This window comes from Tauraco erythrolophus, chromosome 27 (genome assembly GCF_009769465.1).
Source record: "Tauraco erythrolophus isolate bTauEry1 chromosome 27, bTauEry1.pri, whole genome shotgun sequence".
NCBI classification, from domain to species: domain Eukaryota; kingdom Metazoa; phylum Chordata; class Aves; order Musophagiformes; family Musophagidae; genus Tauraco; species Tauraco erythrolophus.
Genome location: NC_141491.1, coordinates 2,683,230 through 2,752,226, shown reverse-complemented (window position 1 = coordinate 2,752,226; position 68,997 = coordinate 2,683,230). Strand labels below are relative to the sequence as shown.

At 56.1% G+C, this 68,997-nt stretch overlaps 3 protein-coding genes and 1 non-coding gene across 4 annotated transcripts; 1 reads left to right on the top strand and 3 right to left on the bottom strand.

The window, feature by feature from the left end:
- Positions 1 to 6,987: 6,987 nt before the first annotated feature.
- NUAK2 (NUAK family kinase 2) lies at positions 6,988 to 17,449 on the bottom strand. The gene is made up of 7 exons (XM_086627313.1): positions 17,243 to 17,449; positions 12,435 to 12,555; positions 10,848 to 10,999; positions 9,845 to 9,910; positions 8,692 to 8,811; positions 8,195 to 8,327; positions 6,988 to 8,120 (listed from the first exon to the last, which is right to left on the bottom strand). The coding sequence occupies exons 1-7, from the start codon at positions 17,447 to 17,449 to the stop codon at positions 6,988 to 6,990; spliced, it is 1,932 nt and encodes a 643-aa protein (XP_086483439.1).
- A 12,061-nt stretch (positions 17,450 to 29,510) lies between these two features.
- On the bottom strand, positions 29,511 to 33,996 carry KLHDC8A (kelch domain containing 8A). Its single transcript, XM_009986613.2, has 5 exons — positions 33,609 to 33,996; positions 31,864 to 32,028; positions 30,418 to 30,633; positions 29,923 to 30,024; positions 29,511 to 29,704 (listed from the first exon to the last, which is right to left on the bottom strand). The coding sequence occupies exons 1-5, from the start codon at positions 33,982 to 33,984 to the stop codon at positions 29,511 to 29,513; spliced, it is 1,053 nt and encodes a 350-aa protein (XP_009984915.2). The 5' UTR covers positions 33,985 to 33,996.
- Positions 33,997 to 48,431: 14,435 nt separating this feature from the next.
- On the top strand, positions 48,432 to 48,503 carry TRNAW-CCA (transfer RNA tryptophan (anticodon CCA)). The gene has a single exon. It is a non-coding gene; the product is annotated as a tRNA-Trp (tRNA).
- Positions 48,504 to 58,063: 9,560 nt separating this feature from the next.
- Positions 58,064 to 61,744, bottom strand: BLACAT1 (BLACAT1 overlapping LEMD1 locus). Its single transcript, XM_086627454.1, has 2 exons — positions 61,727 to 61,744; positions 58,064 to 58,204 (listed from the first exon to the last, which is right to left on the bottom strand). Exons 1-2 carry the CDS (start codon positions 61,742 to 61,744, stop codon positions 58,064 to 58,066), a joined length of 159 nt encoding a protein of 52 aa, XP_086483580.1.
- Between the last annotated feature and the right edge of the window lie 7,253 nt (positions 61,745 to 68,997).

Sequence of the window (68,997 nt, the reverse complement as noted above, 5' to 3'; positions counted from 1 at the left end):
AGCCCGTCCTGCCTCCTTCATCCCGGTCAGGGCCAGGGGGGTGGCTGCCTGCTCCCGTGTGCAGGGAAAGGTGGGGGAAAGCCCCAAGGTTACCCCCTGAACTGTGCGGAGCAGAGCCCAGGTGGATCTGGCTCCTGTTACACTCATGGCCAATCTAATAATTCAATTGCACATTAAAAAATAAATACTCGTCTGGAGTTAGGGGAAAGAAAGGCTTACGGAAGAAAATGAAGAGGAATTTAATTAAGGGCAGTGCTGGGAATGTCTCTACCACAATAAAGATAAGGAGGATCAATTGCTTCTTCCTAGGATCAAAGCGCAGGGCTGGAGGGGGGAAGTGGGGCTGTCGGGCGGCTACAAAGTGGAGCGGAGGGAGGGGGAGGCAGGGAGGGAAAGGCACACAAGGGAAAGCAGGAGAAAGACAGCTAGATAAGATTAGAAAAATAATTGATCGTGTAGCTCCCCGAGGGCTGCCCGGACTCGCAGGTCAATTGTAGAGTGGTGGAGGCTGGGGGGGTCCACGCTGTCTGCTCGGCTGCCCACTGCCTTGGCTGCCTCCTGCCTGGCAAAAGTCCCCCGGGGGGAGCAGGAGGAAGGGGCAGCACTGTCCCCCCCTTTCAGGTGCCTCATCTCAAGGTACTAATTCAGCCGAGCACCAAGTGGCCAAAAGCGATGGCCAAAGGCTCAGGGTCCTCGGTGCCATTACCCGGCACGGGGGAGCAGGAGGCTCTGAAACATCTCTGCCAAGAGCCATTTCTGCATCGGCCAGGAGCCTCCGTCCCCCAGCCCAGCACCATGAGGGAGCTTGTCCTGTGTCTCACACGGGAAGGGAGTGCGAGACGGCTGGGAGCTGCAGGGGAGGGTGATTTTCCCAGCGTATCTGGTTGCCTGTGAATGCAAAGAAGCACCCAGACAGGTTTCTTGAAAGGGCTGGACCTGGCAGGTTCCAGATTCAGGAGGCTGGTACCAGCCAACCAAGGCGGTCCTGATGATCCAGCGAGGCAACACTTTGCATCCTTAGGCACCCAAGTAACTGTGTGACTCCGGTTTCTTCAGGTGTAAAATGGGAATGCCAATACCCATCTACCCATGACACCTACCGCGGAGTTACCAGGAGGTCTGCTTCTTGCTGGCGGTGTTTGCATAGGTTGGGTCATCATTGCCATGTCAGGAGCAGGTTTGCATCCCGGCTGGGAACTTCCCGCAGCGGCACTGCCCTGCGTGTGAGCAGCCCTGAGCCCCAGCCCCCCCGGCCGCTGCCTCCGGAAAAATGGGCTCCTTTCTTGCCTCACCTGCTTTTGCAAGAAGCCGAACCTGCACCCAGAGAAAGCGGTTCAGCCGGCTCCGGCACGGAGGGCAGAGCTGGCAGCCTGGCAAGGAGACAGCATCAGGGTGTGCCACCTCCCTGCAGAGCCTGATCGCAGCCCTGCTCTCGCCGGGCGATAGCAGCCGGCAGCCCCCGGCGCAGGCAGCCGGTGACGGTGTACCCGGCCGGGCGGTCGAGCCAGCATGGCTGGTTCACCGTGTCTCAGCGGGAGCCTCGCCAGCTTTGTGCCTCCTGTGCCTGCTTTGCACATACATGAAGTACTTGAGAAGCGTAAAGGGTTTTATTGCCATATGGCAGCTGCCCGTGCGGCCACGTCCGGCCCTGGGGGGGCTTGGCAAGGGATGGGCTGTGCTGGGCAGGATGCGCTGCTCAGGCAAACAGTTGTCCAGCAAGAACATTTGTGGGTCCCATGTTGTAAGCGTGGCTCTCACATCCCACCAGCTCACAGTGGGCATGATGGTGTGGGCGGCCCTGCAGGTGCTGGGCAGGATAGGAGACGCCGGACAGTCCCTCGACTGCAAACCGCGCTCCAGCAGAGCCAGCAGAGCACAGCACCCTCTCCCCAAGCCCCTCTGGTCTGCAGAGCGGACCACAGCCCCAGCGCTGCATGCCCCAGGTCTGTGGAGCTGCTGGTCTGGATGGATGGGCAGAGTTGTCCTGCTTGGAGAAATTCCGTGGGCTGCCTCCTCTGGCAGAGACCCAGCAGCCCGAGCTCCGGGAGGGTACGGAGGCTTCAGGTGTCTGGGTCCCTGGTGGGATCTGGGATTACTTTTTTTAAGTCTCAGGCTCAGATGTGATGCAGCCGTTCCTTGTGCTCCAGGGAAACAGGATCAAAGTTTCTGGGAGCCGCTTTCTCCCCTTTTTCGGCCGCTCCAGGCTGCAGTAAAGTGCTATTGAAGACGGGAGCACTTTCATGTGGGGATTTCTCTTCTTCAGATCTTCAAAGAAATCCAGCAATCAAACACGTAGTAGTGGAGGCACCTTAAAAAAAAAAAAAAAAAAAAAAAAAAGCCCTACTTTGAAAGCATCACATGCAAAAGAAACATCTAAACTTTGTTGTGTTAATTGTTCTGGCACTCAAAGTTATGACAAAATGGCTTACAAATATTGTTGGCTCTGGGCCCACGATGCGTCAGACAGACACAAAAATGCTTAAGCAGAAAATCTGAGGGGGGAAAAAAAAAGCAACAGGAGATTTCCACAGGAAAAAAGGGTGGCTCAGTCCCGGCCATCAGGGAGGTGACAGCCAGAGTGTTGGAGTGCAGATCCTTGAAGAGACTGCACGAAGAAAACCCTGTGTAAATAAGGACTGGAGCTCGAAAGTTAGGCCTCAAGGGCAGAATGCCCTTGAAGTTAAGGATAAGAAAACGATGCTGTATGATAAGGGAGTAGTGTTTGCTTAGAGCAGAGCTTCGCTAGGCAGGTATCTGTTTGAAATAAGCTGTTAAATATGACAAGCGTATGTACCATCCAATAATGGTGTAGAAAAGGTGTGGTCTCAGGATTATTGGCAAAAACTGTCTATATAAGCAATAAGAACTGTGCAATAAATGAGACTTCCTGCAGCTAACTCCTATTGAGTCGTCTCAGTACTTCTCCAAATCCCTTCTCCGCACCAGAGGGCACCTGATAGGAAAACCCCAGAGCACCTGGGGCATCCACCCGCAATTCCTTGAGCCACTCCGTGCCCTGGGCATCGTTAGGAGCCCGCTGCTGACAAGAGCAGCCTGTGGCCCTGCCACCATCCCTTTTCCACCAATGTGAGAACGGTCTTTGCAAATGCCAGCCGAGATGCCAGCTGCACCCCTGCGCTGCTTGCAGCCGCTTTCGCAACAGTTACATGCAAATGCCTTTTGCTGCAGGTGTCCCTGGGGGTGACAGGCATCCCTTCCCCCGGGGAAGGCACGTCTCCCTTCCCACACCGCGTCCCCCCGAGCCTGCTCTGCCAGCCCTGCTCCGAGCCCCAAATATGGGCTTGGCACATCAGAGCTCCCCGGCACAAGCCCGGACAGGAGCTGGGTGCTGCGGGGTGACTCAGGGCCCCGGCAGCTCCCCGGGGCCAGGGATGCGCTGGCAGATCCCCTCTGCCGGGAAATCCAGCCCAGCCTGGGCAGGACCTGCTGGGAGCAGCGGCGGAGCGGCTCGCTTCCCCTCCTCCAGCTGGCTCCCCGCTTCCCCAGCCCCAAAACATTCTTTTCTCCCCTTTTTCAGAGCACATGGCCCTGGGGCTGCTCGCGGATGTCACATGGGGACGTGGCTCCCGAAACAGCCCCGAGATGAGCGGGGCTGTAGGTCTGCGCTGGTGCGTGGTGCAGCATGCCCGGGGTGCAAGTGACCCACCAAGCTGCAGCCATGCCATCCACCCTGACCCCTGACCCCCCCCAAAAAAAAAATCCCTGCAAACGCCCAGTTTTTGTGCCTGAAAATCCCCACACCTGCCCTCTGGCAACGTCCGCAGCGCCAGTCCGTGGGTTGGAGCCCATGGAGATGCACCAGCTGCCCCCAGTAAGAACCAGCACCCCGAGGACCCGCTGGAGAGGGTCCAGGCTGTCCCCCAGTAGCCACGGTGCTTGCTCAGGGCCAGCTTCACCCGGATAACCCCTTGGCACAGCGACGAGGGAAGCTTGCACGGGTTGCTATAAATCCACAGGGCAACATGCTGTGCTCCAGCATCACCTCGTCATCCGGGGCAATTTATCTTTGGCTTTTCTCCCTGGTTCCCGCTCCCCCAAGCCAGCCCGCAGGAGCACAGCTCCGCTCCCACATCGCCTGCGCTGGCAGCAGGTCGGCTGAAGTCACCCCCAAAAAATGGCATTTTCTCAGCAAAATGCGGCTGAGGTCATTTTCACCGGCTTCAAACACCCACGGGGGGGGCACGGGGCGGGGGCCTGCGCCAAGCGGCTCCCGGGAGCTCGGGAGGCAGGAGGGAAGCAGAGGGTTTGCGAATTCTCGGGATGAAAGGGCTGAACAAAAGAGAGCCCTTAATAATAGTCGTGGGCTAAAAGGGGGGCTCAGCCCCCGGCTGGGGGGGCGGCTGCCGTACGGGGGGCAGAGGCAGCGGAAATCAGGGCTGGGATGAAAGGAACGTTTCCAAGGGCTGGCAGGGGAATGCCATGAGCATGGGCACAGTGTAGTGGGGGGGGGCAGCAGCAGGGATGGGGAACGGTCACTGCAGCCCCCTCCCACCAATTCCAAGGTGCTTTCGGGCTGAGACTGCCTCTTTCACCCACCCATCCAACCTGGGAGTGTCCGCCTGCATTTCTCACCCTGGCACGATGCTGCGGCCCAGGGCAGGGTGGGCAGGGGCTCCGCTGACTGGCACAGCCCTGGGGGCTGCCCCAAGCCGGGGCTGGGCTGAGCTGACCGAGACATCGCTCCTAAACCGGTGGCAAACAGCAGCTGCCACCAGCCAGGACACACGCAATGGGGTGGTGGGCACACGCTGCGCACCACACGGTGCCCACTCGGAGCTCAGCCCGGCTCTGAAACCACCCCACACTAGAACATTTCCTTGCAAATCATTAATGAAACTGGCCCACAGCACCCCAGGATGCTCCAGAAACCAAACCCACAGATTCTTTCCAAGAAGGAGGCTCTGTACCTCAGTGGCTGTTAAAAACTTAGCCCACCCTGACCTCCACCTCGGGATGCTCCATGCCCTGGACCCATGGGTGCCGCAGCCCTCGGCTCACCTCATCCTGCCTTGGCAGCCCACAGGGCACCAGGACTTTGTCCTGGGTAAGCTGGATGCCCTCAGAGCAGCTTTAAGTGCTCTGGCATTTCTTAATAGCGCGGGAAGCACGCAGGGAATGCGCAGCGGGGGGCAGAGTGTGTGTGTCCCCCATGGCTTCAGCCGCGTGGGACGAGGGGTGGCATTCCTGGCAGCCCTGCCCCTGCGGCTCAGCCTCTTCGCCGTGGGGCGGAGGAGACCTGAAATGTCTCCTGTTAAGCCAACTGGAAACGGGAAATTGTTACGGTGCTTTGTAGAGCCATAAAACTGGTTTCAATGCCACAGCGGGAGAAGATAAAGGAAGCTGGGAGAAAGTGCTGGAGAGGAGACAGCCCCTTGGTACGTGCCACGGCCGAGCACCGGCTGCTGGGGCTCAGTCTCACCCAGTGCTTCCGCTGGCAAAGCACCTGTGGGCACAGCGAGAGGAGACAGCAGCTCCCACCACCAAAACCCACAGATCTTTCCCAAATCCAAACCCACGTACCATCAGCCTTGTGAAAGCAGTTTGGGAGCAGAGCCGGGACAGCACAGCTGCTTGCAGCGGGGAGGGGGCAACCCAGGGGGACCGGGTCCGTCAGCCTCAGCAGCCATCCGCCTCCAGCGCAGCTTCTGCCAAACTTTGGGCTCTGCTCATCCGTTCCCCTCTGGGGCAGGGGCGGCACACTGGCAGCATCCCTGCACCCGTGCCACGGTACCCTGCCAGCGGGTCCTGCCTCCAGCAGCCCCCCCTCACTGGGTCACGCAGCAGCAGCTGCGCAGCCTTTAAAATTATAGCCGGTCAGTCTCCCAGTGGGTGCTGGGACCCCAAATGAGGGATGTGCCAAGTCGTGGCTCAGCATCATGCAGAGCTGGGGAAGGGAGCACCAGTTTAAGCCCAGACAAGTGGCCTCAGTGCCCTGCAGAGCCCAGTCCCAGCAGGAGCCACCAGCCCAGCCCACCTCCCTGCCCTCCAGCTGCTGGTGCAATCAAGAGAACAACTCAGGGCTACTGTTTGCTTTTAATTTAATGTTTTTCTCAAGACCACTTTGTAGGAAGGAGGAGAAAACACACGTGCCCTGGAGAAGGGAAAGGGCCAGTGAACACATGGCAATAGTGCAACAGAGCTTCAACGTGCGCACACGAGACAACAGAACAGACTCCTCCACACCTCCCTCCCCACCCCCAAAAACATCTGGGTGGCTGTTACGGAGCCAGACACATCCCGTGCTGCTGAAGTCTTACATCAAGTCGGACAAAGGCAATAAATAAAGAAGCAGTGCCTCAAAGGCACTTTTTTTTTTTTTCCTCCTTTCAACATTAAAAAAAAAACAAAACAAAAAAGATGCTGGCATCAGAGTGTGTTCTCAGACTGGGGTTTTGGCCAGATCCAGTTGGGTTTCTCAGCGCAGGAGAGGGAAGAGCCGAGGCCTGGGTGGTTTGGACCCCGGTGCCAGCATGCCCCGAGAGCCCAGCCCGCAGGCAGGGCAGCACCACAGCCCCTCGCCAGCACCCTGCTACATCTCCAGCTTGTTTGAGGTATATCACCTGCCCCATCCGTTATCTTGTGCAGCCAAAAAACAGTGCAAAGAAAAAAAACCAACCCCTTCCATCCCCTTGGTTCCCCCCCACCCCAATGAGATGAGCCTGTTTGTGAGGGAAGGACGGCAGCAAGGAGTCTCCGGGGACCCCCCAGCCCCTCCACGGGGGTGGTGGCTGGATCACTCAGGGCTTTGATCCATTTAATGTCCTGGCCCTGGGGCATCCCCCCAGCAACACCCCCCAGCCACCACGGCCCCCTCCTCGCCCGCACCCACGCTCCTCCCCGAGGAGCATGAGGCTGCAAAATAAATACGTGGGACACGGGTCAGCAGCACCAGCAGCCCCAGGGTGGGGAGGGCTCGGCCCCCTCCCCAACACGCAGCACCCCGGGGAGCCCTGCCAGGAGGTGCCCTCAGCTCAGCTTCATGCTGACAGCCACGGCACGCCGGTAGACCTCGGTGACGTTGTCGCAGCCCGCCAGGGACACGCTGCTCTCTCCCAGTGGGCTCCGGCAATGGGTCACAGTCCAGCGGCGCAGCCTGCGCCCTTCTTCCAGCTCCTCCTCTTCTTCCAGCCGGAGGAGGCTGTCGGCAGAGACGCAGCCCCGCATGCCCCTGCCACCGTGGGGGATGCGGGTGGGCAGGTCCAGCTGGTCGAAGGACTCCGTGGAGAGGATGCTATCCTCGCTCACGGCGCTGGACGGGCGGGAGCGGGGTGCCTGGGACAGAGCCACCTCGCCGAAGCCCCCGAAGCCTTGCCCAGGGAGGCCTTCTGGCTCGGGGCTGCCAGAGGAGTACTTGCCGTTGTGCTTGAGGATGCCTTTCCGGCGGGCAGGGAGGCCCTGGGGGCTCTGCTCCGGGGAGGGGGTGTCAGCAAACACGCTCCCATCAAGGTCCAAGCTCCCTGTGTCCAGGACGTCCCCGGACTCGCAGCACTCCAGGGACGAGTAATACCCCGACTCCCTCGTTGAGGGCTTTTTCAATATTCCCTTCTTGGGCACGGCCATGGGCACTGCTCTGTCACCCGTGCTGCAGGCCAGCATCCCGGAGGACAGGATCTGGGTGAGACCCACAGCACCCACCTCGCCATCCTCACCTCTCGCCTCTCCTGTGGGTGCTGCCAGTGGGGGACCAGGGCCTGGCACCTTCTGCTCACAGGAGTTTCTCTTCTTCAGGATGCCCTTGGGACGCTTGAGGATGGACTTGGAGGGGTTCTCCGGGGCCAGGGCCACCTCTTGCAGTGCATGGGAGACATCGTTCTCCTTCTTGGACTTCTTGAGGGAGCGCTGCCGCTCCAGGGCCACGCTGGGGATGTGCTGCTTCAAGAAGCATCGCACTTTGGAGCTGTTCTCCAGGAGGGGCCGGGAGGAGCGGCGAAGCCACTCTGCCACCGTGGCCAGGGGGGACTCGCTCTCCCGCAGCAGTTCTTGCTCTCCAACGGGTACTTTGTAGCCCCAGTTCACCCACCAGTGCGTGGCGATGTCCTCGATGGTGGCACGGCGCTCCGGGTTCACCATCAGCATCCAGCGGATCAGCCCGCAGGCATCTGAGGAAGAGGCGGGTCAGGCACCAAAGGGAACATGTGGAGGGGGATGCACAGGGTGGTGGGTGTCTGCTTACCTGACAGCTTCGTGGGCTCCCGGTAGTCCCCACTCGTGATCTGCTTGACCAGAGTCTTGTAGTCGTGGCCATCAAACGGCATCGTGCCATGGACCAGGATGTAGAGGAGAACACCCAGGGACCAGCTGTCCACCTGCCAGAGGGAGACACCAGCCTGGAGGGGGGCAGCAGGATTGGGCTGCCCCGGCCCCCACCCCAGCTGGGCAGGATGCCCCCACCCAGAGTCTCCACAGCAGCTCCTGGGATGGCAGCAGCCGTGGGGAGGACAGAGTGCAGGGCAGGACCAGCTCCAGCCACCTGCATCCCACCATGTCCACCCCACTGCGGCTGCCACCCACCAACCATGCAGTCCTTGGTCTTAGAGGACCCGCTACCCCAAACCACACGGGCAGGGCTCTGCCCACGATGCTCTGCCGGGAAAACACTCGGGAAAGCTCCCGAGTCCAAGCGAAGAGGCAGCCACACACCCCACCATGCAGGGATCAGGCACAACCCACCTCCGGGCCCTTGTACGGTCTCCCGTTGATGATTTCGGGGGATGCATAGAGAGGGCTGCCACAATAAGTCTGCAGAAGTTTGTCCTGCTGGTAAACGTTGGACAAGCCAAAGTCTGCAATCTGGAGAGACATGGATAACCGTTATCAAACAGCAAAGTTCCCCTTTGCAGGTGGAGCAGCGTCGCCACCTGAAGCTCTCCAGCTGCCAGCTTTGCTGAAACCAGGGCTGCCCGTGGCACCCTGGTCCTGGGTGCCTCCTGGTGCCTCCCTCTCCGCAGGGAGACCCTCCCAAGGCTGCTCCCGCCCCTCTCCCCCTCCCAGAAAGCTCGTCCCATCCACTGCAGCAGCCACCCTGCAGCTCTGCCCCTCCAGCCCCATCACGGGCACGCTGCAAAGGTGCGGTTAGCGGGAGAGCTGCCAGGCTCTCCTCCAGCTCATTCGCAGCCACACGAGGCTGCTCCAGTCCCTTCCTGCTCCGCCAAGCAGGCAAGCACTCATTATCCTCATTATGCCCGTCACCTCTCGGCGAGCAGAAGGTACAGTCCCTGCTCGCGAGCTCCCAGTTGCAAAATTACCCCTTACGGAGATAAAGCTCCGCAGCCTCTTTATCACCGACCGCACCGATTCCCGGCTGCGGCCGTGCCCTCCCTCCCCGGGCAGCTGCAGCGCTCCTGGCCAAGGTGAAAAGCATCACTCGGGGCCAGCGGAGCCGGGAGCTGCCCCGTGCCTCCCTCCGCCAGCCTGGCTGGTGCATACAGGGACCGGGACTTTCACTGGGAGAGCCCTTTCTTATCCAGCCGGTCATGCTTCGACCTGAGCGTTCAGACTTTGCCCTCTTATCAGCGGGCAGATATACATTATGGCTTTAGTAGGCAGCACCGAGACTCTGCCCTGCAGCCTCTCCCGCGCAGCTGCTGGCACAGATAGCAGGGGGCAGGTACTGGCGCCCTCCTGGCTCCTCATCTCCTGGGCAAACAACAACATGGACCGATGCCAGCGGTCCCAGAGCTGCGAGATGCTTCCCAGAGCTGCGGAGAACCACATGCCCTGGGGGGACCAGGGTGTTGTGGCCACCCCTAGCCCATCCGTGCTGGGCAGGATCCCTTGGACTGGGTGCCACCCGAAGCATGGCTAAGCTCTGCCAGCCTCTCACCTTGATGTTCCCGTTGGCATCGAGAAGGATATTCTCCAGCTTCAGGTCCCTGTGAACGATCCCGTTCTGCGCAAGGAAAGGGGAGAGCGGGGTTTAGTTTACGGCGCGTTCGAGGAAGCGAAAGTCAGGCAGCACCAGGAGGTCACTGCCGCTCACCGGCACGCAAACAGGAGACACGGTGACGGCAACCAGAGGAGCAGTAAACAACCCTGGGTGCATGGATAAGGACGAGCTGTAAACCACGTCCTGGCATGGGTGCCACCAGCTCCCTGTCCTGCTCGGAAGCCAGAGCAGGGCAGCACCCCGTGCCAGGCACCATGTTGGGCTCCCGCACCCTCCCCAACCACACACCCACCAGAGCAGCTGGTGCCAGCTCCTGCCAGGGCACAGCTCCATGCTTTGCTGGGACCTGCTGCTGCCCAGCTGAGATCCCACTTTTCTTTAGGTTCAGGAGGTGCCCTGCAACCCCCCTTCCTGCCAAGGGCACGAGGGTACTCGGGACTGAGGCACAACCAGGCACAGACTTAGAACATCCTCCAAGGAGACTCGTAGGCTTGAGGGTCCTTCCAGGGCAGGCATGGCTCATCCCACAGCCCCAGACAGGGCCCTACAGCTTTACATCCCTTTCAGGGGACAAGAAAGGTGATCGAGGGCTCAGCTTTCAGCCCCATCAGGGCATCACCCTCCAGGCAGCAGGACAGGAGTTGGTAACTCCCCGCAGGGTTAGTCAGCCGCACAACCCAGCAGCAGAAAGCCAAGGCAAGGACTTTCCAAAAGCTGCTTGGGCACTGCCCGAGGGCTGCCGCACCCTTCAGATAAGGGGCAGGATTAACCCCTCTGCTGGGAAAGGCCAACGGCCACGAGCTCCCCCCACCCCCCAGCCCAGGCTGAGCTTCCCCATTGGGCACCATGCCCAGCCCCAGACCCAGCCCTGCTGGGCACAAGGAGCTGATCCCTCTGCTCTCACACCGGGAAGGCGGTGGGAAGCGCGGTGCCAACCCACCTTGTGGCAGTAGTAGACGGCCGACACGACCTGCCGGAAGAAGTGACGCGCCTCCTGCTCCGTCAGCCGCTGCCGCTCGCTGATGTAGTCGTACAGGTCCCCCTTGCTGGCGTACTCCATCACGATGACGATCTTGCTGCTGTTCTCAAACACTGTGCGGAGACGGGAAGCCACAGGGTGTTAGAGGGGATGCTCAGGGACTTCTCGTTAGCACATGTCTTAACGAGCAGGTGGAGCCCTGACCGACACCACCACACGGCCCATTCCCTCAGTCTGCTTTGCAAAACAGAAGGTGTTGGGGTTTCTGTAGGTACCTGCAGGTTGGAGGGGGACAGCCATAGCTGCCACCTGCGTCCCGCAGTGCCACCGGGGCTGCTGGCCAAGCAGCCTCTGCAGCCACAGAACAGAGGAGAAAGGGCTCTGCCCTGCCAGGAGGTGACCAAGACGTGGTTCTTTGCTAGACAGAGCCCTGCCAAGGGGGAAAGGGACGGAGCTCCTGGCCGGCATGGCCGGGTGGCCTTTCTGCATGTTCCCATTGCTCTCAACAAGTTCAGGCTCAAGACGAGACGGAGCGTTTTCTTCCTGTTTGCAGAAAACTATCTCAATATTTTTTTGAATTCCAGCAGTCAGCATGACTCAGTCCTTGCAAACACTGCGTATGAACTGCCAATCCACTTGCTTTTGTTTAGAGGACAAAAGGATCTGGATACCTCACGTACGCCAGCAAGGTGGCGATAACCCAGGCACCGGCCACGTGCCGGCACAGCCCAGTGAACCCCAGCAGCACCAGCCCTGAGGAAAAGCACGGGGCACCCCAGGTTTGCAGCCAAGGGACTCGGCGTTTAAGCAAAGACTTGATCCAGCTGGAGATTTGCTCTAAGTCTGATCACAGCTAGGACTCCAGAGATTCCCCCTCACCCGCCACTGGGGTTGCCCCGACACCCCAGCCATAAAGCCAAGCCCAGCAGCACCAGGAGCTCTCCCAGCACTCCGCAGTTTGGTTTTCCTATGCCCCAGGGGAGGGAACGAGGAGGACTGTGGTAGTGAGATGAGCTCCTGTCTCAGGCTGAGAGCAGAGCCACAGAGATTCCCGCTGCTCCGGCACTTGCCAGTTCTTTGAACATCAACTTCCCATAGCTGGGACAAGCATCCAGCACAACCGGAGCCACACACAGCACTGGCTTTACGGGGGACACCGGCCACCAGCTCCCCTGCCACGGCACAGCCTCTTGCCGGCAGCAGCACCGAGACTTCCAGCCTCAAAAACTTTTGGAGCCGGCTTCCCTTCCCGGGTGGGAGGGGAAGCGGCTATTTCTGGAGCAGGTACTTCCCCTTGCCGCTGCTCGGCACGCAGGCGGGGGAGTGTGGTGGGGAAACCACAGCCCGGCAGCATCTGCTCTCCCTGCCAGCGCTGAGTCACCAGCACGGCACAGGCAACGGCAAACAGCTTCTGCTCTCAACGAGCAGTGGGAGGAGAGGGGTGAGAGCCAGCCCTGCTGCCACAGAGCCTGCTCCGGCACCCAGCCCGGGGGGGGGGTGCTCCGCTCCGGGATGCTGCTGGGGAGGGGAGAGGAGAGGAGGGCTCACCTTCGTGGACAGCGATGATGTGGGGGTGGTTGAGGGAGGACATGATCTCAATCTCTCTCCGGATATGGACAAGGTCCTGCTCATCCTTGATTTTGTCTTTCCGGATGGACTTGATGGCCACCTGTGGATGAGCACATGCACAGAGGGTCACCCGGCTGTCGGGGCCAGGAGCATCGCAGCTGCCCAAAGCCTTCTGCAGAGCAAGAAACCCACCCCTGTCTTTTGGGAAGGGGCTCAACGTGCAAGAGACCAACAGCCAGGCTTCCTCCCTGGGCATGCTGTATCCGAGCCACGCTGCACAGCTCCAACGAATCAACTACAATGAAAGTGAACTTTATCAGTTGGGTTTTTATACTTTCCAAGCCCTGTCGCTGTGCACAAGGGAGAAGCTCCCCCACCATCCCCCAAGGGAAACCTGCTGCTATCTCCCACCGGAGGAGCTCCCCAAGCCTTGTCCCGCAGGCAGCACAGCTCTGCTCCACGCTGATGTGCTGTGGCTTACAGGAATCGTGTCCCAGGCTACAGCCACCGCTGGACGGCAGCCAGCCAAAGGAATGTGACCTGCACACATGACTTGGAAGATAAAAACAACAACATCTTCTTGGGGTCATGAAAATGAAAAAAAAAAAAAAAACCAACCCTCCAGGTTTTGTTTTCCTCACAAATACTTCTTTCAAGGAACTGATTATGTAGAAGTAAGAGAAAGTTTGGTATTAAAGAATAGATCCCTCCTAGGCACAGGACTGTGCTCCTGCACCAATGATGCTTTCCAGGCTTTCACTTGGATTTTCAAGTTATCCTCTACAAGGAAATTGAAAGGGGAGGAGAAAGAAGAGTAAGTGTTGGAGAATAGACGCCTTCTAATCCTCTTTCAAAGGGGCTGGGGAGAGACAATGTGCTCCTAGGGTTGCATTTACAACTGAATCCAGCAGAACCTCTTTTTTTGTAGCAGACAAGAATGCGGAACAGCATTAATCCTGTAAAGGGACCCCTGCACCAGTCTCCCAGCAACGGGAGAGGGGCCACGGACACCCGCCAGCCCAGAAGCAATGCTCATAGCTACGCTGCACAGGGACCCTCCTCCGCCTTCGGCTGCGTGGGATGGATGCTGGGCCTCGTCACCTTCTGATTTAGGGGATTCGGAAACCTCTCTCCTCAAGACCTGGCCCACCAGGCAGCAAAAGGCTCGGAGCAAGTTTGCAACCCTTGCCACGCAAGGTCCGTCGCACCGCAGCGACTCACCAGATGCTAAAGCAGCGAGATCTCCGCTGCCACATCAGTGTCTCCATGGGAGAAGGATGGGCCAATTCTAATTCCCACAGCTCAGATGGGCACAAGAGAGATGGCCAGTGGAGGCCGTTTGGCCCCAGATCACATCCCTGCTGCACTGGGCCACTTCAGGCCAGGGGTTGCCCCCGTTCACTGCAGAAACATTGTGCCTGCACCAGCCCCAAAGGCTGAAGCAACCAAGCAGAATGGACTCTGGCCAAGGGAAGTTCCATAACCCAGGCCCAAGTTTCTGCAGAAAGCAATACTGAAGGCACTTAATAGCTTCTCGAAAGCCAGGTATTCTTTTCCCTGACCTTTGTGCTAGGTTAACAGGTTAAAGTTTAACAATTTTTTGCTCCAGTCCCTGATTACCTGACCCCCGCAAAGCCTTTATGCAGCGAGTTAGCCTGCTCCTGCCTTTCCAAATTCCTGTTGACTTACTCTATTCATCTCCCCATTAAAGCTCAACATCCAGCCCAGCAGCCTCAGCATTTCAGGATGCATGCAGCCCATTTGCTTGCTGAACAAGATGCTCACGCACACACACTACTGAGCCAGGGCTCAGGGCAAGATCCACCATCCATAAGAAGACCAAGTGGCTCCAGGCTGCCAGCGTGGGAAGCCTCAGGAAACGCCACTGGCTGTATTCAAGTGTGCCAGAGAACACCCTCGCCCACAGGCCTGGTGGTTAGTGACCTCCAAGGCAGACACGAGTCACAGCTGCAGCAGCCAGCAGGTTTACTGCACTGTTAGAGCCCCAGGGCTCTCCTTGCCCAGCACTGCCCACGTTAATGGTTGGGCACAGCAAGGGTACAACATTGTTAGGGACCACATCTCACACAACCACCCAGGGTGGGATGATTTATCTGCCTGTCAAGACCTGCTGGGGAGGTTAATTCCTTGGCCATCTCATCCCTCCGTAGGGGTGCTGAGAAGCAGCTTTGTTCCAAAACATCCCCTGGCTAGGAGGGCTGACAGCAGAGGATCTCCCCCTGAGACAGAAAAGGCCGTGCCTCGCCACACTGGAGATGGGGACCAGCAGCTTCAGGGACAGACCCTGCCACAGCATACACGCTGCCTCCACCATCAAAGCTATGAGAAGAATCTCCTGCAGGAAACAGCCCCAAGAAGTCCCGCTGCAGGAGCCTAGAGAACTTGAGAGTGCTTTCCAAATCAAAAAGGCTTTAATTAAAAGTTTTTTGGGGGCAGAACAGGTATTTTCAGCAGCTGTTGAAAGATGCATTAAGCTACAACCCCAGGCAGCACTTTAGAAGTTGTTCCAGAGTGCAAGTGCAGCATTTCATGCTCCATGAAATATGGATTACAACCCACTACGGAAGAGTCTGGGGTTTGCCCCTTACTGGAGATCAAAAGAGTCTTTGCTGCTTTGGAATATTCCAGGTGCTGCCTTTCCCTTGACACCACACAAGCCCACAAATGCATTTCTAACACTTCAAGCGAGTCCCACAGGAGGTCCCTCTTTCTATTTGACTTGGCTGCAGGCCAGGGCTTGGGAACCAGGCTGGGAGAAACACCAGGCTGGAAGCAAAAAAGGCCAGATGCTGCCATGCAAACAGGTGCAGGAGCCAGTATGCACCACCATGGCACACGTTATTGAATCTTCGAACCAATAAGTACAGCAGAAAAAGAAAAGAAATAAAAGAAAAGGAACCAACAACTCTCTCCCCACCTGCTTGGAATTTCAGGCACACAACAATTTTCCAAGGACTGGGAAGGGCACTCAGCAGAAGTACCCACCAAAAGGCGTGAGTGTTATTTCACCTAAAGGATTTCTAACCAGAAAACCAGATTTTAAGACAAAGAACGTTCCTCGAAGTTCCCAGAAGTCCTTTGGCTGTAGGAGTCTGGTCTTCCCTGCAGCCTACCACCTGATTAGACACACTTTGCTCTGAGTTACATCCAGGTAGGCTGGTTAAAATTCAGAAGAAAAAAGAAAGCTAGGCAGTAAAATGAGATGGTTCAATATTCAGTGCATCTGACAGAGGCAGTTTCTGATAAGCCAGGGGCAAAAACCAGGCATGGAGCTGCTCCAGCTTTACAGCCTCAGCCAGTAACGTCGGATCCGCACAGCCCACGAGGGGTAAGTGGTGGAGGCAGCAGTACCTGCTCTCACACCTCAGTGTTTAGGAAGTGAAAGCCACTTAGAGAAAGAGCAAATAACAACCCAGCTCAGGATAAGCCCAAAGATTAAACAGGTCCGGAAATGCTGAGTGCTACAAGAAAGAATTCATGGGAAGAGGAGAGATTTGTGGTTAAACCTCCTGCTCCTACAGGGCCAGCTCACTGAGGTACTAGTTAGCTGAGCCTTTGACTATCTCCAGTATTTATTGAGGAGTCACTGGCCTGTGTATTTAATTTGCATTATAATAGACCAATGCTGCTAGAGTCCCTGTCCCAAGGGGCTTCCACAGATAGGTAAGTTTTCCAGCAGCGCAGAGATTCCCTGCGCGAGCTTCGTTAGGTGCAGACAGGGAAAGGCAAGTCTTCTCGCCCATCCCGAGGGGAGAGATCCTTCCAGGTCTGTGGGTGGAAGCTGCATTTCAAGGCCCTGATTATGCAGCAAAACAGCAGCTTCTTCAGAATCAGATAGGCTAATGGAAATGGCAGATCTGACTTAATGAAGAGCTGCCGTGTTACACAAGAAAACCTCCCAGATTTACAGTTGTTTTCCTTGATGTGCCTCTGTGGCACGTTAGTGACCCAATCTCACACCCTGCTCAGCCCTCAGAGCCCTTGCTGGGCCAGTCTGGCCGCTCACGGGTGGACCCTCATTGCTCACCCACGGTCTCAAGATGGGCTGGTGTGCAAGTGCCTTTCTTGGGTCCCATCCCACACCGCAGGGTGCTTGGGACTCAACAGGGGCAGGGAAATCACAGACAAGTTTGCCCTTTAACCCTTGCAGATTCCTGAAGGACAGGGCTGCCAGGACAGCAGCATCCTGCTTCCCTGGGGGTGAGGGCCCCCATCTCTCCCCACACACTTCCAGCACGCTGGATCACCGTGCTCCGGGTTGAGCCGTGCATCGCAGAGGCACTTGCTTCAGAGGGGTTGAGGTGTTGATCCATGGAGTCACAATTTCAATCAGACACTCGGCTTTGCTGTGTGCCCCACACCGCTGCCAAGAGGCAAAACCAGCCAAGAACCAGGGCAAGAGGAAGGGAAAAACCCTTGAGACTCAAGTGCAATGTTTGCTCTTGGCTACCGGACATCTTTCACCAGGAAGCCCGACGCGGTCAAGTGGGCGAGGGGAGCTGCAACCCCCCCGGGAGGGCCGCGAGGTCCCTCCGGGCTGCCCCCAGCACCGCTGCCCCCGCCTGCGGCACGGGCCCGGGGGCTGCAGCGCCGCAGCTTCCCCGCACGCTGCGCCGGGAGCGGGGCCGGGCGAGGGCTGCGCCTTCCCGGTGACCGGCTGGGGATGCACCGGGGCGACGCTGCTCCGAGCGGGGGGATGCTCAGGGCCGCCGCACCGGCTCACGGCGGGGCTGCACCGGGCATGGGAGGTGGGGGGGCATCCTTACCAGTTTGCCGGAGCGCTCCCGGGCTTTCTTCACCTTCCCGTAGGCGCCCTTCCCCAGCGTCTCCAGGAACTCGTAGCGGTGCTTGAGGTTGTGCTTGTGGTGGTGCCGCTTCACCGCCTGCTTCTTCATCAGCGGCCGCGGAGACTTGATGAGCCCCTCGGCCAGCGAGGCGGCCAGCGCTGCCCCCGGCCCCGCCGCCCGCTCCATCCCGCTCTCGGCTCCGGCTCCGCCGCTCCCGGCCCGGCCGCTAAATGCGGCGGCCCCGCCGGCCGCGCCCCCCCCCGCCCATTGGCCGCGCGGCGGCGGCGGCTCCGCCCGGGAACCGGTGCGGGGGGAGCGGGGGGAAAGGGGGGGCTGCGGGGAGACCCCACGGGCGGGGGTGGGAGGGGGAGACCCGCGGGCCGCGTCGGTGCGAAGGGGGGGGGGGGGGGGGGGGGCAGGCGGCGGGGATAAGGGGGAGCCGCGGAGCAGGGTGCAGGGGGGCACCCACAAACTGGGTGCCAAGGGGGGGTGCGCGGAGGAGGTTTGGGGGGGCAGAGGCAACTCATGGATGCGGGAGAGGGGCAGGGTACAAAGGGGGCGACGCAGAGGTAGCAGGGGGTGTAAAGGGGTGTCCCACAGGTCGGGGGGAGTTAAGGACTTTCCAGAAGATGATGCAGGGAGAGACTCGCATCCAAGGCTGGGAGGTGCAGGATCAGGGCGGTGGGAGGATGCAGGGTAAAGCACCCAGCGTCCCACCCCAGGAGAGATGCAGGGACACAGGGAGACAGACGTACAGCCGGCCAGGACACATACACACAGACATGGTTTGCTGCAAGGAACCATAATGCATCCAGGACTCTCTTGGAAAAAAAAAAAAAAAAAGTATTGAGGGTAAAATCAGAGAGAGGAGAGGCCTGGGCAAGTGCAGCCTGCCCACGCTCGCCACGGCACGATGCTTTGCCCGCCCGGACACAGGCTGGAGGGAGCAGCGTGCTCCACGGCCAGAGCTGGGGATGGCTGCGGGCTGCTCAGGCGCTCCCCGCAAAAGCTTTTTGCAGACTTTTCTGGTTAACTCTGCAGCACCTTCCCGTGTGGTCTTTTTGCCCCTGTGGTAAATCTTTGTTTTGAGATATTAAAAGAATGCAATTATTTCCCAAAGCAGCCAAAACAAAAGCTCTTGCCCAGCTCTGGCATGTGTGAGGACACACCGTATTGATTGAAGAAAGAGATAGCTACAGCATTACTCATCCCCACACTCAGACCTGGATTTTCCCACCAGTTTTCCAGCAGCTCAGGGCAGGGTGAGGCAGAGCAGGGGCTCATGAGTGTCTGGGAGAGATGATCTAATCCAGTTCCGGCCCCTCTCTGCAGGCTTTGTGTCCCTAAGCACAGAGGTGGCATGGGATGGAGCTGTGCCATGGCCCAGCACCGGCTCCCAGCGTGTCATGGTCATGCCATGTCTCTATGTCAGGATGAGACCCAGGCAGGCATCACAGTCTCCTGGCTGGTCCTTCAAGCTGAGTATCAGAGGAATGAGATTAAAAAGGAGCTGTTGAGGACATTGGCAGGCTGGACGTAACAACAGGCACTGGAGCCCAGGCTGTGGAGACAACCACGCACCAACCTCCTGCTCATCCCCAGCTGTGACCTGCCTCGGTGCACATCAGATACCATTTCAATACAGTTAGGACACAGGTATCTTGTACTGCCATGGTCCCTAATTTTTATTCCCAGTGGCTGTGTGGCATCTCTGTTCCTCACAAGATGGCAGGGATGAAGGACTTGCAGCTTCAGACTGGTCCTGCATCCTTTCCATCCTCAAACCTCCCCCCAGGCTGAACACACTGTAACCCACAGGCAAATCTCTCTCTCCATTTCAAAACTGGCCATCTCCCACCAGTGTGTCCAAAGAAGACAGTGCTGAAGCAGAGTTGCAATAATGAATTATTTACTGTGCAGTAACAGGAGCTGCGTTTCAGTCTGCAAGTGGCCAGCAGGGCCCATAGAGAAGATAAACAAGGCACAGATGAGATTAACTAAACTGCTGTAATTTCAATGTCAAAGCAAACAGATAGGATCCTGTTCAGGCACAGCCCAGAGATTGCGGAAGAGTTGAAGGGGGAAGGTACAAACCTACCTTGTTGCAATACACAAAGCAATTTCACTTGACTAAGATGAAAGTGTCTGTGTCTCCCAGACACCGGGAACCCACGGAGCAACGCTATGGACAGCTGCGGGATCGCTCGTGGTTTAGCCCACCGGTCCAAGAAAGCACTCGAGCATGCTTTTAAGTCTAAGCACATGTTTAATACTCCCGTTGATTTATAAGGATGCTTTCCAGAGGCTTTCCCTGGGATGAAAGGAAGCGGAGCCTTGGGTAGCTTCTCTTTCTGTTTCTACCAGATAAATTCTTTTCTGCGATTTTCTGTGTTGTGGCTTAGGTATGCTTTTGTTCTAGACTGGCTCAGGAAGCCTATTTTAATGGAAATGTCAAGGGACAAGATCTAAGTCCACTGGAATCCACTGATAAGGATCCTCTATTGTAACAGTATTGCTACTGCTTTCTCGACAGTGGGGAAATCCACTAAAATTCCCCTGCCTCCTCCAGCTGCAGCCTTAGAAATCCTAAACGGGGTTTCTCCAGCGGCAGCCCTTTGTACCGCAGGCCCTGGTGCATGTCCGCTAAAAACCAACATGAAAGTCAAGAAGGAATTTGGCTCGATGTCAGGTAAACCAGCTCAAAGTTAGTCTAATCAACTTGGTGCTTCGTCATAACGGAAGCTCTATTTACTTGCAGGCTCCTAACTTCATATTTACTTCTTTCTTATTTTTAAATAAATGCTACAGCGTAACCTCAGTGCTAAAATCATCCACGTTGCGGTTAAAACCTACAGCTCTGACGTCGGGCTCGGTGGCAACAGGCTCTATTCACCTCTGCTTGTGCACTGGTAAAGGGAGAAACTTTCCCCAGAAGACATGCTTGCAGCAGTCAACCATCTAAGAGGGAACGGGAGAGCTCTGCTAGACATTAAAATGCCAAAGATGACAAAGTTAGTGGTCTTCCAAGCTGGCAGCATTCCTCGCCTGCTGCTGGGTAGTGCTCAGACAGGTGTGAAACCCATTCCTCTTCTGAAAACAGTAAGGAAACTGGTTTTGCTCTGATCCTCCCAATTGGGTGTCCCATCCATCAGCAAAACAAGGGAAAGACATTAGCACCAATAGAAGCCTTTTGAAAAGTAATTTATGGGCTACCACATCTAATGATTACAGCAGAGGCCACCTCTACACCCTACTTCCACTGCAGCTGTGGATTACACCAGCCTGCAGTCATCATCTGTCCATCCACCCATCCGTCCATTCACCCATCCATCCACTCAGGACATACATCTGCTCTGGGTAAAGCCCAACTCATTTTTTCCAGCTTGGTAACTTCTCAGCGGGCAGATTTTATGCCCAGGCTAGTCATTTGTGAGGATCGTTTTGCAAAACCCCATTAGCCTGACAATGTTCGTGCCACGGTGCTCATGAACCCAGGTGCTACCATCTCTCCTTATCGCTGCCGCGTCGGCAGAGGCACGGTGGGAGAGCAGAGGGGAGCTCCCTGCTGCGTGGAGCTATGGAGATAAGGGATGTGCTGCAGCCAAGGATGGATCACAACTGGAGAAAGCAGAATTATTGCCTCATTCAGCTGGACTGAGTAGAAAAAAAACCAACCCAAACAAAAAGTATCTCCAAGTGGCTCTGCGTGTAGAAACGTGAGCGGTGAAGCACACCAGGGAAAGAAAAAGAGGAAAGCAAAACTGTAATTAGGAGTGACCCGGTTTGTGCGCAGCGTGCGGGCACGGCCGCGCCGGGGTGCAGCCCGTGGGGAATTACAGGCTCCCGGGTTGTATCCTGCTCACTCTGCAGCTGAAGCAGCCACAGAAGGTCCCAGGACCTCGTCTCCCTGCCGCTGGTACGGAGCAAGCCCCCCCGGGTCAGTGACACATCCCTCCTTTAATCATTATTTATGAGCTTTTTAGTCCAAACTGCGATGAACCCAGGAACCAGCCGCTTCAAAACGCGAACTTCTTTGGATTTTTAATCATCATGTTATCAGGTGATAACGTGATCTTTGTTATTGTATGGTATTTACCTTAGAAGTCACTACAGACAGGTAAGAGAGATGTGCATTTGGTCTGAATTACACTTTAATCTAAAAGTTTGTTGAATAAAAGCCAAAACAGCAACCCCCATCCAACCCAAGCCCCGTACTTCGACCACTACAATATATGTTAACCCCCATGGCTGAAGCCCCCACCAGAAAATCCCAGACCAGCAGGGGCAAAGGCTGAGCAGGGATCCAGATGCAATTTTCTCCTATACTGGTGAGTCTGGAGCAATTCTCCGTGCTTTGCTCTCCTCTCACGTACACAGCAATGGTTCACTCTAACATGCAGTTAACAGTTAATGGGATTTTGGTGCACACACCAGCAACCACGAGTCACCCACATCAAGGGGAGAAAATATTATATATATATAATAAATAAAATACATTATTATATATATTATTCTTCTATTATACTATCTTATCCAGGGTTCCCCCACCACAAATCAAACAGACTGTACAAATCAAACAACTCAGGACACCCTGCAACATGGTCCCAGGCGCTGGAAGGTCACGATGGGGAAGGTTACAGCCTGCAGCAGCATGTGGGGCTGCAGAAATGCCGGGGCATTTATAAAAAAAAAATTAGCAAACTTTCCCAAAAAAGCTGGAGCTTTTCTTTTCAGGGCAGGAAGCGTCTGTATTTCAGGGTAGTGACTCGATATCCGTTGCAGCGCCGGCGGATGCCGATGGAGTGGGTTTGTCTGCTGGCAGTGAGAGCGGGGCTGGCTGGGCTGTGACTCAGCAGCTGGTGTCCCCGCAGGGTTGGGGACCTAACGGGGCCAGGGCAGCGCACACAGTCACAGCGTACGGGGACAGCAGTGACAGGGGGGTCCCGGTGTATCCCTGTGCTGCTGCAGCTCTGGCAGCACAGAGGAGCTCTATTCCCAGCTATCCAAACAAAAAAATTAATCACTGAAGCTGCACAACAGCCTTCACACAAACTACGCCGGTGCCCCTTGGGGAAGGGTTGGTCAACTGATGGCCGAAGGGCAGCGCTGACCCCAAAGAGCATCGTCCCCCGACGGGCAGGAGCAGCTGAGCAGAACGGGGTGTTGCTGTGTGTGCTAGGGGTCCGTGGCATGGGACAGGAGTCATTTCTGCTCCACAACCAGATCTGTTAAAGCTTGTTCTAAGGAAGTTTCCTGTTTATGCAGACAAAGTCTGCTTGGGGACAATGAGCAGTGATGCTTTTTGGCAGAAGGGTCAGCACAGCCATCAGCAACAGGACGGCTGGGCGCTGCTGTGCCAGAGCAGCCACTGGTGCCGGTGCTGGAAAGCCGGGCTTTCAGTAAACATGACTTCGAGTATCGGGAGTTCAGGCGAGGACACGGCCGCAGCCAGCTCTGGGATTTGTTGAGCCCCATTAGGTAGCTGGAAAACGATGAGAGTTCAGCCGGGTTTTGGATAAAGGCGCACAGAGAACAGGCTGCAACTGCCCAGAGGGTTGGTGGGTGCAGGGCTCCTCTGAAACCCGGGGGCTGGCTGGGGCAGAAGGACCAGCCTGTAGCGTTTTGCAGCTCTCCAGAAACACGAGGAACTGACTGACATTCCTACTGAAAATTAGTAAGAAAGAATGCCACAATGCACTCTTCAAAGTTCACTGAAACATCAACCGATTTCAATGCCAAGTCTCTCTGAGCACTAATACCTATATTAAAAAAAGAAAAGATACCACAGATAATTGTCAATCCATTCTCAAGACTGCTGACAATTTTCCAAGGCAGATCAAATTTACTAAGTATCTTGGACAGAAAGCTGTGTTGAAACCCAGTTATTTATTTGTTTTATTTCTAAAAGATTCCCTTTGCACCTCCATCCACAATTTAAAAGCCAGGTTCAGCAAACGTGTTTTGACATCAACAGGTCTTCTATGCTGAGGTCTAAGTACATCTCTTAAATGCACTGTGGAATTGGCATCTAACTCAGTTTTCAATGACAGACACCAGTAATCCTCACGATGGGAGACAAGGTGGACACTTCACTGAATTCCCTGCCCCTGAAGAACAAACACCACAGTTTGTTTTCAGTTGGTTTTGGGAAACCCTGCCTGAAATCCCAGGGCAGCAGCAGCCAGCTGAGGCACAGACTCTCTTCTGCGCAAGCAGGAATGACCCCGGCCACGGCGGCTGGAATGGAGCGGGGAGGAACAACGCAACCCAGGATGGTGCAACAGGAGCTGATGAGTGTCTGTCGCCCACCGAGCTGGGGCAACGCGTGAATCCATGCAAGTTCCTCCCTGAGGTCTCTTGAAGCAGCTGTTTGTCCCAGCCGTGGCTCAGACAGCAGTACCTGCTGGAGATGATGGTGGCTGACAGGTATGTGCTCTTGCAACATGGGACAAACCCAGCTGTGGGTGCAGCCGCAGGGTGAGTCTGTGAGCTGCCAGCTCCCCGACCTGCTCACCATGGTGGCAATTTTGTTGGCTCATGTTCCCCAGGAGCACAGCACAGCTGCTGCCTTTACACTGGGCATGTACACACAGCCCCGTGTGCTATTGTACCCGAACCTGGTCCCACGGACGTAGGTGCCAGCTCACACCCGCGCTCGCAGTGCGGGGTGTCTGCACACACCGAGCTGTACGTCCGTCTGCACTAACACACACAACTCTCCCCTCTGTGTGTCTGTGTATGTACGGACACGGACACGGACACGGACACAGACAGGAACGTCCTCCCTTCTCCCCGCAGCACAGGGTACCTCTGTGCCATGCCCAAGGCTGAACAGGCAAACCATTCCAGAGAAGAGAGAGGTTTGTCACCAACTCCTCGCCCCGAGAAGCTGACGTCCACCCTACAGAACCACCAAAGCTCACCCGCCATCGCTGGCAATTCCCAAAGGCCCCGTTCCATGTGGCTGGTTTGATCACCGGGCTCAATCTCCCGGCTGAGGCTTTACCTCATCCCTCCAGGCACAACGAGATCCACCAGGTACCAGTTTCGAAGATGGAAGCACTCAGCATCATCTCCTGAAGAGCACAGGCAATATACATCTGGGGAAACAAACTCTGCAGATGTCTTAAAATAGAGATTCACCGCAGAGCTCAGGGAGCTGCAGTGGCGTGAGCAAGAGCAGGATTCAACCCTGCAGGTGTTTCCTTGACTGACACTGTGCAGCAGCATCAAAGCCTATCTGCTTGGAGGACCTGAGAGCAGAATTCAGCTCTGCCACAGCTACTGCAGGGTGTTGGGACACAGAGATGATGCCTGTTCATGGGAACGAGATGCTGGGGGAGGTGCGTAACATCTTTTTCACATCAAGTTATTTGCTGAATCCTTATGCCATCAGCCAGGATCCCTGCACAACCCAAAATGGCAATCTGGAGCCAGCATGCCATCCAAGCAGCATGGTCCAGCACCGCCCGCGCAGGGCAGGGCAGGCCCCCGGCTGCAGCAGGATGCCCGCGGGAGGTGCTGGTCCAGCCTGTGCTCAGCCCATGGATGCCATCTGCCGTTCAGAGCACTGGGAGGAGAACGGGAGCCCGTCCAGCTCCGCTCAGCCCAAACAAGCACAGCGCTGCTCGAAAACAAACAACCCTACACACAGAGTTGGGTGCGTGTGATTCACCTCCCTGCGCTTTTGGCTCAGGGTCACATCTCCATCGCCCGGCCGGCAGGCACAGCCCTTTTGTTTCAAACAAAAGCAGATTATCCTGCAGTCTCCTATTTCCCACAGCAGTAGGAACCACGCAGAAATCGGCAGGATTCAAGGTGCAGCTCTGAGAACCACCAGTGGAGACACTTAATCCGCCAGCTCGTGTCTGCCAACATGCTGGAACTGGTGAATGCCACCATCAAGGCCATAGAGATAATGAGAAAGCTTGGAAGACTTCCCCTGCTCCTGGAGGGAATCTTAACCCACTAGAAGGGATTTCTCACGAGCCGAGAGGAGCCAGGGAAGGGCTGCTGGTTCTCAGAGGCTGGGTGGCTGGCAAGAAGGTGGCTGTTGCTGGAGTCCCACAGCATCTACTCCCAGTCTTTGATGAGCCTCGAAGTGACTTTAAATAACCTGGTGCTGCCTAACAGCTCGCTGCTGATGGTGGGCACCCATCATCCCCACAAGAGAAATGCCCTTGATCCAGAGGAGATTCATGGATGAGCTCCCAGAGAAGTCCAGCAATAGCAGGGGAGCCCAGGAGGGTTGGGACGGATCAGGGATTGACCAAGCCATTTCTGGGGTGCAATGCAAGTGCTGTGGATGAGGCGCGTGGTTACCTACCTCTGCGTCCCTGCAATTAGGTCATTTTTGCTCAGGATCATCCATGCTGCACACATGGACATCTGGGGTGGACACTCAAACAGTTCAGGGCAAGAGGCTGTAATGTCCTCAGTGTTTTGGATTATGGGTTGATTTTCCCCGGCCTCTGCAGCAGTCTTATTAAATCTCTCGTCCCATAATTAATTAGCAGAGCTCCTCCAGCCCCATCTTGGGCTGCTCTGCCACCCAGCAGAACAGCTCAAAAGCAGGCTTAGAAGTTTGAAATCTTTTCTTGAAATAATTAAAGAATAGCTTGAAAACACAGCCAGGTTCTTTCAGCTCTTAGCCCCGCTGGGGACCAGGCTGAACTCCAGCCACCAAACGCCAAATCAGAGGGCCTGTGCCGAGGTGACGCTCCCGCAAGCAGAGCCCAGCACAGGGACAGATCCAACCTGCCCTCTAATCGTAGCTTTTGCCACTGGCCACGTAATTATGGGCACGACTCTCTCACCTTCCTGCTGCCTGGTTACCTCTCTGTGTTTGCCAAGCCATTTATCATCTGCTGGTAATTTGCTAAGCCATTTATGGTCTGCCAGTAAAAAGCAAATGACATTATTACCAGGGAAAGTGCTCCAATTCTTCAGGTACAGAGGTCTCCGATGGGTGTTATCTGGAAGCACGGTGCAGCAGAGACATGCTGGAAGTGTCTGAAGTCTCAGCAGCTGCCTTTCCTGGCAGATTTTGGGGACAAGCCAGCAGACAGAGGGGGAGGTGGCTGCAGAGCGTGCTGGGGGTCACAGCAAGGGCTCACAACTGCTTGGGAAGCCCCCCCAGCCCCTGAAATCCGGACAGACAAAGAAACAAACTCCTGGGAGTGCTGCTCAGGGTGGGAACTACACCTGGAAAAGCCCAAATGACATCCAGGTGTAAAGCTTTTGTAAAATCTTGGCTCTGCATAGCACCACCATGTGGAAAAGCACCCCCAGCCAGGAGCACCCAGTACCGCAGAGCAACCTGCCCCTGGCTGGGGACAGTGGCTCTGGGGACATGCCAGGGATCCTGTTTGGTGATGAGAGCTTGGGTTTCCCTACAGCTCAGCGGAGCTGACCCAGACCTGCTCCTCTCTATGCTGCGACTCGGAGGGCTCCTCTTTCTCTCCCTCTCTAAATGCTCGGCACATCCCCAGCTTTGATTACCAACCGTCTCCCCCCAGCCACGTCCCTGGTCCCTGACATCTCTTCATTAATTCCTAGAACAGGTTTATTCCCATGACACCGCTTTGTCTGTCACTCTCTTCAGCCTTTCTGGAGGGAGAAAGCAAAGGATCAGCCCCCAGCTGTGCTGCAGCCAGACAAAGGGACCGGATTCCTCCTCCTCTTGCTCCAGCTTAACAAAGCCAGCGCAGCAGCACTGAACCCCAAGCCTTGACCAGCATGGCCTCACTGCAAAAAAACTGGGCTCAGGGCTAATGAGAAAGCAAGAGCAGAGGAGCATCGGGCTGTGCTGCGTGTGGGAAAGGTTCCTTAAGGACAAAGGAAAACACTTTGTTAATAGCTGGAGACTCTCGGCTGTGCAGAGGCGGCTGAAATGGAGATGTGTGTGCTGGGAGACACGGGGTTTGTTCTAGAAGAGGAGAAGGCTCCCTTTCAGCCTCCTCTGTCCTCCTTCAATTTTTACAGTTCAAAGGGATGTTTTATGAGCCTTCTGGGGTCAGGAGGCAGCACCCCAAGAGCAGCACACACAGAGATGATGGGTGCTCGTAGTACCTTCCCTCAGCTTTGCTAGGCCCAGCAGACCTTTAACCATCCAGGGATGCCATTAGAAATGCCTGGCCCCAGTGCCCCGCTCGCTGTTCCCTGCAGCCTGAACTCACAGCAGATCTCACCCCAGAGCCCTCCCTGGCTGCACTATGTCAAGACTGTCTCAGTTGGGCACCACGCTCCTCACTGGGGGCCTGGAGCACAACCCAGCATCGCTGCAGGCAGCTCCTCCACCCCAGCTGGAGCTGCATACCTGCAGCGGGGGAAGAGCTCCTTTCTGCAGTTAGATGTTTGCATTTGTACAACCTTCCAAAACATGGTCCCTCAATGAAACAAAAGCATCAGGACCACAAATGGGAACGTGACATGGGACGGGGACAGACGCTGTCACGCCTACGGAGGCAGCCAGGGACAAGCAGGTGGGATGCAGAGAATTAGCGAGCAGGTTGGTAGCTGGGGGGGGTCGGTGCCTTCCCCCTTTCATCTGAGCTCCGCGGCGCTTTGAGATCAGAGAGAGGGGACTTGGAGTGACAGGGCTGCACTTCGAAAGGAGCCGCTCGCTTCTCCGCTTCCTAAGGAATATCCATAGCCGGGAACGGCCCCCGCCACCCGCGCAAGGGGCAGGAGCCGGCCCGGAGGGCACCGGCCAGGGCTCACCGGAGGAACCGCAGGCGCTGGGGCCGGTCCCTGCCCTCCGCCGAGGGCTGCTCGGGGCCGGGGCACCCCCGCAGCGGCAGGGAGCGAGCCCCGGCCCCCGGCCGCCCCCTGCATCCCGCCCCTGCCGTTGCCGCGGCCGCCGCACGGTGTCCTCGGTGCTCCGCGGCCGCGGGAGCGGGTCCGGCACCGGCGGAGCCGCGCTGCCTCCTGCGCAGCGCGGAGCGGCTGCCGCCGGGAACCCCCCCTCTCCCCCCAGCACAGGACCCGCTTTAGAAGAGGGACGGGACATCTCGGAAAGGAACAAGCGATGGGGCAGTGTCCAAGGCACGGGACACCCCAGCGACCCCCCAGCCACGGCTGCCTGCACCGGGAACCCCCCCTCCGCCTTTTTCCCCTGGGTCCCACCGTTTCGTACAATCGCATCCCTGACACAGCCCACGGCACAGACCGGGCTTCTCTGAGGGCTTTTCCCAAGACAGCTTTTAATGGTGCAACTGCTCCAGGCGGTTCGGACAGTCCCCCCGCAAACTGCCTGGGAAGAGTGAATCCAAAGAGGAGGCGATGGCTGGGGTCTCCTGGCTTTGCTGCCAGCAAAGCCATTGCCAAAGCCACAGCCAGGCCCCGGGCTGAGAGTGCTCCAGAACCAGAAGCAGGGCTCAGTTTTGCTCCTTTCTCCCAGGACTGAAGAGAAGATCCCAAATCACTGAAGGAGCTATAAAACAGTTTGGAACATTGTGGGTTGAGGCCATCTCTGCATGAAATCCAGGAAAGGCAGTATCTGTGCTAGTCCTGTGCCAAAAGGGAGGTCCTTCCTCTAGCCAAAAACAGTCCCTTGGGCATTCGTCCTTCACAGGAGCAATGGCAGCCTTTCGCTCCGGCTTCTGCCAAAGTGACAGTCAAATGCTACAGGTTTGCAGGAAAAGCCTTGCTATGAAGGCAAAAGAATGATCCTCTGAACCTGGCTGCAGGTTAGGAGTGTCCCTTGTTGCACACCAAGGGTATCTGTGCAGGGAAGCACATGTAGATCCCAGGATGCTCAAACAGGGTAACATCACAACGGTTCTCCTTGAACCACCACTGACCTGTCTGGATACTCCTGACACCTCCGAACCCGTTGCTTTCCGTCCAGACAGCAGCAGGGAGACACTTGCCCATGCCCTGATCTCCAGAGTCCTTCCTGCTGGCAGGAGACACGGCACATCAGCACTGTGAGCAGTTCCTTCATCTGGGTTTCCTCGCAGAGCTCTGAAGACAATTGAAGGGGATCCTTGGCCAAAGTGCTCCTTCCCTCCGTGGGGCTGGAACAGCAGCAGTCAGGAGGGAGAGGAACAGTAGCTCTGGCTACAGGTGCCTGCTGACCACAACTCCAGAGCAAGAGGCTGGGTTTAGGTACCAGGCAGAGCTGAGCTCCCAGGGCAGCTTGGTGGTGCCCCCCCAGCCCCAGCGCTGCGGGGAGCTGCCCACCACCACCATCACCACTGCTGGAGGCAGTGAGGGGCAGGGTCCTCCATCGGGCAGGATCCAGCTAGGAATCGGAGAGGCACAGGGCCTCCACGGCACTGCTCAGGCCCTGGCTCACCCCGCCGACAGCCAGCAGGCAGTTCCGGACCACGATGCTGGAGCAGGCGCAGCGTGGGGTGGGCATGGGGGGCAAGCTCTCCCACTTGTTCTTTTCGGGGTGGAAGGCCTCTGTGGATTCCAGGACGGTCGGCTGGTTTCCTGGAAGCATAAAGAGAGGCACTGGGTCCCCTGGGAAGCACCAGCAAGTATCTCTTGTCTGCTCTGGGACAGTGTCTGTACCCTGGACCCTGTCCCCTTATGGGATCCATTTTCCCTGCTCCCTCAGGGCAGCCAGGGCCAGGATCTCTCCCCTCTGTAATGATAACACACGACTCGCATATGCTTTTAAAGCATTACCATCGTCCCCAGTGCCTCACCTAGTCCCCCAGCCACGACAACTCTGCCTTTCAGGTAGCCAGCCACGAAGTCTGCTCGCCTTTTCTTCAGGTAGAAGGAGCGCTCCATCTTCATCCAGCCACCTGGGAGAGACAGGACAGATCGGGTATAGCAGGAGCATCCACTCCTGGAAACTGTCTGCCTCTCTGACCTCCTACTTGCTTGGAGGAGTGTAGTTTTGCTGCTGCAGCTTGGGGTACTAAAACCCCATGAAACAGGGGTCAGCTTCCTCACCACCATGTCAGGTGGGAGCTGTGCAACCCTGCTGCATCAGGACCATGGTTTTCCCCCCCTGCTACCTTGACTTGTTAATCTTGACTGCAGGCTTTCTTCTAGGCTGGGCTCAAGGCACCAGCGGTCCCAGGACTCAGCAGATAAGAGCCCTGTGTTCTGCAAGGACAGCAAAGCCCCAAAGCACAGCCTGCGCGCCACCAGCCCTGCTCCTCTGGAAAGGACAGAGCTGGGACAACTCCCACCTTGTTCCATGTCAAACATGTCCACGGTCCTCATGAACTTGGGCTGCCGGTAGAGCCGTCCCTGCCGCAGGCCCCCGAGACTGAAGAGTTTGTCTTCTGTGGGCACGAAGCTGGAGAAGGCTCTTTTGTTGGGGATGTTGGGAAACTTGGTCCACGACCGCGTCTCTGTGTCAAAGACCTCGAAGGCATTGATAGCGTACTTGGATTGCCTTCCACCTGGGCAGGGAGATGGAAAGAAAAGGGTCAGCTTGGCTCATAGCACCAAGCCAAGGGCAGCACATGATGTCCTCAGGTCTCAAGTCACCTGCATGAAGACCTGCTGAGCCAGGCAACTTCTCACCCTTGCTCTCCCTGCACTTTAACTGCAGGTTCACGACATGAAAACACTTCATTTTTCAGTGCATCACACCCTCTGCTTCCCTCCACGCCGGCAGCAGCAGGTCGCTGGCGCAGGCAGGTGTTTAGTATGCACCAGTTTAATCAAGACAAATTCACGGCGGAGCAGGGATCAGCGCTCAGGAAGCCTTTGCAATTCAGATGAGTTCTGCAAGCCCCGGCCTCACCGTCGAGCTCCTGATGGAGCAGGAGAGCCAGAGCAGCTGCTGCTACCACCGCCAAGGATGCACATTATTCTTCCGCCCGTCAGACGGGGATGAATACAGCTATTCCCAGCTCAGATGCTCAGCGTGCCTTTGAAGGCAGCACCTGTGCTCGCCACTGGGCCCACAAACTACTCGCCAGCAGTGAGCAAACTGCAAAACAGATCAATGAGTCTTTTCTGGTAACCCCTAGAGAAAGCCATGGCTGTCTGGTGGTTCAAGCAAACTCCTGCATTTTAATCCCGATATGCCATTTGACCATGACCCAACAGCAACGTTTCTCTGCCTCAGTTTCCCTTTCTATAATACAAGGCTAACGAAAATTGTCCCCTGCAAAAGGCTCAGTCCAGCATTTCCCAGCTACAGCAGGTCTTTCCTCTGCCAAAGGCAGACCCTTCGTGAAGCTGCCGTGGCACTTCGCTGATAACAAAACGCATAGAAGTATTTTTACTCACTTGTTGAGTCCAAGGGGTTTTATTGCAGTCGCAGGACTGCAAACAGAGCAAAGACCAGCTGTACCCTCACCAGCAGCAGCCACAGATGGGCCTGGGACAGGGGAGGCCACTCACCCGACACAGAGCTGCTGAGAGACCCGTGAGCTCCCAGGGCATCCCAGGGTGCAGGGGCTCTCGCAGGTGCCTGCTCTGGAGGTGTGAAAGCAAACCCAACGCCAGCCCCACTCAAAACCTACAGCTGCAAGCTTGGTATTTCGGAGTGCGTGAGAAAGCAGGCAGGGATGGAGAGGAGCGATCCCCAACGCCGCTTCCAGGGAGGTTTCTCAGTGCTCAGACCAAAGGAGCTGCTGCCCAGCGATGCCCAGGGAAGAGGAGGCAGAACTGCTTCTTACCCAGCACGTAGATCTTGGTGCCTCGCAGGAAGGACGTGGCAGCGTACCTGGGTGTGGGCATGGCCGCCAGCGACACCCAGATGTCCTTCAGCATGTCGTAGTGCTGCAGGTAGTTGTGCGGCCGCAGGTCAGCTCCCATCCCACCAGCTGCATAGACTCTGTAGTCTGGACAGGGCCAAAAGCAAAAAAACCCCACAAAATTATCGTAGGAGTGCACCAGAAATGTCCCTCTGCGAAACCACACGTGCCATCATTCAATGTGGACCAGAACCGTTCGCTCCTGCCCGAGTCCCTGTGCAGGTCCCGCGCTCCCATCCCCGGGGCAGAGGGGAAGGCACCAACCTCCCGGTCCCCGCAGCAGCGCCGATGCTCTTCCCCCAGCCCCGCTCCCTGCTCCGGGGGCTGCTGCTCCTCCGCTCAGCTCCTGCTGAGGTCCAGCACAGGATGGCAGCTCTGCGACCCGGAGCGAGGGCTCAGAGCCGAGACAAGGCACTGAGGCCACGTGATCCTCCCCAAATCCGTATCAGCTATATCCATCTCTGGCTAACGGCAACCTTGGCTCTCCAAAACAAAATCCTACGTGCACAGCACCCACGTTACCTCCTTCAACAAGCACTTCACTCCACAGGCAGGACTGAGGAGAGCAGCGACAGCAGCCTTGCCCCCGCGGGCAGCCTTACAAGGCAGCTGAAAAAGCAGAGACCAGCCCGCACGCTGCAAGGATTTGGGCAGCTACTTCTGTTCCTGGCCTCTTGCACCAAACTGACCCCGCCGTATCAGTCAGGCGAGCTTATACTCAGAAAGAAATCATTTCCAAGATGGTAAACATTATTTTTAAACATTCCTCGACGGTAGCTTTTAAACCCACTTAAGCAAACAAACCAAGCAGCTTTCAAAGAAGCTGCCTGGAGATTAGGTTCGTAATCCCAGGCACGGCGGGGAGCTGGCTGACCTCAGGCACGCTGCTGGGGAACACAGCTCCCAGCCCCGGGCGCTTCAAAGCACGGCTGAGCATGCTAAAGGAAATCAATGCTCCGCATCTCTGCTTAGAAACTAAAAAATGAGATGGGCTGATAAGGCAGAGCCTCACAGGCATTTAACAAGCCCCATTTAAGGCAGCGGTTAAGCTGTTGGAGGGGACTATGCAGGAGCCCCCCCCAAGGCCAGCCGCTTCCTCTCCTTGTACAGTGATTTGAGGCCACGACTGTGAAGCTGACTCTCCTGGATGGGTCCAAGTTTGCACCAGAGATGTCTCTTCAGAGCTACTCTGTGGCTCTGAGTCCTTCACCTCTGGCTCTGCAGCTCAGGCAGGTCCTCCCAGCCTGGCTACGCTCAGCCAGCAGCACCATTCCTGTTTTTCCAGCATCTGCAGCACACAAGGATCAGAATTTGCTACAAAACCCTGGAGAAGTTTGATTTGAGACCCTGGATCTTGGACCTATCTGAAATACCCGTGGGTACCAGCACAGCCACGGCCCTCGGAACTCCAGGGCTGACGATACACAGCAACTCCTGGGTTTATCTGCTTTTGGCTGCCTACAGAAGAGTCGTCTTTAGCAGGTGAGATGAGACAAATACACAAGGCTCAACTTCTAGGAGCACAGAAAAGGTTTTGGAGAACAACATAACCCTGTGCCATTGCCCAGAAAGCCTTTGTGCCTGCTGCATCAACCGATGCTACCCCTCCCCATCCCATCACCCCGCAGGCATCCCTCCCTGCCCTGGAAGGATTGAACCCTCCTTGCCTTTTGCCGTCACCGAGATGCCCATGGCTGCCTCTCTCAGCGAGTTCCTCTTCTTCCACTTGCCTTCATCTATGTTGTACATCTCCACTATCTTCAGCGGCATCTGATTCACTCCAACCCCTCCTATCACCATGATCCTCTTGCCCAAGGTGGCCACGGCCACCCCTGCCCGGGCGGTGGGCATGGGGGGCAGCGAGGTCCACTGGTCGGCCTCGGGGGAGTAGACCTCAAAGCAGTCCATGGGGACCCCATTGTCATCGCAGCCCCCGATGGCAAACACCTGCCCGCCAGCTTCCACCAAGGTCGAGTAGACCCTGCGGCTCGGGAGCGGGGCGAGGGTTTTCCACTGGAAATCTTTGGTATTAGGTAACTCCATGGTGGCCGGTGGGGAGAGGCAGCATCGGTCCCTGCCCACAGGAGGGGACTGGCTATGCTGCAAAACAGAGCAGAGAAGTGCCAGGCAAAAATACAAAGTTCAAACACCATCCTCACCCTGGCAGAGCTGCAGGCAGCCAGGAGCAGAGCAGGGACCAGAGCATCCCCATGGAGCAGCATCCCCATGGAGCAGCCTCCCGCAGCCACCCATCCCCTCCGCCACCCCCCGACGCAGAGCAGCAGCCACCCGGTACCTTTCATTGCGTCTCCATTAATCCCGCAGTTCCAGATCTGCCTCAGAAGCTCATGCAGAGACCGATCCTAAAAATAAAACAAAACAAAAGAGGAAGAAAAAAAAAAAGGAAAAGGCAAGAGAGGTTGGAGGCAGTTTGTTATCCTGCTTCCTAAGCATCCCCACCCCCCGGCGACGCTCACACTGAGGAGGCTCCAAGCCCCTCCGCTCACTCCCCCGGCTGTTTTCCTGCCTGCTGGGGAACTCTTCCATGCGTTCTCCTTCCCTGACCCGATTACTCCTCCCGACCCCCGTGTACATCCTCCTGCAGACCCCGGGGAGGACCCGCTCCTGTAGCCCTCGGCTGGGTAAGGCAAAAGCCAGCACCCCCCCCTCCTGCCAGCCCCGCGGAGCTGTAAGGGATCCGGAGGGGAGCCCAGGGCCCAGAGGAACAAGCTCTCGCTGGAAACCCAAGGGTTGGATTTTTTTAATGTCCTCTCTCCGAACGGCGGTTAAGCATGCAGATGAGATTAATTAGTGCAGGAAGACAGAGAGAGGGCAAATGGAAGGGAACAAAGGCAGTGGCTTGCTCACTCGCCCAGCAGGGAGTAAGGCGCGTCCTGCACTGAGCGTCTCTGCCTTCATGGTGTAACTGGGCTTGTTTAACGATTGCCCTTAAAACAAGGTAAGATTTATCTCCACCCTGCAGACGCAGCAGCCTCTCCCAGCACATGCTGCCTGCACGAACGTCTGGAGACAGGACTGTAGGGCAGAGTGAGCAGCTGCCAAATCACCCAGAGCAGGCACGGTCCTGGCCGAGCACTAGGACAGCGTCCTTCCCGCTGCTCCCCAAGCACAGACTCCTGAGACTTTCCCCTGCGGATGCTGAGGTCTCACCGAACCCCTGGAAAGAGCTTCCCTGGCACCAGAGGAGGGCTGGCTGGCTCTGCTCTTCTGTGGATCACAGTCTGAAAGTCCCCAGAGCAGAGGTTCTCTCCTGGACCCACCTCTCTGCCTCCTGGCAGACCTCCAGCCCAGGGTCTCGGCCCGTTTGCTGCTTGGGGTTATTCTTCCTTTTGATAGAGCAAGGTGGATGTGGGGTGGGATGCAAAGAGCCAGCTTGCTCTCTCCTACCCAAGATACCTAAGAACAAATAAAGCAATCAGCTATTATGGTCCTTAAGGGGATGGACTCCCTTCTCCCAGGAAGCAGAACCAGACTTGCTTCTTCCTGCTTCATCTGAAGCAGAGAATGACCAAGTGGGTTCTGCAAAACTTCCTGACCCGGGAACAAGTCATCTCCCCCCAGCACCCCACTGCCCTGCCCTGCCACAGCACTCCCTCCCCAGCTCTGCCCACAGCCCTTCAGCTCTCCGAGCCCTCTGACAGCCGGAGCAGACAGACCCTGTAGCTTAGCAACAGCCACCTACAGCCGCTTTCCATCACCCAGCACTTCAGACCATCCAGCTGGGTGTCCTGACGCTATCCAGGAACCACAGCCCGGAGCAACAATGCGGATCCCCCTGGAAGGGGAGAAACCTGGGGTGCACCGGGCTGCACACAGGGCAGAGGCACATGGGGCCTTACTGTACCCCAGACTCAACCTGCGTGTAGCACACCAGGGACACCATATTATTTCTTCTATAAACTCATGGCTGTTGTGTTCATCAGGTAAACAGGGAGACGGAGGTGGCCCTCGGACCAGCAGCATCCCCACAAACTCCTTGTCTCTGCCCCAGGGCTCTGCCTGCAAGGACCGTAGCACGCAGGGCACATCTGAAGGGGAGATAGTTTCCACGATCATATTACTTCCTACATCTCCTCCGAAATTAGAGGAAAGTGATGGAAAAGCATCAGTGAAACACATCTCAGACAACTGGACTGAGATCCATCAAAATAATTTCACATACAAGTCTGAGCTGGCCTGAAAAACCAATCAATCCAAGCAGGGCTGTTTATTTTAACTTATTTAACTCCCAAACAAATTTAAACAGTCAGCTAACCAGTATTCATTGAATAAAGCATGTGGTTAATAAACCCATAAACACTCCTCGGGCTGCAACCCTCCAGCAGCAGGACCCAGTGCAGGCACACGCACACCCCCAGCATCGCGGGCGCCGCAGTACAAATGAGCACAAAGCAACAAAAAGCAGGAGCAAGTCAAGCCACGCTTTGCATGTCCCCAGCAGCCGAGCAGAAAGGGGCAGACACCAGTCTAGATCACCAGCTGCTGTTCTCCCCTCTCTTCGACCCCTTGTTGTCTGATGGGCATCACCACCCGCTCCTGGATCAGCTCAGGGATTTTTGCCTTGGCAGTTTAAGCAGCTCTGGACTGTTGCTTTCATGAATAATTTATTTCCTTTCCAGGTGAATTTTCATGCATTACCATCAACAAATTCAGCATGGTCCAGCAAATTAGAAAAGCAGAGCCAGCTCCTATTTCCAGGAGCGCGACAGATTTGCATTGTGACCCCCAAGAAGTCATTTTCCTGCCCTGTGCCTCAATTTCTTCAACAATAAAGTGCAGACCTGAGATGAGACACAACCAGCATCACGCAAATGGCTGACAGAAGCAGAACCTCATGGCTGGTTCCAGTTCCTCTGCTGTCATTAAGACTATCCAAAGCTCGAGCATAATTGTCTAAAATTGCCTAAAAATTCTTTTTCAACATACCAGCACACAGAAGGCCATTCAAAGCACTGGGAAATGGCTGTGTATTGCTACGGAGCACTGGGCAGGTCCTTCATCAGACTCAGCAGCACAAAGACCTGCAGACTCAGCCCAGCTGCGATCCCAGCCAGCGGGAACCAGCAGATCCCGAGGGCCACCCCTCTCAGCAGCAGGAACACAGAGCTCTGCTGGAATTCAGCTGCCTTAGCATACAAATAATTTGCTATTCTTCTCATCCCTGCTCTTGAAAAGAAAATCAAGGTCACTCTGAAACGCTGTACCCACACGCTTTGTCTCTCCAGCATCACCTGAGTCCCACTAGAACGCGATGCCAGCGCTGTGCCGCGGGAGCCGTCAGAATGTGCTACCCAACACCCCCACTCCGTGTGCTGCAGCCATGTTCTCCTCCCAGGCAGAGGGAATTATCACTTAATTATACCAAACAAATTGGAAGCATTAACATTTTTTTCCTTAAATGGCTCCATTAAAATCAAAATGAATGGTAATTGCTTTTCTACCAGAGGAGATGGCAGGGATGGTGCTGAGCCCACTCCAGGGCCCAGCCCTTACCCTTGCAGGACAGAACCCTCTGCTGTAAGAGCTCAGGGACCAGCAGAGCACCCACACACCCCTCCAGGGCCTTTGCCAAGTGGCTACAGAGCACGGCTGGGCAGGGAGAGCCCCACAGCACCCAGTGAGAGGGCGACAGGGCTCCGGTGGGAGAGGGGACGCCCGGTGCACGGGGCAGATATCCTCAGGCAGATACAGCTCACTCCCAACTGATCCTGTACCACGTTTGCCCAACTTGCTCTGAAAAGCCTCCAGCACTTCTGCAGCCCCAAGAGAAGATCACGGCTGTGCCTCTCAGAGCATCGCCCGCTCAAACCCTCACTTGGGGAACAGCGTTCATTGCAGGGACACCCCAGAGATCCAGCAGACAACCATGCTTCTTCCTGGTATCCCATCACAAGTTCACCGGAGCCATATCCAGCTGACCTTCAGCTTCACTGACTTCAGTAGCATGACCCCAGATTTCCATCACTGGACCTGGGAAGGGGTCAGACCCTAGACACCCGTCACAGCCCCGTCAGGAGCTGTGCTCCCACAACGTCACCGCTCCCCATATCGTCTCCCACCTACCAAACGCCCCCGTGTTTCTCACTGTCACCAGGAGCAGGTTAAAACAGAGACGCAGCCAGTCACCAGCCTGACACAGAAACCTCCTTTCAGAGAAAAAGCTCTTGCACTCACCTAAACGTCACGCCAGATAAGCACGGGGCAGCCCTGCCGTGTGCCAGCCAACACGAGAAAAGGGGCTGCAAAGCTGAGCTGCAAACAGCCCGACGTCCAGGCAGCATCGCCAGCCAGAGCCGTAACGATGCCCGCGGCTCCGGGGACGGGCGTCACAGGAGAGGCAGGAACAGGGGCAACACTATGCTGGAAATAGCACACAAATACCGAGCAGAAAATCACAGCTCCTGCTTCTCGGCACCAGGCAGGGGCGAGCGGCTCCGTTTCGGCTCTGCCTTGGCTGCCTGCACAGTGTTAAATAAAGAGTGAGGAGAGATGACACAGCACAGACTCGATGAAGACAGCTGAAAGGCGGTGATTCAGTGCAGGGAACCCATTTCTGTCCCAAGGAACAGTCATGGTACAAGGCCAGGAGGGGGGACACAGAGTAGGAATTTCACCCGCTGCCAAGGCGGGGTGTCAGGCACAGCCCAGCTCTCCCCTGCCCACTCCTGACTCCCTTCCCAGTGCAATTCCAAGTTACAGCAATGCTCGAGTGCTTTCCCAGTGCTGCTCCAGGCACAGGATCCAATGCACAGTCTGGAGCAGGGACCAGCCCCTGGGAAGTGTCGGTCCCCTGCGGCTCAGCTCTCCTGATCCCAGTTGACCCCAGACCACCTGCCGCTGCTCCCCCTGCTCCAAGGGGCAGAGACGGAGAAGGCGGGAGGTGCCAGGTACAGGATGCCCAGGATGCTGCACACAAGGCCCAGGCACACTTCGCACGGGAGGGCTCTCCTGGGACCTTCATACCTGCTCTCCCTGGGGCTGGCTGCTCAGTTCACCCATGCAGGGAAGCCGCTTGCTCCAGGTCAGCTGGGAACAGGGCAGGTGGGGACCCCACATCTGCCCCCCCTCAAAAACCCCCAGGCAACTGCCTGCAGCTGGAGCCGCTTGATATCACAGAAACATCCCATATTGGCCAGAGTCAGGGGTTTTGTCAAAACAAAAACCAGCAAGCGATGAGAAGGGAGGGTAAATGTGGTGATAGTTTTCTTGATGTTGTTTTCACCTACGCTGGAAGTTGGCAGGATACAGCGCATCTCAAACAACACGTGGAAAAGTTTCAGATGTGGGAGCAGCACCTAAACCTCCCCATTAATCACCGTAATGGAAGTGAGCTGCTTTTCCTCCTAGAAGCACATAAACGTCACGGTGAAAGCACCCTTTGCACTGTCAGATAAACACTAGCAGAGCGTGGAGGGGCCCTACCCCTGCGGGCGCAGGTACCAGCTGTAAAAAGAAAACGCATCCTTAATTCAGCAAAGTCACGGCCAACAAGAAACAACGTTCACAGGGGCAGGTTTTTCCAGGGAGCTCTAAGCCCACGTTTCCCCTCTCAGCACCCAGAAGGGAGCCCTACGACCTCCTCCTCCAGGGAGAAGGCTCACTTCTCTGCTGCCCAAGGAAGAACAGATTTTTCAGAGGAGCTCAGCACCCCAAAATCCCTTTGTACCATAGCCCAGATTGCTCAGCACCCCCCAGACACAGCTCTCTTCAAACCCTCACTACTTAGTCGAGGTTCTTAGTGGGATCAGGGTCTTTGGAAAAGTCTGGCACCTTTGTAACATCCCAGCAAGGGAGAAGCCTGAGCTCCTGTCCCAGACACTCACAGTCATGTCTTGGTGACACTCAGAACGAGACTCACACAGCCTCTCTACAAGCTTTGACTATCACACAGTCCCAGCCCAAGGTCATGTCATACCAAGTCAAGGTTCTCCGAGTAACTCACTTTGAAAACAGGACTCTGGTGCCTTTACTTCTCCCTCACTCAAACCCTGGCAGCTGAGGCTTTAAACAGAGCATGCATGAAATTTTCAGTCTGGCATTTCTGACCTCTCTTCACACTGAATCAAGTTTCCTTATCATAGTAACAGCTATCCAGAAAAATAACAACAACAAAAAAATCCACTCGTTCCCTGCCTTTCTCTGCAAATTACCCAGCTGGCAAAAAAAAAAAAAAAAAAAAGACTGCTTAGTTTAAAGGAAAAAGCATCACAATTATAAGAGAATTAATTGTACCAAGCAAAGAAAAAGCAGCAGCACTCACAAGCAGTTTGTTTCATCCCTTCTGTTCCCGAGCATCGCTCTTTGCAGACGTATGTAGGTGCAGTCTGACCGTGAGGACAGCGGGCTGCGACCGATCTGTCCTCCTCCCCAGCTTCCCTCCTTCCCCCGTTACTGGTCCCTTGAGATCATTTTCAGCCTCATCACGCCAAATGCAATTTCCTACAGTTGCTAATAGGAGGAAGGCAGAAGGAAATACTCCCCAGCACAGCAGCAGTGTGTCAGAAGGATGCTGGGAGCTTTAGCAGGCTACGGGACAGGGAGAAAAGCAGTTTCATTTTTTTGGCACTCGTTAGCACAGTGAAAGAGCCCAGACCATCCTTTTTTTTATTTTTCCTGAGCGGGCTGAAGAATCAGCTGAACAAGGTAAGATTTATTCGCATTTATCTCAAGAAAGAGAGTTATAATTTCATCAAGAGAAGAAGATAACCCACCTGCCAGACGAAGGGTACCCTCTCTCCAGTCCCAGTCCCAGCAGCATCCTGCATCTCCTCCCCTTGCCCCACAGGCTGCCTCCGCTCCCCGCACAGACAGCTTCTCTTTTGCATGGGTCAACTACAGAAGGTCTTTTCCGAGCCCTGCTGGCTCACTGGTGGTGTTTCTGAAGCTCCTGTTACTCTGCATTTAGGCTGCATCCCTCCGGAGGGAACGCAAGGAGCTTGGGGCAGATCTCAGCTGGGTGGTAGCTCAGCGCACGCACTCGGTGCTGCCAGCTGCCAGGGCCTGCTCTGGGAGAGAGGCTGGAACAATGGGATTTGGGGACTACGGAGCAGGGAAAAAAAGGGGGGAAAAAAAGGCAAGGGAAAAAACATCCTCATTAACTCACTTTTTGGGGGGCAAACACAAACTCAAAGCTTTGTTTCTGGGTGCTCATTAAAAACCTGGCCTGACACTGGGAGAAAGCCGTCATCCTCCAAAGCATCCCCCTCCCATCCCTCAGTTTCTCGCTGACCTCCAGCGAGAAACTCCCTCCCTCCTGCCCGGAGAGCTCGGGAAGCGCGGATGTACTCACAGCTCCCGGGAAGCCGTGCCGAGCCCAGGTGGAGCACGGTGCTCTGCTGGAAACACTCTTCAACTTCAACACCCAAATCCTCGGTGCCCACTGAGCATCCCCCTCCTCCCAGCTCCCTGCCTGCACCTCGCAGCACTGGCGAGGGGGACGCGAGCAGCAACGGGAGCAGCTGGGGCTGGAAGAGCTGCGTGGGAGGGATGCGAGGAGAGAAAAAAAAAAAAAAAATCAGCATAAATCCAGCGGCCCTAATCTTCACCCTCCCGGACATGTAGGCCGATTAGAGGGAGCGTGTTTCCCCATCTGGTCTTTCCCTCGATGCCGGCAGCCGGGGGTGTGTGTGCGTGTGTACACACTGCGCTGCCAGACCCAGACTTAAGCCTTTTATGGCTCCCCACGCTTGCACAAGATGTTCTGTATCGGCGGCTCTTCCTCCCGCCCGCCCTCCCCGCCTGCAGAAACAGAACTCCCAGAAAAGGGAGACAGACAGACAAAAATAGGGGAGTCGGAGCTGGAAAGCAGGAGCCGCCTCCGAGAGGAGGCACGGACCCAAACGTGCTGCTGCGGCGGGACCCGCTCTGGGAAGGGGGGGTCTGCCCCAGGCTGGGAGGCAGCGGACCCCACGGTGCTGCCCAGCTGCAGCTCAGGCTGAGCAAGCCCTCCATGGGCACCCACATCACGGGAACGAGGGCACAGCGAAGGGGGGTCAGGTGGCAGCGACCCCAGAGCTTCTGATTTCGGCAGCTCTGGCTCCAGAGGTTCCTACAGAGCACGCTTGGCTCCGGGGCTGCAGAGGCAGTGTTAGGACATGGCGCCCTTTGAGCCCTGCTCTTCTCCAGGGAAGACTTTTCCCAGCCTGTCACTTGTCCCAGGCTTTCACTTCCCTGACCCGCTCCTCTACTCTGCTCCTCAAGGTGTTGCAGAATAACTTTGCAGAAAAATAATTTCTAAGCAAAAACCAGACGAGAAAGAGCCTTTCAATGCATCTTCCATCGAGCTTCAAAGCTCCTCCCCAGAGATGCATTTGCAGTTCAGCCCAGCAGATGTTTCTAATCCGTCAGGAATGCCCCAAGCTCTGAAAGTCCCTGACACCCCCAGGGATTTCTGCTCCTTTCAGAACAGTATGTGCTCATACAGCTTTCCCCTCTGATGCAGAGCTGTGAGACCCATGTCTTGGGTCTCTGGTGGTACCTGAGCATCAGGTGCTTAAGTGCTCAACAGCCTTTGCTGTTCTTCTGCAACTTCCAGAGCTGGAAGAGTCTCGTGTTTTCATCTCAGAGGGACTCGCTTCTCCAGTGGCCACTTCCCTGCAGCCTGGACCAGTGACAGTCTCCAGAGGTGGCTGGAAGAGGTTTCAAGTTCAGTCTTAGCTTGTGAAAGCTCCTTGGTGTTGACTTCTGTAGCAATACAGACAAGGTTTGTTCTTGCTGATGGCTCATGCTGGTTGAGATAGGAAACTATTTTAAAGCAGCTCTAGCCATAAAATAAGAAAAATGAGGAAATCAACAAGAAGTTGAGTCAAATGACTCTTCATAAAGCAAATTCTCATCCCCTACCAGCTATTTTAATCTCCTGTTAGCTTTCCAGTGGGAGGATTCAATTTGCATTTAAATAAAAACCTCAAGCGCAGGGCCAGTATAACCTAAGATGCTCATTACAAAGGCATTCACCTCTTAAGAAATTTTAAAAGACCCCATCAAACTGGATTTTAACAGGGGGACTATTAGCAGTCTGGCATTATTGGACACTTAGTATTTTTAAGTTATTATTATTTACCAGACTTTTAAATGAGTTTACAGATGAGCCCAGGAAGCTCTGAAGGAAGGTTTCCAGCAAGCAGCAGGCAGGGCAAGAGGGCGAGTTTAAATTGGATAAAAGCGTGGAGACAGGTTCTGCAGCCCAGGTGTTCAGTCCCTGCCTGCCTGGCGGAGCCAGACCCGACAGGCTGGAAAATAACTCTGTGTCTCGGAAGGATGGAGCTGATGTAACGCCCTCGTGCAAAGGCAGGCGTCGGCTTCACTCCGCAGATGCTTTTTTGAACAGGGAAAATGGCACAGGTCTATGCCTCAGACACCAGTGAGCCCTTCCCATGGCACAGGGCTTGCACTGGGAAGGAGGGAGGGATGGACTCTGCTGCCCACCAACGGCCGGGGAAACAAACCCACCATCACCAGGCGGCCCATGGCGGGAAGAAAGCAGAGTTCATCCTCCTCCCCACGGCATCTTTTCCTGGCAGGGTCTTGCTTGCCACATAAGGAGACCTCTCAGGATACCTTGAAGAACTCGTAGGATCAGGAAGGCCCAGGGATGCTCCAGATTTGTGCCCCGAAAAGGAGAAGAACATTTCCAGGCTGCTTGGAAATGGTAAAGGAGGTGTCGCTCTTAAAGGAAAAAAAAAATAATAGTCCTGAAAACCTGTAGCAGTTTCCTACAATTCAACATCTGTTTCCATGGGAACAGCAGGAGAGTTGCAGGAATTCCTGCAAATTACACAAATAAGTAAGATTTTATTTTCCTCTTTTTAACCCGTATCACTTCATGTTGAGCCAACTCAACCCGACGAGCGCTCTTGACCAGACTGCTTCTCCTGAGAGTTTGGGAAAGGCATGTTGAACTGCACCAAGCAGGCTGGGAGGTAAGAAAATAGGGAAAAAGCAGCAAAGAGCACACCCCCAGAAGCCCAGTAAAAGGCTTTTCTTTTAGAATACATCAGGATCTTGCAGAGAAAGGGGAAAAACATGCAAGAGGACCAAGAGCTGCCTGAGCATGTCTTGGATCCAGCGGTGGCTGGAGCACACAGCCCCTGGCACTGGGGACCACGCTCGGGCACAAGCCATGGAGAGCAATGCAGAGGGAGCAGAGACAGCATTGACTGCTCCCCTGTCATTTCTTCCAGAGATTTGGCAACCTGACAGTTAATTAAGTGGTTAATTAATTAATTCTCCCTCTTGCAGGGCCCTGAGCTGGTTGCAGCACGAACAGCCACCTTAATATGTGGAGACAGGAGCCAAGAGCTTCAGGATCTCTCAATCAGAATATTTCACCCACGGGGAGAAGTCCACCAGCTGTGTCTGCCCGTTTGACAAACACGGAGAGACGTCGTTTCGGGACAGATGGGCACTTTGAAGAGACAGTTGCTGAAAAAAAAAAACCCAACAAAAAACCCCCCACGCACAGCAACATTCAAAATTAGCTACAGTTAGTAGAATTTCAGCAGCAGCGTGAAAAAGCTTTGAGCTGTCTAACTACTTAGGCCATGGATGCGTCTGGCTTTGCGTGCTTTTTAAAAAAACAAAACATGAGCCCATGTTTATATACAACTGGGAAAAAAAAAAAAGCTGTTTGTTCCCAGGAAGAGGGTTTATGCAAGACACAGCAGGGCTGGGAACAGCTCATCTCCACACACGGTTATCGGAACACTGAAATACAGCAGTGGTTTGCTGGTGTCTTATAGTGGAAGATCCCAGCTGCCTTCCTGTCCGGTCCAATGAGAGTGGACATATTCCAGTGCAGGGCACAAAGTGCCTTGGGTTGTCTGCAGACCATGTCTAGCTCACAGCACTGAATGCCCAAGCAAGAAAAGGGACTTCAAAGGGCGGCGTTTTGTTCTCCAGTCTTCAAAGGGAGCCAGGGTTAATCATTCATGGACCAGGCAGCGATAAGAGCCAAGAGCAGACTGTGTAAAGAATGGATTTGAAAGGGGCATGTGGGTAAAAAACGTCACTGTATAATTCTGATTTTTTAGAAAAGAAATAACATTTTAATAGATTTTGGTGAATTCACTCCTAACCCACCTCAAAATTTGCCATGTAAACTGCAGAGAACGTTGTTGGCCAGTGAAGCCAAGGGAAGCAGCGAGTGCATCCCGAGCTGCTCCGATCGCTGCAGCAGCAGAGAAAAACCATCCCCAGGAAGAGCAAGGCAGATGCAGAAGGAAGAAGGGGTTGTCTCATCCATCTAACCAAGTCTTGTCTTCTGTAGCTTCCACTCTCCAGACATCTCCCAGGGCCAGCTGCTGCCCATCCCGGGGTGTCCCTGAACACGGAGATGTGTTACAGGAAAGTTGATTATAACCGACCTCACTGCCGCGGCGCTTCTGCCATTCCCTCTCTCGCATCCATTTTGCTGTCATTACCCTCCCAGAGCTATTTCTGCCAAGAGCTGATCCTCGCTGACAGGTCTCGAGCGGAGAAGGCTGCAGTGCATAAAATTAGAGACACGGGGGAGACAGCTTCCGACAGCGACCTGCCGGCATCCGCGGGCGCTGGGGGCGGCAGGGGAGGGGTGAGGTGCCCCAGTTCCCCCGTGGCGCGGGGCAGGGGGTTGCCGTTCAGCTGGAGGAGGTGGGTGCTGTGCGATGGATGTCAGTTCGTCGGTAATCCTATCCATGCTTCCAAGGGAACTTAGCAAAGCGGGTAAGAGGGGCTGGGGGCAAAGACTGAGAAGTGGGAGTTGAGGCAAGAGGAGGAAAAGCTGCAGAACAGCAACCAGAAAAGGATTTTCTCTGCTGCCATCTGAGAGGGGTGCCACGTCCCATTCTCCTTTAGACCTAGAGATGCTGCATGTGGAGAGCACAAATTCCCATGAGTGATGCCCATAGCTGAGCGAGGAATCCCTTGGGAGCAACTCCCTTCCTTGCACAGCTCTAACAACTGCAGCTGGAGGGCAGGAAGACAGTTTGTTAACTCGAGCCCTGGGTAATTCCTGTAGGTGGCATTTGCCAAGTAAACCCGGCGCAATTACTGTCTGAATAAAAAGCTCTTCCGTGACATTTGTATCCGTCAGCTCGGAGTGGTACGGAAAGCAACAAAGCAGCTGATTTCAGTACCCTCCGGAACAGGAGCCCGGCTGCTAGGGGACCACAGCCTGGCACCTCTTCTCAGATGGGGAAAACCGTAACATTCCCTGGATGGGAGCCTGACAGAGATCTGCTCTTGGAAAGCATGGCAAGCAGCACCGCGCAGATGCAGAGGAGGGACGCAGAAGGACGAGGCATCCCGAACCACGCAGCTCGCTGCAGGCGCTCCCTGCCCCATGCCAGCACAGCAAAGCCATCACCTCTGCGAGGGCACGGACGGTCTGACTGCGGCCAGGTGCCCAAGGAGCTATGCCAGAGCCGGACCGACCCGCTGCGGAGCGGCGCATCCCGGCGCACACGGGCTGTTCTCAAAAAGTCAGGAGACGCCGAGGGAGGGAAGAGACACCCACCCCCCCCCCCCCGCCCCCGTTCCCCCGCCAGGCCTGGGCATTGCCAGAGCAACGGCAGTGCCGCCTGCCCCTATAAAAACCCAGCGGGTGGGCAGATGGGGCGCGGCGCGGCCGTCAGCGTGGGGGTTGTTTGCTGGGGCGGTTTGCGGGGCCATTTGTTGAGGCGCTGCTGACCCCAGTCCGTGCGGAATGGCGTCCACTCGGCAGAGACCTGCTGCCCCGCTCAGAGCTACACCCGCCATGCCCGATGCAGCTGCGCAAACAGAAGTGCCGTGGCGTCACGCAGCCACCCAGGCGTCAGGCTGCAGCCGATGGAACAGGAGCCGGCAGTGTGCCCAAGCAGCCAAGAAAGCCAACGGAATCCTGGCCATGCATCAGAAACAGTGTGGCCAGCAGGAGCAGGGAGGTGATTGTCCCCCTGTACTCAGCACTGGGGATGCCGCACCTGGAGTACTGTGTCCAGTTCTGGGCCCCTCACTTCAAGAAGGACGTTGAGGTCCTGGAGTGGGTTCAGAGAAGACCAACGAAACTAGTGAAGGGTTTGGAGAACTGGTCCTATGAGGAGCAGCTGAGGGAGCTGGGACTGGTCAGTCTGGAGAAGAGGAGGCAGGAGCAGGCCTGGGTCGCATCACTGCCTCAGGGGCCGGCCAGAGCAGCCAGAGGTGCCAGCGTGCCAAGGGCAGGCTGCCGACAGTCCTCCTCTGCCTGGTGCAGCCCAGTTAAACTGGGGCTGGAGAAGGGTCAGTGTTGCGCGGAAGCTCACCCAGCAAGCCCCTGGCAAAGGCTGGGGTGCTGCGGTCAGCAGTCCCACCCCAGCGACAACCGCAAGGAGCTGTGCCCAGCCAAGCCTCCTTCCCCAAACAGGCAGGGTCACCTTCATACTGCTCAGCTCTGCGCTCTTTTGAGCTATCTCCTCATTCAGAAGCTGCATGTTTTCTTTGTTCTCTGCAATCAAAAGCTTTCAAGTTCCTGTAGCAACAGGTCCCCCAGTAAACGCCAGCTGCAAATCACATCACAGAGACAGTTATTCGACTGGGGTTGCCAGCGATCGCTGCAGTCGCGTCGTCCCCTCCCTGTTGCCTCGTGGGGCGGGCAGCAGGTTAAATGAGCAGGTGGGGAACGTGGAGCGCGGAGTGAGGACGCGCCTCTGACCAGGAGCCACCAGCCCGGGCTTGAGGGGACTGCACAGCCACCACCGTCAGGTGTGCTCTGTGCCCCAGAGCTGTTCCCCATTTCCCCTCACTGCCTCAGTGAGCACCGAGACCAGGCTGCATGGGCTAGGAGACTGCTTCTCCATCGGTCCCCTGCGCAGCCCCTCTGGGAATGCCCAGTGCAGGCTTGGAAATAGCTGCGCCCTTGTCTCACAGGCTCCGCAAGCCATTTGGTCTGGTGGCCACAGCAGCAGCACGCCTGGGATGGGCTCCCAAGTCGTCCCGAGCTGGCCGCGGATATACAAACAGTGACAGTGGCGAGGGCAGCCAGAACGGTACGAGCTCTAAGAGACGCCCTTTGACACAGGAGCAGAAGGCGCTGCAGCGTCACAGCGACACATACGCCGCTCTACGGCCGAGCGCAGCGCCCGGCCCAACCCAGCGCTCGTCACGGGGCCCCTTCGCACCGGGAGGGGCCGCGGCTGGGACAGACCACAGCGGGCGGGACGGGGGGGTCCGCCCCGCGGAGGGAGGGCGCGGGTGGGCCCCGCCGGCGGCGGTACAGCCCGCAGGGGGCGTGGCCGCGCGAGGCGGGCGGGCCGGCGGTTTGAAAGCCGTTAGGCGGGAAGGCGGGAGGAGCCCCGGGCCGCTCCGCCGCCACCGGGGCCCGGCCGGGAGGAGCCTCGGGCGGCCGAGAGCCCGGGGGGCCTGTGCCGTTTTGGGCTCGTTGAGGCTGCGCGGAGGGTCTGCGCAGGTGTGTTGCGGCGCGCATGCGCAGAATGGTGCGCAGGCTCTTGCAAGCGTGCCGGCGGTCTTGTTACCGAGACCTCGTGGCGCAACGGTAGCGCGTCTGACTCCAGATCAGAAGGCTGCGTGTTCGAATCACGTCGGGGTCACGGCTCCCTTCGGGGTTCCCTTTTTACGCCCTGCGGTGTTCGGGAAGAGCGAGACCGGCCTCGGGGTACCCCGGTGGCAGCGAGCTGGGAACCGGGGGTTTGTCGGCGTTGTGGAGCTACAGGTTCGGGGGCGAAGGCAGCCGCTGCTGAGGGCTGAGCTCAGACGGCCCCGGCCCCTCTTTGGTTCCAATTCCTGCCCGGGGTGGGGGCAAGGGTCCCCAGGGCCCTTGACTTCCCAGGGTGCTGCCTCCCAGTGGAGGGGCTTCACCCTGCTTAAACGAAGCGGGTGAGCAGCCGAAACACACCTTTGCAGAGACCCGTAGGCCAGTTAGAGAAGTAAAGCTGGTTCACCGTATTTTTTTTCCAAAGCACAGATGCAGCAGGTCTCTGCCAAGTGGACGCCATTCCGCACTGACCCGGGTCAGCAACTGGGGGGGTTAGGGGTGGAGACTATGGAGGTGACTTCTCTGAGCTCATTGTAATAAGACCACCTTTTTCCCAGAAATAATTGAGAATATGTATTAGTAAAAAGAATATAAACCAGAAATAAGAACTATATGGTGTGCGTCTTGGTGGAGCGGAGGCTCCCGGCGCACCCAGCGCTGTTTGCTTGCTTTTATTCGCCTAATAAATTGTAAACTTTAATTGGAGTTCTGTTTGGGACTCACTCATTTATCACAGGCCGAAGTCAGACCGCCTTGAGAGAGCTCTGTGTGACCGCAGTGAGAACAGGCCGGCTTTCCCAGCCACGGAGAGCAAGGGCCGCACCAGAAAGAGTGCTGAAAAGCACTCTGCATTTGCTCAGCCCCTTTGCTTCCCGCGCTATTTTCATTCCCTTTTGGAAGGTGCTCCTGGAGCCCTTCTTTGGGGAAGACCTGCTGGCAGAGCTGAACGGCGCGGGCAGAAATCGTGTTCTTCCTGGGCGCTGCTCCGGCAGCAGCAGGCTTCCCAGCGGCGGCTTTTTGGCCTGAGAAGGGAAATCCACCTGTGAAGAGGTTTGCCTGAGCCTGGGCTCACTGACAGCCGCAGGACTGACTCTTTTTCAGGCAACAGCTAGCCCTGCAGGGGTAGGGGGTTTTGAAAGTCGCTATCTTGTTCCTGCCACTGGCTGTTGGTGAGTTTTCCTGAGCAAACCTCTGGGAGCGGCAGCCTGGCCGTGGTGCCTGCCAGCTTTCAGCTGGCCGGCTTTCCCTTGGGGCCAGGATGTGCAGAAACTCCTGTGGGCCACGTGCTTCCTGAGCACGTCCCTGACTCGGACCGGTTTCCTGCTGCAGGAAACGGAGCTGGATTTTACTGCGGCTTCTGCTTTGCACCCGCTCTGCGCGCTCGGAAATGAATGGCTTTGCAGCACTGTGATAGAACCAAGGAGAATCAAACAGGGTTCTGTATCAATAAAACTTAGAAATGGGGTACTCTGCCGTTATCAGAAACACTCCTCTATCACTTTTTTTATCAGGATGGAGATGCTGTATTAAATCCTGCCAGACTTTGCTGTAAGGGCCAGTTTTATGAGGTTGGCTCTGGGGTCTCGCTGTCTGCAGGGCTGTTGCCATCCCCTGTCCCAGAGCAGCCGGCGTGTCTGCTCCAAAGCACTGTCCCCGATGGATAAAAACTCCTTGGGACCTTCTATTTTCAGCAACCTTCTATTTTTAGTGGTGCTGAGCACCCACAGCATGCCTGGCAGCTGTGTGCGGTCCGTGCATTGAAATCCAGGCTGGGGGGAGAGAGGAGAGGGACTGCATGGGCTCCGGGGTCCCGACACACCAGCCCTGCCCCTGCCCACAGCACCGCAAGCAGCACGCACGAAATGAAACCCATCTCTCGGAGGGATGCTGTAAAGCCAGTTTATTATGGAAGCTGCCGTAGCTGCTTCTTCGCATGCTCGTACAGTCGGGCCGGGAAAGTGCTTGCTCCAAGTGCAGACGGAGGGACGTACAAACGACCCGCAACAGCACACTGCTTCCGAAAGCAGGGCCGGGGCAGTCCTGAATATTAACCAGCAGGAGACAGATCAATAGGCGAGTCTCCCAGTGCAAACCGCAGTCATGATATGCATCTATAATTTATAGTACAATCTTGTAAACTAGATACATTACAACGGAAGCCGTCAGGCTCAGTGTATTTACAGCTCCAGGATACCTGGCAAGCATTAAAAGGAAACAGTCTCCATCGTCTCCACTCGGCAGAGGTTTGCTGATCCCTTCCCACAGTGCTCCCTGAGGACACGGGACATTCCTGCACCCCCAGGAGTTGCCCCAGCGTTTGTACCCCCAAGGAGGGCAGGGAGCAGCTGGGGAAATGCCCCCATGGGCCAGATCCTGCCGTAGGGCTGCCAGGAAGGGGAAACATCCCTGGAGACGATGGGTGTTTTAAGAAAACCCTCCAGGAAAATGATGCTCTGCCCCAGCTCCTTTCCCTCGTGCTGAATTACCCGGCCAGCGTTGCTCATTAGCGTGTAGCCCGACAATTACTCAGACAAATGTGTTTTTCCATCCTACTTCAAAAGCCTTTGGCTGTGAGTCTTGCTGATATCCCAGGAATGAAAGGCATTGTTGTGGGGCTGATTTATGCTCTAAGTACCGCTGTGCTCTTACCAGCATTGATTGCATTTCCAAACACTGGTAATTTGTGTTACGGGCTCTTTTGAAGAACCAGCTCAGAAAAGGAGGAAGCTTGTCGTATACCAAAAACCCTGATCTCCAAACGTCTATAAAGTCCATGCTCTAAAAATTCTTATAAATATTTTCTCTAGGGCAGGAAATAAAATAGGAAGTCATCTGCTCTGTGCGTAGATACTTGTGCTTATTTACAAATGCCACATTTATTTTCTCAAACGTACTGTACTGTATGGGAGAGGACGCCTGCCTTGCTGGAGACGCTCATTTGCCATCCGCCAGCACGCGAGGCTGACCTGGTCTTCTGTCTCTCCAAAGTAGAGAAAAAGTCATTTACTGGCATCATGAAAACAGACTAAAAATAGCCGGTTTCTATGGCTACTGGGGCTGGGAGACTCTTGAGGAACATGTCTGGGTAGGTCCCTTCGTGATGAAATCCAGACAGTGGGATAAAAGAAAAGGACAGTAAAAATAAGTTTAGTGCCTTGATCCTTGTTAGGCAACATTAAGGAGATGCTGCAAGGACGGTTCTGTGCCTTTCCCTCTGCTTGGTCATTGCACACTTCTGCAGGGATCGATAAAGGTTTATTAGAGAGGAATTAGGTGAATTTATTGGATCGAGCAAAATCCCAAAGCAAATACTCTAAATTTAAGAAGGGCTTTGTTGAGTCAGGGCTTCCTTAGCGTGTGCCCGCCGTAAGCCTGTCTATGCCCGCGGGTGCTTGCTGTGTACCTGCTTCTGCACAGGGCTGGGGCCGAGACACACGTAGGAGCAACCCGAGTGTTGCGGTGTCCAGTGCAAGCTCAGTTCTGCATAATTAATATTTTTGCAGACGCCTTAGTGTACAGACTGTCTCTGTGGATTTATACCAGGATAAAACAAAGGTCGAATTTGACTCATATCTTTACACTTGTAATAAACTCCGGAGCAGTGATTAATCCCCAGTGGTTTAAGTCCACGAGTGCATCACTCGCGTGGTCACCACGCGCTACGGGGGCACTGTGCGAAAATAAAGTTACATTTGAGAAACACGCTTTGCCTTTCACCAGCTTTCTTTTTTAGGCCCAAAGATAAATCCCAAGGCCCTTGCCAAGGACAGCGCTGGGGCTGCAAACCCTGAATTCGGGAGGCTGTGCTGATGTGCAAAAATAGGAACAAAACAAGGTCAGCGTTTTCCCAAAACAAGGTGAGCTGCTTTGCGCCCACCTGGAGCTGCCTGAAGCTCCACTTTGTCCTCAGAGCAACCTTCTGAAAAATGTGGTGTTTTGGGGACAGCCACAAAGACTGCTTGTTTTCTGAACTACGGGAAGAGAGGTGCACAGGGGGATGAGCAGGCACGGGCCGGGAGGATCGAGCCTGACCGTGAACTGCAGATTTTATCAGGCTGCCCAAGATATTTCTCTGCACAATCCCCCAGCGCTCGCTGGCAGGAGGGCAGCGGGTCAGCACGGGAATGTTGCGCAGCTGAAAGAAAACCCTGCCCATATGAAGGAGAAAGAGTGGCTTTGACCAGGTGATTTTGGAAATAAAAGGCCTTTTTCTCTGGGTTACCACCTGGGATGCAGAAATCGCCCTGCCTGGAGCAAATGCAGCACTCGTCTTAAATCCAATGCGCTACGTCAAGCCGATGCTCGCGGGGATTTGGGTGGAAGCTGTCTGTCCTGCTGCAGAGCCTCTGCCTTGGGATCGCCTGGGTTATTCCCTGCTCCTTTTTTCACATCTCCAGCAAAACCTTTAAGAACATGTTACAAGACGAGAGTTCAAGCTGCAGCTTTTTTTTTCTTGGCTCGTCTCCTACAATTGGTGCGCGTGCCCTTCCAGCTCGCTGCACCAACATTTCTGTATCTCACATCAGCGCAGCACAAGCTGCCCCAGCAGGACCAGGAGAGTGGATGGAGGCTGCGCCCGGCGCCCCAGCACACACACACATTTTGGTCCCCAACCCGGCTATTGTCATGTAAATAAACATCTGTAGGCCCCCTCGCTCCCAAGTAAGCCAATATTTACAAAAGGGCTACACTGCCTGTCTTGGAAGTGAGCCTGAGGCGATGCTCTGGTTATTTTGATCATTAAAACTGATTTTTCCCAACACTCCAGCATCAGCTCCAGACTCTGAACCCTTGGTACAGGCAGCTCCTTGTTTCAGACCATGTCACTGCTCCATCCCCAGGGCTGGTGCAAGGGTGTCGCTGGCTCCTGCCAGATTCATCCCAGCCCTTTGGTGCTGGAGGCGAAGCTCGGGGCACACGGGAAGGGGCCGAGCCGTGGGCCATACCCCCCTCCAAAGCCCCAGCGGTGACCTGGCCAGGGCAGGCACCAGCTGCAGCCCGCGGTGAGAGGGGCCGCCCTCCTCCGTGCATCCCACCATCCGCTTCGAGGGAAGTTGGATGCTTTCCTCAGCGTAACAGGATTAAAGAAGGATTATTGCTGGTGGGAACGAATGCATCTTGTGGGAGCACGGCTCTCCATTTCCTGAGGAGGGATGGAGGTGGAGGGTCTCTCCATAAACCCTGGGAACCCACGGTATATATAAGGCTCGTGTTGTAACAGGGGATTTGCAGGGAGCCCAGCTGTACAGCGAGCCAGCCCTGTAATGGAGAGGAGAAGTTACATCCCACACACTTTACTGTACCCCAAGGATACTCCTCTGCACCCCTTACCCCAAGGGTGCCCATGAGCAGCGGGGACATGGGTGATTTTGCAGCCTGAGCCCCAGGCTCACTGCTCACCCATGGGGGGGTCCCTGCACTCCCTTCCTCTCTCCAGAGGATGGAAAAGCCTTGCAAAAGCATTTGCAAACCACTGGACTTGCAACTCAGCTTATAGCTCATTGCCACCGACATTAGTAAGATTCATCATCTACAGCATCACTCCAGTGCAGTCGGTTCTGGAGCAGAGAAGCGAAAGCCAGGTGTCTGAACTTGGGAGGGCAGGAGCAAATCGTGAACAATAAGCAAACTCCTAGTTTATAAAAATGCCAAGGGTTGTGCAAACACGGGGGAGAGAGAGACAGGGAGAGAGTGTTTGTGCTGTGACAGGAGCTGTCAGCGTCCCAGCTCTGCAGTCTCAGAAGCATAAGCTGCCCTATTAAAATGCTGCCACTGGAAAGAAAGAAAAAAAATCCTCGTTTGCTTTTGCCCACTGCAAATTTGTCAGTGGAAGCAGACGGGGCGGCTCGGAGGGGCGAGCAGCGCGGGGGCTCAGCGCTTGGCAGGTTTGCTACAGAAAAGCACCGGGCTGGAGTCTGGTGGGAAACAATGTGCAGATGAAAGGACCTTCAGCCATAAATCTAGAGGTCAAGTCATTATGATGGGGGAATCAGAAAGCACCACAAGCCATTTATGAACACAATAGAGGTCAATCCAGGAGCAAACCATTTTGCTCGGAGCCATGGTGGAAAACATATTGTTGCTTTGAGAGCTACATCCATCCAGGGAGGTGGGAAGTTCTCTTTAAAAATAACCGTAGCTCAAGTGCTTTAACAGTCATACCGCACTTGGTTCATTTATCGTGTGTTCGAACACACATGTAACGAGTGTGGGTGAGTGTCTGCCTGTCTCAAGTGTACGTGCTACATTCATTAAACACCTGGCTTGGGAATCCCTCGCTGGAGACAGGAATATTTGAGACACAGGGAATATCTGAGCAGGCATTGAGCTGCCTCACACACATGACATGTGCGGCACGTGCATAGTGTGTGCATGGTGTGTGCACAGCATGTGTGCGGTGTGTGCACCAAATACAGTGTGTGCAAGGTGTGTGCACAGCGTACTGTGTGTGCATGCACAGCGTGTGCATAGCATGTGCACGGCACGCTGCGTGTGAACCATGTGCAGTGTGTGCGTGGCACGTGCACAGGGTGTTGTGCGTGCACCGTGTACGTGTGCATGGCATGTGCACAGAGTGCTGCGTGTGCACCACGTACGGCGTGTGCACTGTGCACGGTGCCTGCATCGTGTGCGATGCATGCACGGCACGCACAGCGTGAGCACGGTGTGCTTCCAGCAGAGCTGCCCGCTCATCCCAGACCAGCCTGGGAGACTCCCCCCACAACCGGGAGCCCCTGAAGCACCATCCCGTCACGCACCAGCCTCATCTCCAGGGCTGCTCTCAGTGCAATGTTGAGCCTCCACCTGGACACGAAACCTTGGGCAGCCGTTAGCTGCACATCTTGAACTGCCAAACCGTGATGGATCTGTAATCCAAGAGGTTTAGCAGTGAAGGTTACGCAGTAATGAACTGGGCCAACCCCCCTCAACCCCACAGTAGTAATTTAGCTGCTGTAAAGCCTGACCGAGTGAAGCTGCCCATGATTTTCCCCAAACCTCTTCTTCTGCTGTCTCAGCAGCCCCAGCTCTCCACGCTGCACTCACAAGGGTGATGCCTGCTCGGATTGTCATTAGCAGAGGCACAGCTTGTGTCCCCCCAGGAATGGGGCACCGTCAGCCAAGCCAAAACATGAATGCATCAGCATTAAAACCAGCCACCCTCGGTGCTTCGGTGAAGCAGCTCCTCGTGCACTGCTAAGTAAAAGGTTGGTGCAGCCCCAGAGGTCCCAGAGGAGCCATCACAGCTGGCTCTGACCACAGTGTTTGCCACCGATCTGTGCGTGCCAGGCTCAGATCTGTGAGCTGGATGGTGACAAATGACAGGGAAGGCGGATCACTCTCCTGGCTGGCCCTTTGCAGGGCACCTCACATGCCACCATGTGCCCTCTCCTGTGCCGAAACCTAGAGCCCAGCTGGGAAATACCCAGCTGGGAACACTGCCCGGATCCCACAGCTCACATCGCTTGGGCTTAAAGAGGGGGAAAAAGCAAAGACAAGACCCCAGGGTCTGACACACAGGGACCCCGGGCAGTCCATGCCCCTGTGCCCGGTCCCAGCCAACTGCCACCCCTGAGCTGGCTCCGAGCAGCATCCCACACCAGTCAGCTGCTTCCCACCGCAGCCTGGAAAACAGCACCCAGCAGAGAGGATTTAAAGATCCTCAGCTGCACCTTGTGTTATTGGTGCTCCTGGCCAGGCTGAGGTTTTTGCGCTAAATCCTTTGGATAAGAAGATAAAATAATAGCGTTGTTGGTTCTGGATGTTGGCTGAGCCAATAAATCTCCTCCAAAGGGGAGCTGTCAGTGGCATCTACAGCTCTGTTTGCCGAGTGCGGATCTGGTCTGGGAGCACTGGGCAAACCGTGGAAAGGTCAAGCCAGTTAATCATGGGGGGATATTTGTTCTCCAAGTGTGCTTGTCCTCTGTGATGGGGGCTCCTCAGGGGTGTCAATCTGCTGAAGTGAATACCCCGCTGTGCCAACGGGCAGTGGTCACAGCTGCCCCGAGCATTCACCCTTTCCTAGGGCTGTCCCTGCTGCTCTCCAGCACGTCTTGCAAACGGGAGCACCGGGGCCATTGCAACTGCTGGTGCTTAAAATGAGATCTGGACTGCCAGGTGCATTCAGGGATGGGGAACCGGGCACCGAGACCCTGGCAGTGCTCCCAAAGCCCAGGGTGCCCTGGCTCATCAACATTCACTGGCTGTCCAGTGCGCAGAGCCTGGGGCTGTGCGGAGGGTATCTGAGCCGGGATATCTGTCTGAGACACCTCTGGGAAGGCACAGCACGCAGGGAGCTCCCGTATGGCTTCAGCGGTGGGTGGGAAGGGTGATGGAGAAAGGGGGACCGTAGGGACGGCCCCGCAGCACAGGGTAAGGGCTCAACCATGGCAGGAGAAGGTGGTGGCAGGAGCAGGACTAACCCTGGCGCGAGTGGCTCCTGCCTGGCAGCCCTGGGCATCACTTTTGGCCTCCGGCTCAGGGGGTCTCCATATGGAGAAGGGAAGCACAGTATGGAAGAACATAAGGATTTCTGCTCTGGAGGACACATTTGTGCTATAAATGTCCCTGGAGTGAATTTCAGGTGCCCTGAGCTCAGGGATTTTGGTCTGTTTGCCAAAAAAGAACAACCTCTCACTGAGCCTCGTGTGCAGGGGTGGGAGTCAGGCACCGAGGTGTCCCCTCCACCCATGATGCAGGAGCTCCCAGTCCACACTGGTCACACAGGGAGCAGTGTCTGAGCAGGGTTGGTGTGTCCGGTGCCTCCGAAACGCTCTGGTGTGCTGCACTGGGAGCAGGCAGGGCAGAGGCACGGAGGATGGCTTCTTGGAGTCACAGACGTTTGCTTGAGACAGACTTTAAAAAAAAAAAAAAATCCAAAACCAGCTTGTTTTTACGTTCAGCCAATTCTGCAGCAGCAGATCAACTTACCAGCCAGGGACCAGCCTCTCTGGCACTATGGCTCCAGGAAGGACAAGGTCTGGCCCCGGCTTTTGAAAACCCCTCCGGGGTCTGTCTGTTGAGACTTGTAGGAGCGAGGGCAGGTTGGCTCACTCAGGAGGGAAATCTCTACCCCGCTGGGATGCAGGGTCCCTCTGACACCGGCTGCTTGGGTCCCAAGGGCTCAGCACCCGGCAGGGCTGGCAGTTCGGGCAGAATTGCTGCAGCACCTGGATAACATCCACAGCATCTGCCTCTGCCTCTCAGCAAGGTCATTCCCGTGCTTCGGCTCTCCCCTGGCCACACAAGTATCTGGGAAGAGGGAAGGGAGAGAAGATGAGAGAAGCTGCAGGATAAGTGTGTTAAAGCAGATTAACCAGCTCCCTCCACGCTCTTCCCAGCTCACTGCCGCTATCAATGAGCAAAACCATTGCTCAGCCCCGGGCTCCCCTTCCCCTGCCAAGCACCATCCCGGGCACATCACCTCAGCCAAGCATCCCCCAGACCCCTGAGACACCCCGAGACAGTGCAGGCAGAGGGTGATGCCCAGGGGGAGCTGGTCCTTGTTGAGGCAAGAAAGGAGGCAGCAAGCATCCCCCTGGCGCTCCCAGCATACCGATGGGAAGGGGACAGAGTCCCGAGGCACAGCTTGGCCGGACACACGCACGAGTCTGTTCCTCACACCGCTGTCTCCTGCTCCGCGCTGGACTCTTCTTTCTTCCTCTTCATCTTGCAGAAGCCATGGAGCCCACAGAAGCAAGCGAAGGTGAACTGGGGCATCACCTGGAGCAGGAGAGGCGTGGGAGCACCACCGGACACCTGGATGGGGACAGGGAGAGGAGTCAGGGCAGCTCCTGCAGATGCACGGGGCATGCACGGGCAGGACGGAGGGTGTAGGACAGATCCCCAAAATCACAGAACTGGAACGTCACCCTGCACCGGCGCACGTGTCCCTTTCCCCTCCTTCCCTGCATCCGAGGCCCCCAGCCACACGCTCCCAAATTCCCCACCCAGTGAAAGACGAGGAGATTAAAACGCAACCGCCAGCCCCTCTCCTCAAAAGCAGGACAGACGTGGGGGCAGCTTGCAGCCCTAATGCATATTCGAGGGCCGGGGAGGTGAGGTGCCCTGGGAGCGCCCCGGCGCAGGGGCAGCACCAGTGCTTACTGCACAAAGAGGCACAGCTGAGAGCGGAGCTCACTCTCTTTGTGTCCGTTTTCAACGGATAAAATAATGCCCCAAAGCACAGCCCACGTTATGGCCCAACAGCTGCAAAATGTAATTATGCAAATCAAAGGCTGTTTTTTTTAAAATAAATAACAAATACTCGCAGAAATACTATCTGAAACAAAACCTTCATTTTCTCCCTACTTTAATTTTTAGCTTTTGTACAGTTTGCAGATGACCAGCTCTAATTCTGCCCCAGAAGCAGCAGCGCTGGTGCTCAAAGTGAGCCGTGCAAAGTGTGCCCAGCAAGGCACATCCTCACCACCACGACTGTGCCATCCTCTGGCCGTGCAGAGAGCAGAGGGATCGCAGCACCCACAGCACACTCACTGCCTGGGGCTCCCTGCAGAGCCTCGACTTTGCTCCCCGTCAGCAGCAGCGTGGACAGGGAACAGCTTGGGGCCTCAGTTTACCCATCTGTGAAATGGGCACGATGCTCGAGCTGCCAGAGGACTCAATGGAAATCTCAGTTTAGGAAGTAACTGTCACCTCTGAGGCTCACAGCCACGACAGTAGTGAACAAAGAGTGACCCCCCCCAACAGCCAGGCACTGCTGAGAGCCCCCAGCCCGCTGCCCGCAGCCCGCAACCCCGGCAGAGTTTTGAGCAGCCCTAATTCACAGCTGGGAAAAAATTAACCATGGGGAAAAAAGCCAAAGCAGGGGGGGCTCACAGACCCCCATCTCTACATGCCCTTCACCAGCGGTGATGTTGCAGGGGGGTGATGCCACATCCCTGCCTCCCCTCTTTCCCCCTTTCCAAGGGGCTCAGCTGCAGCACAAAGTGAACGGCAGCAGCAAGAGGCATCCCATTTAATTCACTTCTGCCTCTGCCCCCCCCTCCCCAGCCATCTGGGTACCTGTCTCGTAGCTCCCAAATTAAATACGGCTACCTCTGGAGCTCACAAATAATGACAACAGGCTCTTTAATGAGTCTCCCGTTCTGAATGGCTTCTCAGCGTAGCGGCAGGTCTCTGCATCTCTCTTTGTGCTGCTGCTTTTTGTTACCAGCCTGAGAATGGGATTTTGGAGGGAACGGCTGGTGCAGAGGGGCTGCGTGGGGGCCAGCCCACCGGGGTGGGGGAAACACTCACCTCCTGGCCCCGGCGCCCTCCTGGCTCTGCATGGCTGCGGCCGAAGCCGAGCAAACCCACTGCCAGCGGGGAAGGGACGATGGGAAGGGAGACGCCTTTGGGAGCCGGCACCACGCTTTGGCACGCTGGGTCTGATCCGGCACTGCCAAACCCAGATTTGGCAAACACCTTCCTCGCCCACACAGGGCTCCCACCCTCCCACCCTGCACTGTCCCTGCTCTTTAACACTCTCCGTGTTAACTGGGCAAACACGTCTGCACCGGACCCCCCAGGCAGCCCGGGCTGAGCTGCTCTCCATCCCCATCACTGCCCGTCCCCGCTGCCCTGTGCCACCCTGCATCCCCCCGCCGTGCCCGGCCCATCCGTCCCCCGTTGCAGACACAAAGCCACCCCGAGAGCCTGGGCGGTCCGGCGGGGACCCCAGCCTCCGTGAGGGAGGTATTGATATATTTAGAGGAGCTTGTAACGTGGAGGCTTTTCAGGCTGACCCTCTGCCTCCCATTCAGGCAGCGGACAATGATGAATGAGCCCCGGAGAATAGAGGCAGCCCAGCTGAGGCTGACGCTCCTGTTCTTCTTGAAAAGGTAGAAAAAGGATCTTGAAGGAGCAAGGAATAATTAAAAAATAAATGAACTGGCTTGGGCGGTGATGACAGAAGCCCTGGCTGATTTGCAAGGGCTGGGCATGCTTTGCAGACCCGCGCTGCCCTTTCCATTCAAGGTGGAAGATCCTTTGGATAAAACTCCACTGCAGCAGAGAAAATGCGAGGAGCATTAAAAATGTAAAGCTGGAGAATTCTCTCTAGTCAACTGCATAACCCCAGGCCGTGTTTGTCACTGTCACAGTGATGAATTGGGAGCTGTCTGAAATCAGCATGCTCACTTTAATAATGTCACTTTCCCTGAGCCCTAAAAAATGTCTTTCTGAACCAGCTGGACAGAGCCTATTCCTTAGCCCAGCAATTCCCCATTTCCCTGGGCTTCGCCTGGCACCTCGCACCAGTGCGGTGGCAGCTGAAAGGGGACAGCTGCGGGAGGAGAGATCCTGGGCACGGAGAGCCCTGGGTGCAGGCAGGGTGCAGGCAGGGTGCAGGCAGGGCTCAGCACAGCCTTGCTGCAGGGACAGGCTGGGGCTGCCAGGTGACGTCGGTGGCCACCGGACGCGGGGAAGGGATGCTCAGGCACGGGGAGTTTTCATTCCGGCTGATTTTCTTACTCTGCCCCAGCTTTTCAACTTCTGAGAAATGCCATTGAATTAACTTTTAGCTACTCGTCTGAAAAAAACAACATTAAGTTTTGCATTTTAAACCCCGAATTTCAAAGCTGCCTTTTGCCGCCAGCGTGTTGTTTTTTCCTGGGAAACGGAGTCATTTGCAATGGAAATCGGTCCCATATTTTTGCAGGGAATGGAATGGAATTAAATAATTTGTAATGAAATGTAGAAAAGCTCCCAGAAATTTCATTTCATTTGCCTTTCATGATAGCTAGTCCATCCACCTCTACAGCCAAGATTTTCTTGGATGATTTGGAGATCACCAGCCTGGTTTTCTAAAATCCACCAAGCAGACACCCTCGGAAAAGTTCCCAGAGAAGTGCCCGGGGCCACAGCTCTGTGCTCCCAGGACTTGCAGACACTTTCTTGTGACCATGGCAGCTCTGTGCAGTGCAGATCCTTGCCTGGGACTTTCCATCCTTTCTTTTTTTAAGCATCAGAGATGCAGGTCCCACATCCCTGGGTCTCACTGCTGGAGCAGCCTGTCCCCGAGGGGACACAGCCCCTTTCCCACACTCCGTCCCCTCCTCCTCACAGCCACAGGATCCATCCAATTTAGCTATTTTTCAGCCAAGCTTTCAAAACCATTATTTCCTAGGGTCCTTCTCCCCACCCACCCACCCCAAACCTTGAACATCTCACTGCTTACAACCAGACCTAAGATAAAACCAACTTCAAAGCAGTTTCTGTAATGAGCAGCAGTGCATTAGAAACCTGACAACAGAGGAGACGAGACTGGGATAAAACCACCCTGAAAAGAAGCACCATCCCTTTAAGGGGAGATAATGAACGGAGAAGCTGTTGCTTGGCATGTTTGCAGAGAACCGCTAATTAAAACATCGCTTTGGTAAAGTATGCTGATCCCATTGATTCTTCCCCCCACACAGTTAATTTGCTGCTAGGAAGGCAAAGTCGCGAGGGTCCTCATTATAAAAATTTCACCGGCTGCAGCTAATGGTTGTAATTAATAGGTGCAATAAATTTCAAATGGGCAGCCGGGGTGTTCATTAGCTGTGGGCTGACTCAGCACCGGTGGCCTCACCAGTTACTAAATAACCCATTTCCAAGCAGACAGGAGGAGGAAGGTGCTCTGTGCCACAACCAACCGGCGCATCCGCAATTCCCCGCCGAGAGCAGAGCTGAATAAATAATTCCCGGCAAGTCCCGGATTTGTCTCTTTTTGTCCTGTTGGTGAATTGTCCCAGCAAACCTCCCCCAGCTCTCGGCCAGTTAACCAGGGGCAGGTTTTTTTCTCCAAAGCGCTGGTGCAGCCAAGTGACCTGGATTTCGTGTGGAATCGGCACTCGAGGAACTGAACCCTCTGCTGCAAAGGGTGGGTAAATACCCAACGGTAACATCACGTAGCCAGGCACGGATCAAACCCTGGAGAAGCCGTTGGTGCGAAGCACAGACCCACACGTGCCCACGCAGCCGGCGGGTCTGTCTGTTGGAGATACGGGCTGCAGCATGATTTTTAATGCCCTGGTCCTGCTCTGGGCATCCTGCACAGGCGCTGAGCTTTAAAATCTCCTCTGGCTCCTGCTGAGCATCTTCCCCTCTGTAGCAGGTCGCAGTGCCGTAGCCCCACGTGCGCACCGAACCTCCCGGGGACCACTGGCGAGGCGCTGGGCATCCTGCTGCGTCCCATCAGGGCTGGGCGCCGTCACAGCTTTGATTAAAAAATGCAGCTTTTCAGTTCATTCTCATCTGGCTGTAATTAAAATATTAATAATTGGCACTCTGTCCCCGAGTTATCTCCTGGGACCAGCATCCATGGGGCTGGGCCACTCAGCAAGAAGCTGGTGCTTCTGCTGCTCTTCCAAGGCACCACCAACACTGCACGGGGGCACACCCCACCCAAGCCCCATGCGGGCGGCAGCGGGCAGCAACCCCAGCCCAAGTGCTGTGATGTGGGAACAAACCCCCTCTTGCCCTGGTGGAACTCAGGAGCTGGTGCCCTGCGCATGAGCTGGGTGACCCGTACGTACCTGAAGCCAAAACCACAGCTGCTGCCACGGGAGATGCCCGGGGTCGATACGGCAGCACCGGGGCTCTGTGTCAGGGCACGCGACTGCGATTTGCCCTCCCTGCAGAGCAGCACAGGACAAGCCTGTGTCTCACCCACTGGCAGCTTTGGGATACAGGAGCTCCACACCCAGCTCTTGGAGGAAGCTGGGGATGGTGGATGCCTCACTCATAAATGTCAGTTATTATCTGTAATTAGTGGCTTGTCCTGCTCTGCACATTTGCTCCCGGGAAGTCAGGAAGGACTGAGGACTGCTGGGAGGGTCTGACTGCTCCAGCATCTTTGCTTTTGGAGATCCACCACATCCATCACTTCTGGAGATGGAGCTGCCCAGGAGTACCCGTGCAGCGGCTTTTCCTCGAGCTCGCTTCTCTGGACCAGGGATGGGATTTTGATAGCTGCCTTTTTAAAAATAGGTGTATGCCTAAGTTCTCTAAGATGCTTCGAAATGCCAACCTGATCTACTGTTTGATTTAATGCGAGCGTAGCAGCTGAGGGGTTTTGCTTTGCCCAGCCCTGGCCGTGGGCAGTAATCGCAGCCGCACGGGGCCGCGGGCAGAGGCTGCGCTAATTGAAAGGTGACTGGAGCTGCTGCTGGGAGGTGGATGCCAGAGAAGCCGAGAGCTCACCTGGTGCTGGCAGCATCTCCTCTCTGCCGTGGACCTTTTCCAGGGGTCCCTGCCAATGCCTTCTGCACAGCAGGGCTTTCATGGAAACACGTCCCGCGCGTGTCTCCCCCCTCACCTCGAGTGTCCCCCTGAGGATCAAACCGACTGGAAACCACAAGTCAAATCTCGCTGCTTAAGCCCTCATGCTTTGCCAGGGCGTACTGGAGCTGGACAAACAAGGGCAAGAAAGCAAGAGATTTGGCAGAAAGTCGCCAGCCCTGGCTCCTGACCACCAGACACCCCGACCAATGTGCCCACTCGGTTTCCTCCTGTCCCAGCTGCTCTGGAACACAGCACCGCAGAAAGACGGGGGCTCGTGCTCCCTTCGTTTCTTTCCTGCTTAATGCCTGCCTTGCTAAAAGAAAAATCGATAGCATAAAGGGTAGTGAGTGCAAGTCTCAGGGGTGGAGTATCTTGTCAGCATAGTGCAGACAGGCTGCCAATAATCCTGCTCTGAGCCGCTTTGCCCAACAGCCACCGAAATATTAATGGGGGCTGCTGCCACTCCAGTGCGGGTGTTGGCATCCCTCCGCGGTCCCTCGGCGAGAGGCCATCGCCGCGCAGAGGAGGGCTCTGTACCCCGGCACCAGCATCCCCGCTCCCCAACAGCTCTTTCCCCCAGTGCTTATGGCAGTGCTCGTAGTGATGGTGGGGGCTTCGCTGGGGGTCTCAGGGCTGTGCCCACCGCGGGGAGCCACCAGCAGCACCCACTCACCCACCAGGACCGGCCGGAGCCGATTTTGCTCATTACGTCCCCAGCACAACAGTGTTTCGGGTTGCAACAAAGCGAATGGCAAAAGTGGGACTCCTCGTGTGTTTTTGGTTAATTTGCCCTGCTCTCCCCTTCTCAGCAGTTAACGGCACCCTCGCTCCAGGCTCCCCATCCACGGCCTCGTGCCAATCCGGAGCAGCCCCGGGGCGCGGGTGGCGGGGCCAAGCCATGCGTGTCCGCCGCAGCGCCGGGTCCTGCTCGGCGTGAATGGCTCGGGGCGGCCATTGTCATGGGTGAATTTTCTGAATGAGCAAATCCTCATTAAAAAATAATTAAAACAGCCTGGTGAGATTGGCTTAATTCTTTCATTTTGACTGATGGTGTTTAGTTTTGATGATTTATGTACCATGGTCTTGCCAGCTCTCCTGCTTTCATTGTTGGAACTCATGGGATTTCATGATTTTCTTCCTTCCACACCTCCTTGAGTCATGGGATTACAGCTGAATCTCAGCTTTCGTTTTTTTTCAATGACTATTATTTTTAAAGATGCATTCCAGGCCGATGAAATAAACTTGAAAGCCTGACACCTAATGACTCAAAGCTCAGGAAGTGAGAAAAAAGGAGAAGAGATAAATTGCTCGCTTCCTGCTTGGGGAGGGTGGTTTGTAACCCCCCGACGTTGTTTGGGTGCCGATGGAAGTGGCAGGGTCTGCGGTGGTGGGGTCTATGGTGATGGGGTCTGCAGCAGAGGGGTCTGCAGCAGGGCCCTCCTCTCCCCCCCCATCCAGCCCAGCTCTGCCAGGCTGTCACACTCGCAGACATTGCCTTTGCACGTTTAAAAAGTGCAAATTTGCCGAGTGTCACCGTATAATTAAACCTGTCCTTCTCACACGCTCCCGGCCAACACCTCCCCTCCGACGTCCTTGTGGCACAGGGCCGGCCCTGGCCTCACGGGCACTGCGGGGATGGATCCTGCCTGGTGCAAACTGGGAGGCTCCAGGCTCTGTGCAACCCACTGGATCCGCAGCATCCCTGGAAGGGGCACAGCGTGGGGAGGAGATGGGGCTGGAAGTGTCTGGGCTCTTCTCAACCCCCTGCGAGCCCCTGCTCGGGAGGGAAAGTGCTCCTGCCATCACCTGGCAGCCGTTTCGGTGCTGGGTTAGGCAGCGGCCGCGGCCCTTGGAAATGCCCTTGGTCTCCGCCTGACGCTTTTGTTCCGCAGGGCTGCAGGTGGGGATGCTTTGAACCGTGTGAGAAAAGCTGGGCTGCCAAAGAAAAGCGGCTCCCGCCGCCCTCGCAGCCCCTTCCCTGGCACCCGGCGCCGCCGAACGCCCTTTCAGCTCTGAATGGGGACGACGGCGCCTGAAAGGCTGTGCCCCCCACCATCCCCGTCCCCCTTTGTCTCTCCCTCTGCTCGCCACCCCCTGCCCCATCCGTCTTGCTAAACCTCTAAGGCCCTGCAAGGCTTCAATGCCCCTTTTCACTTGTTATTTGTTACCAAATAAATATGAGCGATTAAAAAGGGATCAGGAGTCCGTGCGGTTTGCAGAGGTGCCTGGAAGGTGGAGTCCCTCCTCTGCGTAGCCCATGGCTTTTTGCCCTACATGAGTTAGGAAAAGCAATCACATAGGAATAAAAAGCCATAGACCACAGCAAAGGGCTTACCCAGGATAAGCCAGCAGTCTTTGGGGAAAGAAAAGGAAAAAAAGGGAAAGGAGGGGGGGAACCCAAAGTAACCCCTCCATCCCAGTTGTCCTCCCTCCCCGTGCCCAGCTGGGAGCACGACCCGCTCCCTCCCCACATGGGGACTGCAGCCCCTCAGATCGACCCGACAAAAATAGGGGAACCTCCCACCCCAACCACCCCTCAGCACCATGGCATCGCAGAGTGGTTTCTCCTGGGTTATTCCCAGGTCAGGAAGGAGAGACCCAAACATGCCATGTCTGTCCCCTCAGCAGTAACCTGCCAGGAGGGGGGCCCGACCCCAGGAGAAGGACCCAGCGCTCTCCCTTTTCTGCTCCGAACGCTGTAACGAACCACGACTGCAGGGACAACAGCCTCTCGCAGCAGAGGTGATGCTTAAAAGACAACATGCTATAGCCTGATGGCGGCATGCCCAAGGAGCAGGCAGTGAAATGGTTTATTTTCCCTCTCCCAGCATCCTGGCCACAGCTACCCCTCATCTCTGTCAGTAGGATGGTGCTCCTCATCGCATCTTTTTCTGCCACTTTTAAGGATCCCAATAAACCCGATAAACCTTGAGTTACAAACCAGACAGTTGCTCTGATTGCAAACGGAGCAGCACAGATTTACACCTGCAGACCAAGCGTCCCTTTCGTGCTGTTCGGCAGCCGCTTCCCCTGCAGCAGCCCAGGACCCCCCAGGGTAAATCCCTTTTGCACACGAGGAGGGAAAGGGCTTGCCTTGGAGTATAGCTGCACCCTGTCCTGTAGCTGTTTTGCAAATCTGACCCTTTGGGCCACCGAGGGACTTGCCTACAGTCACAGAGTCGCTCAGCGGTGGAACTGGCAACCGAAAACCTCCCCTTGGCCCCTCTGCCCCGCAGCTCACCTGGCTGCAGAGGCGGCGGATGCAAGAGGTGCATCCAACAGACCCGCCTTTGTCGGCTGAGACAAAGGGCTAAAGAAAGGTCTGGCTGCAAACCTGCCTCCCGCTCGCTTCCCCCGCCGCTGCCCTCCCCGCTGCCTTTCCGAGGGAGCCTCCGTCTCCGTACTCACAAAAGAGGCATCTCAGGACAAGGTGATGCCTTTCATGGGGAGCAGCTTCTCCAGCAGCTCCTCCAAGAGCCAGACACAGACTTTATTCTTTAGGCAAAGCTTCTGCATCTCCCCACACCTGGGGGAGCTCCTCCGGTGGCACCAAAACTGCCCAGGTAGTCCCTGGGAAAGCACCGGCCTCTGCCATTATTCTCTTCCCCTGCCAGGACGCCGGCTCGTTCAGCAACAGTGCCTGCTAATTGCAGGGAGCTGATGAGGTCAGCTCTGCTATTGAGTCTGGGAAACTCCCTTTCTTGTTGCCCTAGCAAGAATCCTTGGGAAATTCAATGTTTCTAAGACTATACAGCAAGCAGGTTTGGAAGTGGGAAGGATTTTGCACCCTGCAGTTCGTAATAGCAGTGAACGTGACTTTGACCCACAAACCGAACTTCTGAAGCACACGGGTAGCTCTGAAGTGGTGTTTTCCCAAGGTCTTTCTTCTTTTAACTGACATATATGAATGGCAAGAAAAAAAGGCCACCATGTGCCCCACTGTCTGACGTAGTCCCGCTCCCATCCCGGCCCCTTCGCTCTGCGGGCAGCAGCCGCAGGACGCTGCACCCGTGGGCAGCCCAACTGCACCGAGCTCTGCCGGAGCATCGGTTGGCCCCGGCATTACACCCTTGGGTGCAGGCATTGCACCGGGGATGTCTGTAGGCAAATACCCTGGCAGGTGCCTGTGGGCGCTGCGTGCGTGCCAGGAGCCCTGCGTGGGTCTCTGCCCACTGGCTCCAGCACCCACCCACCCCCTGGTCCCGGGGATGCACTAAGGTGCCCCAATTTCATTGCACATCACACACTCGAGGGGTAAAGCTGTCAAGCTGAACTTAATGGTTTTTTGAGATATGGCCCTATGGCTCTGCTTTGGCACCCAAGCCCTTCCCAAGGAGGTTGTGCCCAACACAGGGCAGCTGCAGAGCCAAGCTCCTCTCCCCAGCATCGGAGCACGAGGGCACATGCCCATCCGAGAGCCACCAGCCCCACACCGCACCGCAGGGACCCAAGGACAGCCCGGAGCCGCCGGCTGAGCGCGGCTGACCTCACCTTTGGCAGCACGGCATCCTCTCCGCGGGAAGGGCACCGTGCCAACGGGCACAGGCCTTGGGATGGCAGCCACCGCAGCATCGCCCGCACCGTCCTCTCCTCCCTGCGCCACCCTGGCCCCCGCCAGCAAAACCTGGGTGCCACACAGATGCTCAGGGAAGCGGATGCCCAGCACCGCCTGGGGTGGCCACCTGCACCACCTCCGAGCCTCGACCGGCTGCGGGAGGGTCTCATTTTTGAAGCCCTGACCCCTTCCCAGGCAGCTGCTCCCGCTGCCATCCCCAGCGCCCCGTCCTCACGTCCCTGCCGAGCCTCGCTGCGCGGTCGCATACTTGAAATGGTTGTGCACCGAGGGGCCGGGAGCGGAGGGAGGGAGCGGGGGGTCAGGTATTTCTCCATCCCGGCTCCGGAGAGCCGGTAACAAAGGCGCTATTGAACTGCAGCCTCTCTGGTCTGTGAAGCAGAAACCTCTTGTATCTACTTCACTGCCTTTGATCTAACTCCCCCAGTGGGATGTATATTACTCATGTCCTGCTGCTCGGGTACTGCTGCCAGAGTGGGACGGGGGGGACAAGCCTCCACTCGTCACCCCGGGTTTGGGAAGCGTCCCACCAGCACCAGGCAGGGGCACCCAGCACCTGCCTCTGCTGCTGTCCTTCCCTCTGGCCCCTCTGCCTCTCCCCTCCGTCCCCCAACCCCATCACCCTCCCAGACCCCGAGCTTTGGGGGATACATGCGGGCGCCCAGCGCTCAGCCGAGCGTAGAGGCGGGAGGAGCAGGGCTCTGCTCCTCGC

Excerpts from the sequence above, each read along its gene's own strand:
- KLHDC8A (XM_009986613.2), bottom strand. The coding sequence starts at position 33,984 with ATGGAGTTACCTAATACCAAAGATTTCCAGTGGAAAACCCTCGCCCCG. Across the intron at positions 30,634-31,863 it reads CACCAAGATCTACGTGCTGG|GTGGAAGGCAATCCAAGTAC; the intron begins GTAAGAAGCAGT and ends CTCCCTGCCCAG. Across the intron at positions 29,705-29,922 it reads TGTCGTGGCTGGGGGACTAG|GAAACCAGCCGACCGTCCTG; the intron begins GTGAGGCACTGG and ends TTATGCTTCCAG.
- NUAK2 (XM_086627313.1), bottom strand. The coding sequence starts at position 17,449 with ATGGAGCGGGCGGCGGGGCCGGGGGCAGCGCTGGCCGCCTCGCTGGCC. Across the intron at positions 9,911-10,847 it reads CCGTCTACTACTGCCACAAG|AACGGGATCGTTCACAGGGA; the intron begins GTGGGTTGGCAC and ends TTCCTTGCGCAG. Across the intron at positions 8,328-8,691 it reads GACCGTACAAGGGCCCGGAG|GTGGACAGCTGGTCCCTGGG; the intron begins GTGGGTTGTGCC and ends TCCCTCTGGCAG.